The 72,089-nt window shown below is 40.9% G+C and overlaps 1 protein-coding gene across 1 annotated transcript; it reads left to right on the plus strand.

Moving 5' to 3' along the window:
- The first annotated feature begins 24,099 nt into the window (after nucleotides 1-24,099).
- Nucleotides 24,100-49,036, plus strand: CD48 (CD48 molecule). Its single transcript, XM_081224829.1, has 4 exons — nucleotides 24,100-24,246; nucleotides 41,734-42,027; nucleotides 44,444-44,701; nucleotides 47,200-49,036. Exons 1-4 carry the CDS (start codon nucleotides 24,165-24,167, stop codon nucleotides 47,277-47,279), a joined length of 714 nt encoding a protein of 237 aa, XP_081080955.1. The 5' UTR covers nucleotides 24,100-24,164; the 3' UTR covers nucleotides 47,280-49,036.
- The last annotated feature ends 23,053 nt before the right edge of the window (nucleotides 49,037-72,089 follow it).

Raw genomic sequence — 72,089 nt, forward strand, 5'->3', positions numbered from 1 at the left:
GACTGGTATAAGATAGGGATCTAATTTCCTCCTTTTGCATGTAAATAACCAGTTTTCCCAGCACCACTTATTGAAGACTATACTTTTCCCATTGAGTATTCTTGGCTCCCTTGTCAAATATTAGTTGACTGTATATACATGTGTTTATTCCTGGACTCTCATTTCTGTCCCACTTGTCTATGTGTCTGTCTTTATGCCAGTGCCACACTGTTTTTATTATTATAGCTTTGAAATAAAGTTTCAAATCAGAACATGTGATGCCTCCAGGTTTGTTCTCCTTTCTCAGGATTGCTATGGCTACTTTTGGTCTTTTGTGGTTCCATATAAATTTTTCTATTTCTATGAAAAATGCCACTGGAAATTTGATAGAGTTTGTACTGAATCTATAGATGGCTTTGGGTAGTATGAATATTTTAACAATATTAAATCTTCCAATTCATGAACACAGGATATTTTTTCACTTATTTGTGTCTTCAATTTCTTTCATCAAAACCTTGTGATTTTCAGTATACAAATCTTTCAACTCCTTGGTTAAATTTATTCCTAAATAGTTTACTATTTTTTTTTTTTTTTTTTTTTTTTGCGGTACGCGGGCCTCTCACTGTTGTGGCCTCTCCCGTTGCGGAGCACAGGCTCCGGACGCGCAGGCCCAGCGGCCATGGCTCACGGGCCCAGCCGCTCCGCGGCACGTGGGATCCTCCCGGCCCGGGGCACGAACCCGCGTCCCCTGCATCGGCAGGCGGACTCTCAACCACTGCGCCACCAGGGAAGCCCTAGTTTACTATTTTTGATGCTATTATAAATAAGATTGTTTTCTTTATTTTTCAGCTAGTTCATTGTTAATATATAAAAATGACTCATGATTTTCCCTTGCCAAGCAAACCAAAAATATACCAATAAAACAGATCCTGTTGTGTTCATAACCATCAAGTGAATAGCTGAAACTATTTCTCAGAAAGATATATGTATTGACCCCTACAATAAAATCTTGTGGCTAGTTAAAAAAATGCAATTGATTTTTGTATGTTGATTTTGTATCCTGCAACTTTACTAAATTCCTTTATTAGTTCTAACAGTTTTTTTGGTGGAATCTTTACGACTATTTAGACAAGTTTACTTCTTGCTTTCTAATTGGATGTCTTTATTTCTTCTTGTTTAATGGCTCTGGCTAGGACTTTCAGCTCTACAGTGAATGAGAGTGGTGAGAATGGGCACATTTGTGCCCACTTTCTTAATGTTAGAAGGAAAACTTTCAACCTTTCACCACTGAGTATATCGTTAGCTATAGTTTTGTCATATATGGCCTTTACTATGTTGAGGTACATTCTTTTTATACCCCATTTGCTGAATTTTTATTATAAAAGATGCTGAAGCTTTTAAAATGCGTTTTCTGCATCTATTAAGATAATCATATGATTTTTATCTTTCATTCTATTAATATGGCTTATCACATTTATTTATTTGCCTGTGTTGAAATCCCAGGGATAAATTCTGCTTGATCATGATGTATAATCCTTTGAATATGTTGTTGAATTTGGTGTGTTAGTATTTTGTTGAGAATCTTTGCATCTATATTCATCAAGGATATTGGCCTGTAGTTTTGTTTTCCTGTAGTTCCTTATTTGGCTTTGCTATCAGGGTAATGCTAGTGTAATAAAATGAGTTTAGGGATGTTCTCTCCTCTTCAATTTTTTTGGAAGAGTTTGAGAAGGATTGGTCTTAATTCTTTTTTAAATATTTGGTAGAATTCACCAGTGAAACCATCTGGTCCTGGCTTTTTCTTTGTTGAGAAGTTTTTGATTACTGATTCAATCTCCTTTCTTGTCATTGGTCTGTTCAAATTTTCTTTTCTTTTTTTTTTTGCTGTACATGGGCCTCTCACTGCTGTGGCCTCTCCCGTTGTGGAGCACAGGCTCCGGACGCGCAGGCTCAGCAGCCATGGCTCACGGGCCTAGCCACTCCGCGGCATGTGGGATCTTCCCGGACTGGGGCACGAACCCGTGTCCCCTGCATCGGCAGGCGGACTCTCAACCACTGCGCCACCAGGGAAGCCTGTTCAAATTTTCTATCTCTTCATTATTCAGTCTTGACAGGTTACACATTTCTGGGAATTGATCCATTTCTTCTGGATTATCTAGTTTGTTGGCATATAGTAGTTTATAGTAGTCTCTTGTGATGTTTTGTATTTCTGTGGTGTGATTTGTAATGTCTCCTCCTTCATTTCTGTTTTTATTTATTTGAGTCTTCTCTCTTTTTTTTTTTTAGTCTAGATAAAGGTTTGTCAATTTTATCTTAAAGGGAGATGGCATGTTTACTGGAACATGCAAGAAATTTACCTTCTGAGAATATAACAGCACAATCAGAGTTATAAACTGTTCTACTCAAATAATGGGAGCAGTGGAGGGTGACTAGAGAATAGTGTGATAAATGAATGGAATTTATTGCCTTCCAGAACATTCACAGAAAAGTAGAAAACCACTGTTTTCTCCAAAAGGGGAGAAGGTCTTTGTACTTCAGTCTACATTTTCTAAACCTCCAGAAAGTCTCTGTGTGAAGGTTAGCCAACTGAAGTTAGGGGCAGTCCCTAAGAACTCCCTCACTTCTGACACTAATTACAAGCTCAGGGGCTTCCCAAAACCACACTCTATTTTGATAACTCACTAGAATTCACCTCACATGTGAAAGGTTCGAGATTTGTAACCAGGTGGAAATACCAGGCTCTCCAGGCAGTTCTGGAGAGCAGCAAAATGAGCCTCACCCTCACAGGCTCCTGTGAACAAGAACAGAATTGGTCCAGGGGATTAGTGCACACAGCAGGGCTTAGGTTTGAATCCTCGTTCTGCCACTTGGCCACTGTGTGAGGTCTTTGCTGTGCTGACCTCTCTGGGTCTCTCTCTCCATTTGTTAAAAAAAAATTCACCAAAATCTTCTATACTCATGGTTATGATTTATTATAGGGAAAGGATACAGATTAAAATAAGCCAAAGGAAGGGATGTTTGTGGTAGAGTCCAGGAGGGTTTTAAACATGGATCTTCCAATTGTCCTCTTCCCATGGAGTCATGAACAGCATTAACTCTTCCTGGCAGTGATGAATGACAGTATACATGAAGTATTGTCAGTCAGGGATGCTTACTCCAGTCTTGGTGTCCAGAGTCAGTGTTGGTTCATCATTCAGGCTCCGATATTGCTTCTCCAATTTTCAGCCCTTCAGGAAGCTGAGTTGATATATATAACCCAAAGTCCCCACGTTGAATCACGTTTTTGATGTGGCTCAAATCCCCTAACCTAAATCACATTGTTACTATCTGGCAGGTGCAAACTCCCCTGGCAAACAAAGATACTCTTATCAGGCTTGACATTCCAAGGGTTTAGAGATTACCTCTCAGACTTGGAGGAAAAGCATCTTTGGCTGAGCTTGTTTATTAGAGTGATAAAGCTGTGTAGACCAGACAAGCGTGAGGGAAGAATGAGGCCTGCCTTGAGACTCACTCTCCTGTGAGGGAACTATACATCCAGGAGGTAAATGGTGGTGATTTCCACAGTCAGATAGCTGGATAGGGGAGAACTACCAGCACCACCAGACCTGAAAATTCTACTTTCTGCTGCAAAAATGTCATAAAAGACTTGAATAACATCTACGGAGTTGAGGAAGGTGAAGATGATGACCCAAGAACTCTATTGCCACTTCAAGTCATCATTTAGTAAAAGGGAAAAGAAGGAACATTCTCAGATGCACAAAAAATATGCCACCCTTGTGAAGTTTTAACTGAATGAGCTAGAGTCAATGCATGTTTAGATGGGTATGCCAATTGCTTATACTGATATCAACTTTATCTTCTTGATATTAGAAAAATTCCATCATAAATAACATGACAGGGGATAGATGAAGCCACAGAAAAAGAGTAAATCATTCAGGGACCATATGTGAGAAGAGAAAGGATGAAGGACACAATTCTGGGAACAGCCAGTAATAAAAATGAACACAAGAAATAGAATCAGAGATGTAGAAATAAAACAGGAGTGGAATTTGGGATTAGCAGATGCAAACTATTATATATAGAATGGATAAACAACAAGGTCCTACTGTACAGCACAGGGAACTACATTTAATATCTTGTGATAAGCCATAATGGAAAAAAATATAAAAAAGTATATATGTAACTGAATCACCTTGCTGTACAGCAGAAATTAATACAACATTGTAAATTAACTATATTTCTATAAAATAAAATTTAAAAATAGGAGTCTCTCATGTGTATTCATCTACAATTTTTTTCTTCAACAATATTTAACAGATTTCTTTTAGATCAATACCATGTGTTTTGTCTCATTCTGTATTACAGATCCATATTGTTCCATAGTATGTTTATACCATAATTTATTCACTTAACCTCTTGTTGATTGGTATTTGTAAATTATTTCCAACTTCTTTCATTGTGAATTATGTTGTAATGAACATTGTTTTATGTCTCACTTATCCTTGTGCAATTGTGCCAGTATGTGTGTATACAGATTGTTACAAGTAGAACAAAGTACCAAGGGTATCAAACAGTTAAAATTTTGACAGGTAACACCAAACATTTCTCCAAAAACTCCGCACCAATTTATACTTCCATAAACAGTGTATGTGCCTGGTTTCCTCTAATTTTGTCATCACTGGAATCTATCAATTATTTTTTTCCAATTTGATAGGCAATATTATCAATATCTGTTTAATTCACATTTCTGTGATTCCTAGAATGAGTGCATTTTTCATGTTTATTAAGCATTTTCTTATTCTTATTCTATAAATTGCCTGTTTATATACGTTGCAATGAACACATCCCTGTAACATTATCGTATTTCATTTCTGCAGTATTTGACATTGTTAATATCCCAGTTCTTCAAATTCTCTAATTTCCTACTGACCTCTTTTAAGACGCTTTAATTTTCTTCCTTCTCTTCTAGTGAATTGTTGTCAATCTCCTCTGTGTATGTCTCTTCCTTTACAATTCTTTAAATATTAGTATTGCCAGGATGCTATAGACTGGATGTTTGTGTGCCCCTCCCCTTCCAACACCCTAAGTCTTCTGTTGAAACTTAATCTCCTATGTGATAGCATTAGAAGGTGGGGCCTTTGGGAGATGATTAGCTCAGGAGGATGGAGCCCTCATGAATGGGATTAGTGGTCGTTTTTTCCTTCTAGTTTCATTGAGATATAATTGACATACAGCACTGTGTAAGTTTAAGGTGTACAGCATAATGATTTGAATTTTGTACATCATGAATAATTATTACAACAAGTTTAGGGAACATCCATCACCTCATAAAGAAACAAAATTAAAGAAATAGAAAAAAATTTTTTTCTAGTGATGAAAACTCTTAGTATTTACTCTCAGCAATTTTCATATTTAACATACAACAGTGGTCATTATATTTATCATGTTGAACATTGCATTCCTAGTACTTATTTATCTTATAACTGGTAGTTTGTAGCTTTTGACCACCTTCATCCAATTCCCCTCCCCCCAACCCCAGCCTCTGGTAACCACAAATCTAATCTTTTTCTATGATTTGTTTGTTTGTTTTTGAAGTGTAATTGACCTACAACACTGTGTTAGCTCCTATGCCACAACATAGCAATTTGGTATTTCTATGCATTTCAAAATGATCACCATGATAAGTCTAGTTATGATGTCATCATACAAAGGTATTAGTTATTGACCATATTCCCCCCATTGTACATAGCTATCTATCTGTATCTATCTGTATATATATATACACACACACACATATAGTTATTTTAAGTTGCTGATCTCTTAAATTCAAATGCATTTGACAACCCTGCATTTTCACTCCCCCCAACACACTAACTGTTCTTGATGTCATATTTTACATCTTTTTGTTTTGTGTATCCCTTAATTACTTATTGCAGATATACACGCTTTTATTACCTTTGTCTTTTACCATCCCTCCTAACTTTATACATGGCTGATTTATTGTATATTTGCCTTTACTAATGAGATTTTTCTTTTCATAATTTTCGTGTTTCTAGTTGTGGCCTTTCTTTTTCACTTAGTGAAGTCCCTTTAACATTTCTTGTAAAGCTGGTGTGGTGTGAACTTTTTTAGCTTTCTCTTGTGTGTAACACTTTTGATTTCTCCATCAAATCTGATTGAAAGACTTGCTGGGTAGAGTGTTCTTGGTTGTGTTTTTCCCCTTCCATCACTTTAAATATATCGGGCCACTCCATTTTGGCCTACAGAGTTTCTGCTGAAAAGTCAGCTGATAGCCTTATGGGAGATACCTTGTATGAAACTTGTTCTCTGCCCCTTGCTCTCTCACTTCTCCTTCTGAGACCCCTATAATGTGAATGTTAGTATGCTTGATGTTGTCCCAGAGGTCTCTTAAACTGCCCTCATTTCTTTTTATTCTTTAGTCTTTTTTTCTCTTCCTTTACACTGATTTCCCTTACTCTGTCTTCCAGTTTGCTGATCCATTCCTCTGAATCATCTAATCTACTGTTGATTACTTCTAGTGTATTTTTCATTTCAATGATTGTATTCCTCATCTCTGGTCTTCTTCATATTTTCTAACTGTTGAAAACTTCTAACTTCTCATTCTGTTCATCCAGTCTTCTTCTGAGTTCTTTGAACATCTTTATGATCATTAACTTGAACTCTCTATAGGGTAGATTGCCTATCTCCACTTCACTTAGTTCTTCTTCTGGGGTTTTATCTTATTCCTTCATTTGGAAGATATTCCTCTGTTACCTCATTTTGCTTAATTTGCTGTTTTTATTTCTATGTATCTGTATGTTGGTTATGTTTCCTGTGCTTGGAGAAGTGACCTTTTGGAGAAGACCTCCTATGCCTCCCAGTAGCATATTCCCCTCTGGTCACCAGAGCTCTATGCTCTAGGGTTGCCCCCTATTTGGGCTATGTGGGTCCTTCTGTTGTGGCAGGCTGACTACTGTGGGCAATCTGGTAGATGTGGCTGGCCCCCAGTCCAGTTGGTTGCCAGCTTGTGTGGAAGCTGCTGGCCACTGGTTGTCAGGGCTGAGCTATGAGGCTGATAGCTGCAGGAACCAAGGGGGTTTTGGGTCTAGTGCTGGCCCACAGGTAGGCAAAGCCAGGTCTGGCATGGGTGGTTGTGAGGCCAGGGGTTCCAAATCTATTGTCAGTCTACTGGTGAGCAGAGCCAGTTCCTGACACAACTGGCTGTGGGGTCTAAGTTGTCCCAAGACTAGTGTTGGCCTATGATGAGTGGGGCTGATCCTAGGGCAGTTGAGTGAGGGGTCCAATGTGTCTTGAAGCTGGAGTTGGCCTGCTAGGGCCAAGGCCAGCAGGTCGTGGGGTTGGTGCCTACCCACTGGTGGATGAGGGTGGTCCTGGGGCTAGTATCAGTTCATTGGTGGGCACAGCCAAGCCCCAGAGCCTCTGACTGCAGGAACCTTGTGTTCCCAGTGTTAGTGTTGGAGCACTGGTGTATGAGGTGTAGTTCTGGGCCCTCTGATGGGCAGGGTCTGGTCCTGGGATGGCTGTGGGCTCAGGAGGTCTTAAGGCAGAAGCCCTGCTAGTGGCTGGGACTGTGTTCTCGACCAGCTTGCTGCTTGGCTTGAGTCATCCCAGTACTGGTGCTGAAAGGCTGGTGGGTGGGGCCAGGTCCCTGCACTAACAAGCTAGAGGGAGGATTCCAAAATGGTGCTTGCCAGCACCAGTTCCCACATAGTAGAACGAGTTCCTCAAAATGGCTGCCTCCAGTGTCTATGTGCCCAGAGTGAGTTGCAGTTGCCTCCTGCTTCTCCATGAGGCTCCCCAAGATCAGCAGGTGGGTCTGATCCAGCTTCCTTTCAAATTACTGCCTCTTCCCTGGGTCCCTGATTACAGGGAATTTTGTGTCACCTTTTAAGACTGGAATGTCTACTTCCCACAATCCTCTCACACCCCTGAAAGTAAACCCCATTGGCTTTCAAAGTCAAACATTCTGGGGGTTCATATTTCTGGTGCAGGACCCCAGGACAGGGGAGCCCAATGTGGGGCTCAGACACCTTGCTCCTTGGGAAGAACCTCTACAATTATAATAGTCCTCCCATTTGTGGGTCATCCACCTTGGGTTATGGGCCTTGACTATACCGTGTCTTCACTCTTCTACCTGTCTCGTTGTGGCTCCTTCTTTATATCTTTAGTTGTAGGAGATCTTTTCTTCTAGTCTTCCAGTTTTTCTCATCAATAGTTGCTCTGTAAATAGTTATAATTTTGTTATGCCCATGAGCTCAGGGTCTTCCAATTCCACTCTCTTGGCCCTGCCCTAGATTAATACTTTTTAAAAAGAGACCTCAGAGAGCTCCCTCTGCTTTTCTACCATGTAAGAACACAGTGTGAAGATGCCCGTCTACGAACCAGTAAGTGGACTCTCACTAGACACTGAGTCCGTTGGTTCCCTCATCTTGGATTTCCCAGCCTCCTGAACTGTGAGGAAAAAATATGTGTTGTTTAAGCCATATAGATCATGGTATTTTTGACATAGTGGCTGGCATGGACTAAGCCACAGGGCATGCTCCTCCTCAGCCCCTTTTTCACTTTACATTTTCTTTCCAAAAAAGATCCTTCTAGTACATGGTATGACTTCAACCACAATTTGTGTGCTGCTTATACATGTATCTGGTATGTAGCTCAGGTGACTCTTTTTAGTCCTACACCCATATATTCAACTCTGTCATAGACATCTTAATCTTACTGTGTTCCAAACTGAACTTATCATCTCTCATGTCCCAACTTGTCCCTTCTCTTATCTTGGGTTTGATCACCCAAGTCAGCAACCAGACTCTTCCTTTTCCCTCTCCTTCAACTCGCATATAAAACCAGGTATCAAGTTTTGCTGAATCTGACTTCTTCCGTTTATCCACCCTTTCTCCGCCCCACTTCAACTAAGGCCTTCATTATTGCTTAGCTGGATTCTTCCAATAGCCTTGGAATATCTCCTTGTTTCTAGTCTCATTCTCCTCTTCATCAGTCTTGTTTCTAACCTGTGAATTGAAGTATAACACTCCCCTGCCCCAAATCCTTTCTTTACATCTCCTCGAAAGGCTTCAGGATAAAATCCAAACTCCTAATCTTGGACACTAAAACCTTAGCACTATGGTCCTGGTTTTCTTTCCTTTTCTTTCAACCACACTAAAATATCCTCAGTTTCTTGAACTAGCTAAGTTCTCTGGCTTCTCAGATATTACCCTTGTTCATCGTCATTAGGTAACATACTTCCCCTGTTCTTCAAAGGAACCACACCTATTAACTTCTCTCCCAGCAGCCTCCTCTGATAACACAGAGTTATATTGTGCAGTCATTCTAAGTGACCCCATAGTTTCACAACTACATTTTAATGCTTTGCTTCTCTAGCTGGTTCCTCCATGAGACTGTGAGCTGCTTAAGAGCAGACAAGAGTGAAGCTTTTATTTCTACATCCTCAGATGTAGCTCAAGAAATATCCAATAGATAGAAGGAAGAAGGAGAAGAGCAAAGGAGAATCTGGCATTTACCTCCACTAAAATAGTGCTCACCAAGATCAACATTACCGGTGACCACACAATTACTAAATGCATTGGACATACTTTTTGCTAATCTGGATACAGTTTTGAAAATCATTTCCTTGTTTCTTTGTATTGTTTTTTGAGACATTGCTTTCTCTTAGACTCCTGTCTATCAGATGGATCCTTCTCATTTTCCTCTTCAGGATCCTTTTCTTCTGCTTGCTTCTTAAATATTAAGCTTACCTCCTACCTCAGGATAGCGTCCTGGGTCTCCATTTCTTTTAGTTTCACTGGAGACCGAGGTCCAAGCTGGAGCTTACTCAGACACCTGCAGTGTTGTACTGCCGCCTACTGGAACCAGCAAGAGGCCAGCAAGCAAAAGTAGAGCCCCTCATCCTAGGGTGTTGCAAAGGGTTTTGCTATTCTCTGCTGGCTAAGACATCAAATGCTTCAGCAAAATGCTTCAGCAAAATCCTGGGGGAGATTGGTTCAAGATGGCAGAGTAGAAGGATGTGCTCTCACTCCCTCTTGCAAGAGCACCAGAATCACAACTAACTGCTAAACAATCATCCACAGGAAAACACTGAAACTCACCAAAAAAGACACCCTACATCCAAAGACAAAGGAGAAGTCACAGTGAGATGGTAGGAGGGGCGCAATCACAATAAAATCAAATTCCCTAACTGCTGGGTAGGTGACTCACAAACTGGAGAATACTTATACCACAGAAGTCCACCCACTGGATTGAAGGTCGTGAGCCCCACGTCAGGGGGGTCTTAGCCTGGGGGTCTGGCAATGGGAGGAGGAATTCCTAGAGAATCAGACTTTGAAGTCTAGTGGGATTTGATTGCAGGACTTTGACAGGACTGGGGGAAACAAAGACTCCACGTTTGGAGGACACACAAAAATTAGTGTGCGCATTGGACCAAGGGGAAGGAGAAGTGACCCCATAGGAGACTGAACCAGATCTACCTGTTAGTGTTGGAGGGTCTCCTGCAGATGTGGGGGATGGCTGTGTCTCACCATGAGGCCAAGGACACTGGCAGCAGAAGTTCTGGGAAGTACTCCTTGGAGTGAGACCTCCCAGAGTCTGCCATTAGCCACACCAAAGAGCCTGGGTAGGCTCCAGTGTTGGGTCGCCTTACGCCAAATGACCAACAGGCAGGGATCCCAGACCCACCCATCAGCAGACAAGCGGATTAAAGTTTTACTGAGCTCTGCCCACCAGAGGAACAGTCAGCTCTATCCACCACCAGTCTCTCCCATCAGAAAACTTGCTCAAGCCTTTTAGATAGCTTCATCCACCAGAGGACAGACAGCAGAAGCAAGAAAAAGTACAATCCTGGAGCCTGTGGAATGAAAACCACATTCACAGAAAGATAGACAAGATGAAAAGGCAGAGGACTATGTACAAGATGAAGGAACAAGATAAAACCCCAGAAAAATAACAAAAGAAGGTGCAGATAGGCATCCTTCCAGAAAAAGAATTCAGAATAATGATAGTGAAGATGATCCAGGACAGTGGAAAAAGAATGGAGGCAAAGATCAAGGAGATGCAAGAAAAGCTTAACAAAGATATAGAAGAATTAAAGAACAAACAGAGATGAACAATACAATGACTGAAATGAAAACTACACTAGAAGGAATCAGTCGCAGAATAACTGAGGCAGAAGAACGGATAAGTGACCTGGAAGACAGAATGGTGGAATTCAGTGCTGCAGAACATGATAAAGAAAAAAGAATGGAAAGAAATGAAGACAGACTAAGAGACCTCTGGGACAACATTAAATGCAACAACATTCACATTATAGGGGTCCCAGAAGGAGAAGAGAGAGAGAAAGGACCAGAGAAAATATTTGAAGAGATTATAGTCAAAAACTTCTGTAACATGGGAAGATAAATAGCCACCCAAATCGAGAAAGTGCAGAGAGTCCCATATAGGATAAACCCAAGGTGAAACATGCTGTGACACATCGTAATCAAATTGGAAAAAGTTAAAGACAAAGAAAAATTATATTGAAAGCAGCAAGGGAAAAACAACAAATAACACACAAGGGAACTCCCATAAGGTTAACAGCTGATTTCTCAGCAGAAGCTCTACAAGGAAGAAGGGAGTGGCATGACATATTTAAAGTGATGAAAGGGAAGAACCTACAACCAAGATTACTCTACCTGGCAAGGATCTCATTCAGATTTGATGGAGAAATCAAAAGCTTTACAGACAAGCAAAAGCGAAGAGAATTCAGCACCACCAAACCAGCTCTACAACAAATGCTAAAGGAACTTTTCTAAGCTGGAAACACAGGAGAAGAAAAGGACCTACAACAAACCCATAACAATTAAGAAAATGGTAATAGGAACATACATATCAATAATTACCTTAAACGTGAATGGATTAAATGTTCCAACCAAAAGACATAGGCTTGCTAAATGGACACAAAAACAAGACCTATATATATGCTGTCTACAAGAGACCCACTTCAGACCTAGGGACACATAAAGACTGAAAGTGAGGAGGTGGAAAAAAGATATTCCATGCAAATGGAAATCAAAAGAAAGCTGGAGTAGCAATACTCATATCAGATAAAATAGGTTTTAAAATAAAGAATGTTACAAGAGACAAGGAAGAACACTACATAATAATCAAGGGATCAATCCAAGAAGAAGGTATAACAATTATAAATATATATGCACCCAACATAGGAGCACATCAATACCTAAGGCAACTGCTAACAGCTATAAAAGAGGAAATCGACAGTAACACAATAATAGTGGGGGACTTTAACACCTCACTTACACCAATGGAGAGATCATCCAAAATGAAAATAAATAAGGAAACAGAAGCTTTAAATGACACAATAGACCAGATAGATTTAATTGATATTTATACGAATTTCCATTCGAAAACAGCAGATTATATTTTCTTCTCAAGTGTGCACAGAACATTCTCCAGGACAGACCACATCTTGGGTCACAAATCAAGACTCAGTAAACTTAAGAAAATTGAAATCATATCAAGCATCTTTTCTGACCACAACGCTGTGAGATTAGAAATGAATTACAGGGGAAAAAATGTAAAAAACTCAAACACATGGAGCCTAAACAATACGTTACTAAATAACCAAGAGATCACTGAAGAAATCAAAGAGGAAATAAAAAAATACTTAGAGACAAATGACAATGAAGACACAATGCTCCAAAACCTATGGGATGCAGCAAAAGCAGTTCTAAGAGGGAAGTCTATAGCTACACAAGCCTACCTCAAGAAACAAGAAAAATCTCAAATAAACAATTTAACCTTACACCTAAAGGAACTAGAGAAAGAAGAACAAACAAAACCCAAAGTTAGCAGAAGGAAAGAAATCATAAAGATCAGAGCAGGAATAAATGAAATAGAAACAAAGAAAACAATAGTAAAGATCAATAAAACTAAAAGCTGATTCTTTGAGAAGATAAACAAAATTGATAAACCATTAGCCAGACTCATCAAGAAAAAGAGGGAGAGGACTCAAGTCAATAAAATTAGAAATGAAAAAGGAGAAGTTATAACAGACACCACAGAAATACAAAGAATCCTAAGAGACTACTACAAGCAACACTATGTCAAAAAAATGGACAACCTGGGAGAAATGGACAAACTCTTAGAAAGGTACAACCTTCCAAGAGTGAACCAGGAAGAAGAAGAAAATATGAACAGACCAATCACAAGTAATGAAATTGAAACTGTGATTAAAAATTTTCCAACAAACAAAAGTCCAGGACCAGATCACTTCACAGGTGAATTCTATCAAACATTTAGAGAAGAGCTAACACCCATCCTTCTCGAACTCTTCCAAAAAATTGTAGAGGGAGGAACACTCCCAAACTCATTCTATGAGGCCACAATCACCCTGATACCAAAAACAGAGAAAGATACTACAAAAAAAGAAAATTATAGACCAATATCACTCATGAATATAGATGCAAAAATCCTCAACAAAATACTAACAAACAGAATCCAGCAACATATTAAAAGGATCATACACCATGATCAAGTGGGATTTATCCCAGGGATGCAAGGATTCTTCAATATACGCAAATCAATCAATGTGATACACCATATTATCAAACTGAAGAATAAAAACCATATGATCGGGAGAGAGGGGCAAGATGGCAGAAGAGTCAGACGCGGAGATCAGCTTCCTCCCCACAGATACACCAGAAATACATCTACACGTGGAACAACTCCTACAAAACACCCACTGAACGCTGGCAGAAGAACTCAGACCTCCCAAAAGGCAAGAAATTCCCACGTACTTGGGTAGGGCAAAAGAAAAAAGAATAAACAGAGACAAAAGAATAGGGATGGGACCTTCACCAGTGGGAGAGAGCTGTGAAGGAGGAAAGGTTTCCACACACTAGGAAACCCCTTCATGGGCGGAGACTGTGGGTGGCAGGGGGGAAGCTTCGGAGCCATGGAGGAGAGCACAGCAACAGGGGTGCGGAGGGCAAAGTGGAGAGATTCCCACACAGAGGATCAGTGCCGACCGGCACTCACCAGCCCGAGAGGCTTGTCTGTTCACCCGCCAGGGCAGGCGGGGCTGGGAGCTGAGGCTCGGGCTTCAGACGGAGCACAGGGAGAGGACTGGGGTTGGCAGTGTGAGCACAGCCTGGAGGGGTTAGTGCACCACGGCTAGCTGGGAGGGAGTCCGGGGAAAAGTCTGGACCTGCCAAAGAGGCAAGAGACTTTTTCTTCCCTCTTTGTTTCCTGGTGTGCGAGGAGAGGGGATTAAGAGCGCCACTTAAAGGAGCTCCAGAGACTGGTGTGAGCCGCAGCTAACAGCGGGGACCAAAGAGACGGGCATGAGATGCTAAGGCCGCTGCAGCCACCACCAAGAAGCCCATGTGCGAGCACAGGTCACTCTCCACACCTCCCTTCCAGGGAGCTTGTGCAGCCCGCCACTGCCAGGGTCCCAGGATCCATGGACAACTTCCCCGGGAGAACGCATGGCACGCCTCATGCTGGTGCAACGTCACGCTGGCCTCTGCTGCCACAGGCTCACCCAGCATCCGTACCTCTCTCTCCCCCCAGCCTGAGTGAGCCAGAGCCCCTGAATTAACTGCTCCTTTAACCCCGTCCTGTCTGAGCGAAGAACAGACACCCTCCGGCGACCTACACACAGAGGCGGGGCCAAATCCAAAGCTGAGCCCCGGGAGCTGTGCGAAAAAAGAAGAGAAAGGGAAATTTCTCCCAGCAGCCTCAGGAGCAGCAGATTAAATCTCCACAAACAACTTGATGTACCCTGCATTGGTGGAATACCTGAATAGACAATGAATCATCCCAAATTGAGGAGGTGTACATTGAGAGCAAGATTGATTATTTTTTCCTCTTTTTGTGGGTGTGTATGTGTATGCTTCTGTGTGAGATTTTGTCTGTATAGTTTTGCTTTCACCATTCGTCCTAGGGTTCTGTCCATTTCTTTTTTTTTTTTACTTAAAAATTTTTTTTCTTAATAATTGTTTTCTATTTTAATAACTTTTTATTTTATTTTATTTTATCCTCTTTCTTTCTTTCTTTCTTTCTTTCTACTTTTCCCTTTTATTCTGAGCCATGCAGATGAAAGGTTCTTGGTGCTGCAGGCAGGAGTCAGTGCTGTGCCTCTGAGGTGGGAGAGCGAATTTCAGGACATTGGTCCACCAGAGACTTCCCAGCTCCATGTAATATCATATGGTGAAAACCTCCCAGAGATCTCCATCTCCACACAAACACCCACCTTCACTCAATGACCAGCAAGCTACAGTGCTGGACACCTTATGCCAAACAACTAGCAAGACAGGAACACAACCACACCTATTAGCAGAGAGGCTGCCTAAAATAATAATAGGGCCACAGACACCCCAAAACACACCACCAGACATGAACCTGCCCACAAGAAAGACAAGATCTAGGCTCATCCACCAGAACACAGGCACTAGTCCCCTCCACCAGGAAGCCTACACAACCCACTGAACCAAATTTAGCCACTGGGGACAGGCACCAAAAAAAATGGGAACAACGAACCCTGCAGCCTGCAAAACGGAGACTCCAAACACAGTAACATAAGCAAAATGAGAAGACAGAAAAACACACAGCAGATGAAGGAGCAAGATAAAAACTCACCAGACCTAACAAATGAGGAGGAAATAGACAGTCTACCTGAAAAAGAATTCACCATAATGATAGTAAATATGATCCAAAATCTTGGAAATAGAATAGAGAAAATGCAAAAACATTTAACAAGGAACTCGAAGAACTACAGAGGAAGCAAACAATGATGAACAACAGAATAAATGAAATTAAAAATACTCTAGAAAGGATCAATAGCAGAATAACTGAGGCAGAAGAACGGATAAGTGACCTGGAAGATAAAATAGTGAAAATAACTACTGCAGAGCAGAATAAAGAAAAAGAATGAAAAGAACTGAGGACAGTCTCAAGACCTATGGGACAACATTAAACGCACCAACATTCGAATTATAGGGGTCCCAGGAGAAGAAGAGAAAAAGAAAGGGACAGAGAAAATATTTGAAGAGATAATAGTTGAAAGCTTCCCTAATATGGGAAAGGAAATAGTTAATCAATACCAGGAAGCACAGAGAGTCCCATACAGGATAAATCCAAAGAGAAACACGCCAAGACACATATTAATCAAATTGTCAAAAATTAAATACAAAGAAAGCATATTAAAAGCAGCAAGGGGGAAAAAAACAAATAACACACAAGGGAATCACCATAAAGTTAACAGCTGATCTTTCAGCAGAAACTCTGCAAGCCAGAAGGGACAGGCAGGACATATTTAAAGTGATGAAGGAGAAAAACCTACAACCAAGATTATTCTACCCAGCAAGGATCTCATTCAGATTTGATGGAGAAATTAAAACCTTTACAGACAAACAAAAGCCGAGAGTTCAGCACCACCAAACCAGCATTACAACAAATGCTAAAGGAACTTCTCTAGGCAAAAAACACAAGAGAAGGAAATGACCTACAATAACAAACACAAAACAATTAAGAAAATGGGAATAGGAACATACATATCGATAATTACCTTAAATGTAAGTGGATTAAATGCTCCCACCAAAAGACACAGACTGGCTGAATGGATACAAAAACCAGACTTGTATATATGCTGTCTACAAGAGACCCACTTTAGACCTAGGGACACATACAGACTGAAAGTGAGGGGATGGAAAAAATATTCCATGCAAATGGAAACCAAAACAAAGCTGGAGTAGCAACTATCATATCAGACAAAATACACTGTAAAATAAAGACTATAACAAGAGACAAAGAAGGACACTACATAATGATCAAGAGATCGATCCAAGAAGAAGATATAACAATTGTAAATATTTATGCATCCAACATAGGAGCACCTCAATACACAAGGCAAATACTAACAGTCATAAAAGGGTAAATCAACAGTAACACATTCATAGTACGGGGCTTTAACACTCCACTTTCACCAATGGACAGATCATCCAAAATGAAAATACATAAGGAAACACAAGCTTTAAATGATACATTAACCAAGATGGAGTTAATTGATATTAATAGGACATTCCATTCGAAAACAACAGAATACACATTTTTCTCAAGTGCTCATGGAACATTCTCCAGGATAGATCATATATTGGGTCACAAATCAAGCCTTGGTAAATTGAGGAAAATTGAAATTGTATCACGTATCTTTTCTGACCACAACATTTGAGACAAGATATCAATTACAGGAAAAGATCTGTAAAAAATACTAATACATGGAGGCTAAACAATACACTACTTAATAAGGAAGTGATCACTGAAGAAATCAAAGAAGAAATCAAAAAATACCTAGAAACAAATGACAATGGAGACACAATGAACCAAAACTTATGGGATGCAGCAAAATCAGTTCTAAGAGGGAAGTTTATAGCAGTACAATCCTACCTTAAGAAACAGGAAACATCTCGAATAAACAACCTAACCTTGCACCTAAAGCAATTAGAGAAAGAAGAATAAAACCCCCCAAAGTTAGCAGAAGGAAAGAACTCATAAAGATCAGATCAGAAATAAATGAAAAAGAAATGAAGGAAACGATAGCAAAGATCAATAAAACTAAAAGCTGGTTCTTTGAGAAGATAAACAAAATTGATAAACCATTAGCCAGACTCATCAAGAAAAAAAGGGAGAAGACTCAAATCAATAGAATGAAAATGAAAAAGGAGACGTAAAAACTGACACTGCAGAAATACAAAGGATCATGAGAGATTACTACAAGCAACTCTATGCCAAAAAAATGGAAAACCTGGAAGAAATGGACAAATTCTTAGAAATGCACAACCTGCCAAGACTGAATCAGGAAGAAATAGAAAATATGAACAGACCAATCACAAGCACTGAAATTGAAACTGTGATTAAAAATCTTCCAAAAAACAGAAGCCCAGGACCAGTTGGCTTCACAGGCAAATTCTATCAAACAATTAGATAAGAGCTAATACCTATCCTTCTCAAACTCTTCCAAAATATAGCAGAGGGAGGAACACTCCCAAACTCATTCTACAATGTCACCATCACCCTGATACCAAAACCAGACAAGGATGTCACAAAGAAAGAAAACTATAGGCCAATATCACTGTTGAATATAGATGCAAAAATCCTCAACAGAATTCTGGCAAAGAGAATCCAACAGCACATTAAAAGGATCATATACCATGATCAAGTGGGATTTATTCCAGGAATGCAAGGATTCTTCAATATACGCAAATCAATCAACGTGATACACCATATTAACAAATTGAAGGAGAAAAACCATTTGATCCTCTCAATCGATGCAGAGAAAGCTTTTGACAAAATTCAACACCCATTTATGATAAGAACCCTGCAGAAAGTAGGCATAGAGGGAACTTTCCTCAACATAATAAAGGCCATATATGACAAGCCCACAGCCAACATCGTCCTCAATGGTGAAAAACTGAAACCATTTCCACTAAGATCAGGAACAAGACAAGGTTGCCCACTCTCACCACTCTTATTCAACATAGTTTTGGAAGTTTTAGCCACAGCAATCAGAGAAGAAAAAGAAATAAAAGAAATCCAAATTGGAAAAGAAGAAGTAAAGCTGTCACTGTTTGCAGATGACATGATATTATACGTAGAGAATCCTAAAGATCCTACCAGAAAACTACTAGAGCTCATCAATGAATTTGGTAAAGTAACAGGATACAAAATTAATGCATAGAAATCCCTGGCACTCCTAAACACTAATGAAGAAAACTCTGAAATTGAAATTAAGAGAACACTCCCATTTACCATTTCAACAAAAAGAATAAAATATCTAGGAATAAACCTACCTAAGGAGATAAAAGACCTGTATGCAGAAAATTATAAGACACAAATGAAAGAAATTAAAGATGATACAAAAAGATGGAGAGATATACCATGTTCTTAGATTGGAAGAATCAACATTGTGAAAATGACTCTACTACCCAAAGCAATGTACAGATTCAATGCAATTGCTATCAAACTACCACTGGCATTTTTCACAGAGCTAGAACAAAAAAGTTCACAATTTGTATGGAAACACAAAAGATGCCAGAGAGCCAAAGCAATCTTGAGAACAAAAAACAGAGCTGGAGGAATCAGGCTCCCTGACTTCAGACTATACTACAAAGCTACAGTAATCAAGACAATATGGTACTGGCAGAAAAACAGAAATATAGATCAGTGGAACAGGATAGAAAGCCCAGAGATAAACCCACGCACACGTGGTCACCTTATCTTTGTTAAAGGAGGCAGGAATGTACAGTGGAGAAAGGATAACCTCTTCAGTAAGTGGTGCTGGGGAAACTGGACAGGTACATGTAAAAGTATGAGATAAGAACACTCCCTAACACCATACACAAAAATAAACTCAAAATGGATTAAAGACCTAAATGTAAGGTGAGAAACTATCAAACTCTTAGAGGAAAACATAGGCAGAACACTCTATGACATAAATCACAGTAAGATCCTTTTAGACCCACCTCCTAGAGAAATGGAAATAAAAACAAAAATAAAGCAATGGGGCCTAATGAAACTTCAAAGCTTTTGCACAGCAAAGGACACCATAAACAAGACCAAAAGACAACCCTAAGAATCGGAGAAAATATTTGCAAATGAAGCAACTGACAAAGGATTAATCTCCAAAATTTACAAGCACCTCATGAAGCTCAATATCAAAAAACAAACAACCCATTCGAAAAATTGGCAGAAGACCTAAATAGACATTTCTCCACAGAAGATATACAGATTGACAACAAACACATGAATGAATGCTCAACATCATTAATCATTAGAGAAATGCAACTCAAAACTACAATGAGATATCATCTGACACTAGTCAGAATGGCCATCATCAAAAAATCTAGAAACCATAAGTGCTGGAAAGGATGTGGAGAAAAGGGAACACTCTTGCACTGCTGGTGGGAATGTGAATTGGTACAGCCACTATGGAGAACAGTATGGAGGTTCCTTAAGAAACTACAAATATGGAACTACCATACGACTCAGCAATCCCACTACTGGGCATATACCCTGAGAAAACCATAATTCAAAAAGAGTCATGTACCAAAATGTTAATTGCAGCTCTATTTACAATAGCCACAAGATGTAAGCAACCTAAGTGTTCATCATCAGATGAATGGATAAAGAAGATGTGGCACATATATACAATGGAATATTACTCAGCCATAAAAAGAAACGAAATTGAGTTATTTGTAGCGAGGTGGATGGACTTAGAGTCTGTCATACAGAGTGAAGTAAGTCAGAAAGAGAAAGTCAAATTCCATATGCTAACACATATATATGGAATTTGAGAAAAAGAAAGTCATGAAGAACCTAGGGGTAAGACGGGAATAAAGACACAGACCTACTAGAGCATGGACTTGAGGATATGGGGAGGGGGAAGTGTAAGCTGTGACAAAGTGAGAGAGTGGCATGGACATATATACACTACCAAACATAAAATAGATAGCTAGTGGGAAGCAGCCGCATAGCACAGGGAGAGCAGTTAGGTGGTTTGTGACCACCTAGAGGGGTGGGATAGGGAGGGTGGGAGGGAGGGAGATGCAAGCAGGAAGAGATATGGGAACATATGTATATGTATAACTGATTCAATTTGTTATAAAGCAGAAACTAACACACCATTGTAAAGCAATTATACTCCAATAAAGATGTAAAAAAAAACCCATATGATCATCTCAATAGATGCAGAAAAGCTTTTGACAAAATTCAACACTGATTTATGATAAAAACTCTCCAGAAAGTGGACATAGAGGGAACCCACCTCAACAAAATAAAGGCCATATATGACAAACCCACAGCAAACATCATTCTCAATGGTGAAAAACTGAAAGTGTTTCCTCTAGGATCAGGAAAAAGAAAAGGATGTCCACTTTCACCACTATTATTCAACATAGTTTTGGAAGTCCTAGCCATGTTAATCAGAGAAGAAAGAGAAATAAAAAGAATACAAATTGGAAAAGAAGAAATAAAACTATCACTGTTTGCAGATGACATGATACTATACATAGAGAATCCTAAAGATGCCTCCAGAAAATTACTAGAGATAATCAATGTATTTGGTAAAGTAGCAGGATACAAAATTAATGCACAGAAATCTCTTGCATTCCTCTACACTAACAATGAAAGGTCAGAAAGAGAAATTAAGGAAACACTCCCATTCACCATTCCAACAAACCTACCTAAGGAGACAAAAGACCTGTATGCAGAAATGTATAAGACAGTGATGAAAGAAATTAATGATGATACCAACAGATGGAGAGATATACCATGTTCTTTGATTGGAAGAATCAATATTGTGAAAATGGCTCTACTACCCAAAGCAATCTGCAGATTCAATGCAATCCTTATCAAATTACCAATGACAGTTTTTATGGAACTAGAACAAAAAAATCTTCAAATGTGTATGGAGACACAAAAGACCCTGAATAGCGAAAGCAGTCTTGAGGGAGAAAAATGGAGTTGGAGAAATCAGACTCCCTGACTTCAGACTATACTACAAAGCTACAGTAATCAAGACAATATGGTACTGGCAGAAAAACAGAAATGTAGATCAATGGAACAGGATAGAAAGGCCAGAGATAAACCCATGCACCTATGTCAAGTAATCTATGATAAAGGAGGCAAGGATATTCAATGGAGCAAAGATATTGTCTTCAATAAATGGTGCTGGGAAAACTGGACAGCTACATGCAAAAGAATGAAATTAGAACACTCCCTAACACCATACACAAAGGTAAACTCAAAACGGATTAAAGACCTAAATGTAAGGCCAGAAACTATGAAACTCTTAGGGGAAAACATAGGCAGAACACTCTATGACATAAATCACAGCAAGATCCTTTTTGACCCACCTCCTAAAGTAATGGAAATAAAAACAAAAATAAAGTAATGGGACCTAATGAAACTTAAAAGCTTTTGCACAGCAAAGGAAACCATAAAACAAGACGAAAAGACAACCCTCAGAATGGGAGAAAATATTTGCAAATGAAGTAACTGACAAAGGATTAATCTCCCAAATATATAAACAGCTCATGCAGCTCAATATTAAAAAAGCAAATAACCCAATCCAAAAAATGGACAGAAGACCTAAGTAGACAGTTCTCCAAAGAAGACATACAGATGGCCAAGAAGCACATGAAAAGCTGCTCAACATCACTAATCATTAGAGAAATGCAAATCAAAAATACAATGAGGTACCAGCTCACACCAGTCAGAATGGGCATCATCAGAAAATCTACAAACTACAAATGCTGGAGAGGGTGTGGAGAAAAGGGAACCCTCTTGCACTCTTGGCGGGAATGTAAATTGATACAGCCACTAGGGAGAACAGTATGGAAGTTCCTTAAAAAATAGAATTGCCATATGACCGAGCAATCCCAGTACTGGGCATATACCCAGAGAAAACCATAATTCAAAAAGACACATGCACCCCAATGTTCACAGCAGCACTATTTACAATAGCCAGGTCATGGAAGCAACCTAAATGCCCATCGATGGACGAATGGATAAAGAAGATGTGGTACATATATACAATGAAATATTACTCAGCCATAAAAAGGAATGAAATTCGGTCATTTGTAGAGACGTGGCTGGATCTAGAGACTGTCAGACAGAGTGAAGTAAGTCAGAAAGAGAAAAACAAATATCGTATATTAACACATATATGTGGAACCTACAAAAATGGTACAGATGAAACGGTTTGCAGGGCAGAAATTGAGACACAGATGTAGAGAACAAACCTATGGACACCAAGGGGGGAAAGCGGTGGGGTGGTGGTGGTGGTCATGTAATGAATTGGGAGATTGGGATTGACAGGTATACACTAATATATATAAAATGGATAACTAATTAGAACCTGCTGTATAAAAAATAAGTAATATAAAATTCAAAAATTAAAATAAAAGAAAGATCAAGAGAAAAACCAAAAACAAAACAAAAAAAAACCCCACTGGGCAACAGCCCTTTTGAAAAATCCTCAGAAGAGTCAGTCTCAGCAAATCCCATGCCCTTGACTTCCATCCCTTGCCCTGTTCTGTCATTTGACTCCACCTACTCCTCCTCAGCTTCTTTTTCATGGGTCACTTTAAAGTTTTCCTTAGTTAACTCCACTTCAACCTTGCTCATTCTACTCCTGTCTCATCTTATCTTCTAGTCCAAGTATTTACTGTTGTCCACGTTGGGGGAAGATCTGAGTGAAAACTGGGGTTGACTGGAGCTGAAGCATGACCTCAGGCAAGTCTGACCCTGAGTTTCAGTTTGGAAATGCAGGTAGTAATACCTGTCCTTCTCACCTTACAGGGTTCCAATATGATCAAGTGTCATACAATTTCCGGTATTTAGCCGACTCCATTTCCCCATGCTGATCCTTTGGGGAAGGTAACTACTTCCAAGACAAGAGTTCAGAGATTGAGGAAAGCAGTGTTTTTATTTGTCATCTTCATGTTGAGAATCAGAAATGTCCCCAATTTGGAAATAGCTACTAATATGCTGTATCAGGGACTGTGGCTACCTTATGGGTCTCCAAATTGTCCTGGATGGGCAAATAATTCATTTAGGTACAAGAGGGATGGGCCTGAAATACAAGAGCCTGGGGGTGGGAGACCAGTATTCAAACTGTGTAGATCTGGTTTCCCACACTTTGTGCTCTCAGCCTACCCACACATGATCTACTCCTCACATGATTTAAAGTTGGCTCAGGCCAGAAACCCCCTTGGGTGGGTACCTGCAAATTTTAGCCTCTGGATTAATCAGGGTGATTCCTAACTGGGAAACCAAAAGCAGATACTCTCTACCAGGGGTCTTTAATCTTTTCTGAGCACTGTCACCTCTGAAAACCAGTAGAAGCTATGGATCCTCTCACTAGAAAACAAAACGAACACACATTCAAACAAAATGGTTCATTTCCGTTGTGCTTGCATTAAAAAAAAAAAAAATGGGGTTTCCTGTTTCTGGTGCCCAGGCCCCACCCACGAGTTGCTGAATAGAGAGAAGAGCTCGGTGCTTTTTTTTCTCTAACCCTAAGACACTAATTCAAGAGAGCCCTCGGTCCCTTTCTGGCCTGTCTCCAGAGTTCCTGGGAAGATCTGGAGAGTAACATGTGCTCCAGAAGGTGGGAACTGTCTCTGTCTCTGGAACTTCTACTGCTGCCTCATTTGTTCCTGGCAACCATCATACAAGGTACTTTCCACAAATTGTCTGCCTCTAATTGTGCACTGAAAGCCCTGTCAGACGGAAAAGGGAATATGGGGTGTGGTTCCACCTGGAAGTGGAGTAGGGGCTCCAGGCAGCAGGTATTTTCATCCTAGTAGCAGGGCTGTGGTGAGTTGGGGAGCCATCCTTAGCCTGGAGAATCAGACTCCATCTCTTTCCCCAAGGGGACGTGAGAAAATTAGGACCTTGGTGAGATGGGGAAGTAGGCCCTTCATATTTAGTGCTGTGACTTGTCCTCTGTAAAGTCTAATTGCATTGTGAATAACAGGAAGCTACTCTGATAGCCGCCACATTTTATGCTCAGGTGTGTTGTGCTCCTTGAGGCATTCTTTGAGACCTTTGTCTATGCAAGGAGTTGCGTCGTGAGCAAAGGTAAATGATGTTGTCATTGTCCCAGAGAGAGATCAAAACTGTGGGAAAGGAAACTTGTCTAGGGTCTCTGAGTGAGAGTCTGAACAGAGGACTCAGTATAAGAGGAACCCCCAAACATCTGATTAAGAGTTCAGGTTCATTCTTCTGCCATGGGCTTGTTCTGGTCCCCTCGTGTGCTAACTTTCCTTTCCCTATTACATCTCCCCAGCCCTCCAGTACCTGTCTGAGAATTGAGAGCTAAGCTATTGTCTTTCTCACTATTCCCCCTAATAAATACTCAGGTCTTTTTCATTTAAGGGGCTTTAATGCTCACCACTATGGGAAAAAATGAGTAAAAGTGAATGTTCGTATGGGAAGCAAATATAACGTCATAGAATTATGACAGTATGTAACTTTTAGGGAGATGAGATAGCAATGCTTAAAGGAAACCCTGTTGGCCACTCATGCAAGGCCTCTCAGGGTGGTAATACATTGGATCTGGTTTATGACTGGTTTAGGAGAGGAAGAAATTTTCCTCTACCTTTCTAGTTTCTTCTGGCTGGTCTAAGAATTAAATTGACATGAGACATATTAACAAGAGAAAATCAGAGTTTAATATTGTGTACATGGGAGAAACCCAGAAAACCTGCGTAACTTGCCATAATGGCTGAAGCCCTCACCTTAAATACCATCCTCAGCTAAAGACAAAAGAGGATGTGGGAAGCAGCCGCATAGCACAGGGATATCAGCTCGGTGCTTTGTGACTGCCTGGAGGAGTGGGATAGGGAGGGTGGGAGGGAGGGAGACACAAGAGGGAAGGGATATGGGAACAGATGTATATGTATAACTGATTCACTTTGTTATAAAGCAGAAACTAATACACCATTGTGAAGCAATTATACTCCAATAAAGTTGTAAAAGAAAAAAAAAGAGGATGTTGAGGGTGACAGTTCTGGGAGGTTATCAGGAAAAGCACAGTAAACAAGGGTAAGGTTGTTAGGCAGGCATAAGTTAGCGCCTTCTCCGTTGATAAGAGTTTCTAGTGACTTGGTCAACTCCGTTGATAAGAATTTCTAGAGATTTGGTCTCCCTCTCTGCCCTCTTCCGGTACAGAGAGGGAGACACCCTTACAAATGAAAATTTCCCTTACAAATATAAATGTTTCTTACAAAAGGGTAACTCCTACATGGTTTTCAGAATGTTTACCACATCTTCCCTTTCCTTAGAAAATAACCAGCTTAAAACAATTAATATACCAAAGAAACATATATTAGGGTGGCAAATTCTGCTCCCTTAGGCCGTGTAAGCCTAGAGACATGATGTCTTCAGGGTACTCATGGCTGTGTGGGCTCCATGGGACTGAGTCTACTCATAGGACACTGATATGACCTTGGGAGTGGGGGCTGGCATGAAGTATTCATCCAATTGTTGGGAAAGATAGAGACCCCAAGAGAACTGGAATATTTCAGGACTTTTCTAGACTTAGGTCAATGTGTCTAAATATTTTTATGTCTAGATTATGCCTACAGATGGTCCTTTTATCCTCAATTTTTGACTCCCTCACCACATAACCACATTTCATCTAAATTTAACTTTGCTCTTTGCCTTGAAGGAGGTTCTGTCTCTCTTACCTCTAGGTCTATATAAATGCCTTTCCTTCTGCTTAAAATTTCCTTCACTCTCTTCTCTCCAGCTCCTCCCTTAGCGTTCCATTTTCATGTGACTTCCTCCTGGAAACCTCACTCTCCAACTTATGGTTGGTGAACTGCTTGATTGTCTGTTTCCTTGAGCCCCGTGAGGACAGGGACCTTGTCCAGTGCTGAACCTGGCACAGTGCCTAGAACATGGCATGGGCTCAATAAATAATTGTTAATCCTATGAATGAATGACATCAAAGAACTTCCTTTCAGGTTATCTGTCCAGATCTCCCTAGGGGTATAGTAATTCTCTCCTCCCCAGTAAGGGATGCTCTTGTGAAGAAATTTAAGAAGTAGTTTTAAATCTTCTCCTTAATCCCTCCTCAGACTTGAGTTTCTCAGCTCTCTGACCTCAGGGCCCCCTCATCACTAGTAGGCATCTTCCCTGTCTCCCTTCAGTACAAGTGGTGGAAACAGAGTGTGGTGGAAACAGCTTGAACTGGGAATCAGAAGACCTATGTTCTGAGTTCCATGCCATGGGACTTTCTATAAATTGTGAAAGCTTCCTGAGCCTCAATTTTCTCCACTCTGTTATGGATATGCTCACCATTTTTTCAAGGGGTTATTGTTAAGGTCAAAAGAAATAAAGAATGTGAAATTGCTCTGTGATTTGTGACCACATACAGTTTGAGGTAGATAAGAACTGATAAGAACATAAGGAAACTCCAAAGCCCAGAACTCTCTCCTGAGACACAGACCTGAATTTCTAACTGCTTTTTAAACTTCTCCAGACTCTCCAAACACATTTCCAAAATCTAACTCCCCATCTTTGTTCCAGCTATCTACTGCTGCATAACAAGCCACCACAACACTGGGACTTCCTCACCTTCAATTTACTCATTGCAATCTGGCCGATTAAACTCATTAGACTTCCCATCTCCGGAAATGGCACTCTCTCTGTTCATCTTGTCCACCATGACACACATCTGGAGTCTTGATAACTATTGACAAATTAATTCCTTGAAAGGTTTGTACAGGTTTGTTAAATAGTTGATCTCATTAGAGAGCTCCAGGTAACTCTATATTAATATCTTTAAAACTCACCTCTTTCAGTTCTTCAAAGTTTTACTAGAAATCACATGACTTGTTTTTAGAATAATCAGAATTTCCCCTTTAGGACCTCTTTCTCCTTCCTGGATAGACACTTTTTGTATGAAATTACAACTTCCTTTGATCTGAATCCCCCCCCCCCCCCGTTTTAGTTTTGCTTCTCTACAGACAAGAAATATGGGTAAGCACAGGAAAGATCTGCTTCATTTTCTGTTATAAACTACAGGTAAACACAGTTAATTTATCCTAAACATCCACACACATAACCAACTACTTCTTCTTGATAGAATTAAATCAGAATAGTACTTTTCTTTAAGTAGTTTTCTACTTCTAAAACATGGAATTGTTAGGAAGGCAAATCAAGCTTTTTTTCAATTTACTTTAAAAATTGAAAAAGTACATAAATATATATAAGAAAAATATAAGTGAATCTATCTATCTGAATTTATTAGACAATCCTCTGCAACAGACTAAACCATAACCTTGATATCCCAAATTGTACTACAATGGCTGTGCATTAATTTTTACAATCTATTTTAGTAATATTAATGCATCTTTCTTCAAATTGTGATTGGATTAAAGAATCCTTCCAGAAGACTAGAATATTTTTTTCCCTTTTTTTATGGTAAATCAAGCATTCTTTGCACTGTTTCTATCTTTAGGTTCATGTTGCTTTTTAAACCCACCCTTTCATTAGATATTTCATAGCAAAACTCACTTTGCTTTTATTAAATTAATTTTTATTTTATATTGGAGTGTATTTGATTTACAATATTGTGTTAGTTTCAGGTGTACAGCAAAGTGATTCATTTATACATAAACATATATTCATTCTTTTTCAAATTCTTTTCCCCAAACTCACTTTTCCTTTGTTATTCTCAAGCATGAGCCTCAGCCCATGAGAGGCTACTGGGTTTATATTTCAAGGTTTCCCTTAGCTGCTTTTTATTGATTTGTTGATACTGAAACCATGAATGCTCTACTCAACACACTTTAAAAAAATTTTTTTTATTGGAGTATAATTGCTTTACAATGGTACGTTAGTTTCTGCTTTATAACAAATTGAATCAGTTATACATATACATATGTTCCCCTATCTCTTCCCTCTTGCCTCTCCCTCCCTCCCACCCTCCCTATCCCACCCCTCTAGGTGGTCACAAACCACCTAGCTGATCTCCCTGTGCTATGCGGCTACTTCCCACTAGCTATCTATTTTACATTTGGTAGTGTATATATGTCCATGCCACTCTCTCACTTTGTCACAGCTTACCCTACCGCCTCCCCATATCCTCAAGTCCATTCTCTAGTAGGTCTGTGTCGTTATTCCCATCTTACCCCTGGTCCTTCATGACCTTTTTTTTTTTTTTCTTAGATTCCATATATATGTGTTAGCATAAGGTATTTGTTTTTCTCTTTCTGACTTACTTCACTCAGTATGACAGACTCTAGGTCCATCCACCTCACTACAAATAACTTAATTTCATTTCTTTTTATGGCTGAGTAATATTCCATTGTATATATGTGCCACATCTTCTTTATCCATTCATCATCTGTTGATGGACACTTAGGTTGCTTCCATGTCCTGGCTATTGTAAATAGAGCTGCAATGAACATTTTGGTACGTGACTTTATTTATTTATTTTTTTCGGTACGCGGGCCTCTCACTGTTGTGGCCTCTCCCGTTGCGGAGCACAGGCTCCGGATGCGCAGGCTCAGCGGCCATGGCTCACGGGCCCAGCCGCTCTGTGGCATGTGGGATCTTCCCCGACCGGGGCATGAACCCGTGTCCCCTGCATCGGCAGGGGGACTCTCAACCACTGCGCACCAGGGAAGCCCTATACATGACTGTTTTTGAATTATGGTTTTCTCAGGGTATATGGCAAGTAGTGGGATTGCTGGGTCGTATGGTAGTTCTTTTTTTTATTTTTTATTTTTTGCTTTATAACAAAATTACTCAGTTATACATATACATATGTTCCCATATCCCCTCCCTTTTGCATTTCCCTCCCACCCTCCCTATCCCACCCCTCCAGGCAGTCACAAAGCACTGAGCTGATCTCCCTGTGCTATGCGGCTGCTTCCCACTAGCTATCTACCTTACGTTTGGTAGTGTATATATGTCCATGCTGCTCTTTCACTTTGTCACAGCTTACCCTTCCCCCTCCCCATATCCTCAAGTCCATTCTCTAGTAGGTCTGTGTCTTTATTCCTGTCTTACCCCTATGTTCTTCATGACATTTCTTTTTCTTAAATTCCATATATATGTGTCAGCATACAGTATTTGTCTTTCTCTTTCTGACTTACTTCACTCTGTATGACAGACTCTAGGTCCATCCACCTCATTACAAATAGCTCAATTTCATTTCTTTTTATGGCTGAGTAATATTCCATTGTATATATGTGCTACATCTTCTTTATCCATTCATCCGATGATGGACACTTAGGTTGTTTCCATCTCCGGGCTATTGTAAATAGGGCTGCTATGAACATTTTGGTACATGTCTCTTTTTGAATTATGGTGTTCTCAGGGTATATGCCCAGTAGTGGGATTGCTGGGTCATATGGTAGTTCTATTTGTAGTTTTTTAAGGAACCTCCATACCGTTCTCCATAGTGGCTGTACCAAGTCACATTCCCACCAGCAGTGCAAGAGTGTTCCCTTTTCTCCACACCCTCTCCAGCATTTATTGTTTCTAGATTTTTTGATGATGGCCATTCTGACTAGTGTCAGATGATATCTCATTGTAGTTTTGATTTACATTTCTCTAATGATTAATGATGTTGAACATTCTTTCATGTGTTTGTTGGCAGTCTGTATATCTTCTTTGGAGAAATGTCTAGGTCTTCTGCCCATTTTTGGATTGGGTTGTTTGCTTTTTGTTATTGAGCTGCATGAGCTGCTCGTAAACTTTGGAGATTAATCCTTTGTCAGTTGCTTCATTTGCAAATATATTCTCCCATTCTGAGGGTCGTCTTTTGGTCTTGTTTATGGTTTCCTTTGCTGTGCAGAAGGTTTTTTTTCTTTTTCTTTTTTACATCTTTATTGGAGTATAATTGCTTTACAATGGTGTGTTAGTTTCTGCTTTATAACAAAGTGAATCAGTTATGCATATACATATGTTCCATATCTCTTCCCTCTTGCATCTCCCTCCCTCCCACCCTCCCTATCCCACCCCTCTAGGTGGTCAAAAACCACCTAGCTGATCTCCCTGTGCTATGTGGCTGCTTCCCACTAGCTATCTATTTTATGTTTGGTAGTGTATATATGTCCATGCTTCTCTCTCACTTTGTCACAGCTTACCCTACCCCCTCCCCATATCCTCAAGTCCATTCTCTAGTAGGTCTGTGTCTTTATTCCTGTCTTACCCCTAGGTTCTTCATGACATTTTTTTTTCTTAAGTTCCATATATATATATATATATATATATATATATATATATATATGTGTTAGCATACAGTATTTGTCTTTCTCTTTCTGACTTACTTCACTCTGTATGACAGATTCTATGTCTATCCACCTCATTACAAATAGCTCAATTTTGTCTTTTTATGGCTGAGTTAATGTTCCATTGTATATAAGTGCCACATCTTCTTTATCCATTCATCCAATGATGGACACTTAGGTTGTTTCCATCTCTGGGCTATTGTAAATAGAGCTGCAATGAACATTTTGGTACATGACTCTTTTTGAATTATGGTTTTCTCAGGGTATATGCCCAGTAGTGGGATTGCTGGGTCGTATGGTTGTTCTATTTGTAATTTTTTTAAGGAAACTCCATAGTGTTCTCCATAGTGGCTGTACCAATTCACATTCCCACCAACAGTGCAAGAGTGTTCCCTTTTCTCCACACCCTCTCCACCATTTACTGTTTCTAGAGTTTTTGATGATGGCCATTCTGACCCGTGTGAGATGATATCTCCTTGTAGTTTTGATTTGCATTTCTCTAATGATTAATGATGTTGAGCATTCTTTCATGTGTTTGTTGGCAGTTTGTGTATCTTCTTTGGAGAAATGTCTATTTAGGTCTTCTGTCCATTTTTGGATTGGGTTGTTTGTTTTTTTGTTATTGAGCTGCATGAGCTGCTTATAAATATTGGAGATTAATCCCTTGTCAGTTGCTTCATTTGCAAATATTTTCTCCCATTCTGAGGGTTGTCTTTTGGTCTTGTTTATGGTGTCCTTTGCTGTGCAAAAGCTTTGAAGTTTCATTAGGTCCCAATGCTTTATTTTTGTTTTTATTTCCATTTCTCTAGGAGGTGGGTCGAAAAGGATCTTGCTGTGATTTATGTCATAGAGTGTTCTGCCTATGTTTTCCTCTAAAGGTTTGATAGTTTCTGGCCTTACATTTAAGTCTTTAATCCATTTTGAGTTTATTTTTGTGTATGGTGTTAGGGAGTCCTCTAATTTCATACTTTTCATGTAACTGTCCAGTTTTCCCAGCACCACTTACTGAAGAGGCTGTCTTTTCTCCACTGTATATTCTTACCTCCTTTATCAAAGATAAGGTGACCATATGTGCATGGGTTTATCTCTGGCCTTTCTATCCTGTTCTATTGATCTACATTTCTGTTTTTGTGCCAGTACCATACTCTCTTGATTACTGTACCTTTGTAGTATAGTCTGAAGTCAGGGGGCCTGATTGCTCCAGCTCCGTTTTTCGTTTTCAGGATTGCTTTGGCTATCTGGGGTCTTTTGTGTTTCCACACAAATTTTGAAATATTTTGTTCTAGTTCTGTGAAAATTGCCAGTGGTAGTTTGATAGAGATTGCATTGAATCTGTAGATTTCTTTGGGTAGTAGAGTCATTTTCACAATGTCAATTCTTCCAATCCAAGAACATGGTATATGTCTCCATCTATTTGTATCATCTTGAATTCCTTTCATCAGTGTCTTTATAAATTTCTGCATACAGGTCTTTTGTCTCCTTAGGTAGGTTTATTCCTAGATATTTTATTCTTTTTGTTGCAATGGTAAATGGGAGTGTTTTCTTAATTGAACTTCCAGATTTTTCATCACTAGTGTGTAAGAATGCCAGAGATTTCTGTGCATTAATTTTGTATACTGCTACTTTTCCATATTCATTGATTAGCTCTCATAGTTTTCTGGTGGCCTCTTTAGGATTCTCTATGTATAGGATCATGTCATCTGCAAACAGTGACAGCTTTACTTCTTCTTTTCCAATTTGGATTCCTTTTATTTCGTTTTCCTCTCTGATTGCTGTGGCTAAAACTTCCAAAATAATGTTGAAAAAGAGTGGTGAGAGTGGGCAACCTAGTCTTGTTCATGATCTTAGTGGGAATGGTTTCAGTTTTTCACCATTGAGGACAATGTTGGCTGTGGGATTGTTATATATATATCCTTTATTATTTTGAGGAAAGTTCCCTCTATGCCTACTTTCTGTAGGGTTATTAACATAAATGGGTGTTGAATTTTATCGAACGCTTTCTCTGCATCTATTGAGATGATCATATGGTTTTTCTCCTTCAATTTGTTAATATGGTGTATCATGTTGATTGATTTGCCTATCTTGAAGAATCCTTGCATTCCTGGAATAAATCCCACTTGATAATGGTGTATGATCCATTTAATGTGCTGTTGGATTCTGTTTGCTAGTATTTTGTTGAGGATTTTTGCAACTATATTCATCAGTGATATTGGCCTATAGTTTTCTTTCTTTGTGACATTTTTGTCTGGTTTTGGTATCAGGGTGATGTTGGCCTCGTTGAATAAGTTTGGGAGTGTTCCTCCCTCTGCTATATTTTGGAAGAGTTTGAGAAGGATAGGTGTTAGCTCTTCTCTAAATGTTAGATAGAATTCGCCTGTGAAGCCATCTGGTCCTGGGCTTTTGTTTGTTGGAAGATTTTTAATCACAGTTTCAATTTCAGTGCTTGTGATTGGTCTGTTCATATTTTCTATTTCTTCCTGATTCAGTCTTGGCAGGTTGTGCATTTCTAAGAATTTGTCCATTTCTTCCAGGTTCTCCATTTTATTGGCATAGAGTTGCTTGTAGTAATCTCTCATGATCCTTTGTATTTCTGCAGTGTCAGTTGTTACTTCTCCTTTTTCAGTCTATGTCTATTGATTTGAGTTTTCTCCCTTTTTTTCTTGATGAGTCTGGCTAATGGTTTCTCAATTTTGTTTATCTTCTCAAAGAAACTGCTTTTAGTTTTATTGATCTTTGCTATCGTTTCCTTCATTTCTTTTTCATTTATTTCTGATCTGATCTTTATGATTTCTTTCCTTCTGCTAACTTTTGGGGGTTTTGTTCTTCTTTCTCTAATGGCTTTAGGTGCAAGGTTAGGTTGTTTATTTGAGATGTTTCCTGTTTCATAAGGTAGGATTGTGTTGTTATAAAATTCCCTCTTAAAACTGCTTTTGCTGCATCCCATAGGTTTTGGGTCGTCGTGTCTTCATTGTCATTTGTTCTAGGTATTTTTTTAATTTCCTCTCTGATTTCTTCAGTGATCACTGCGTTATTAAGTAGTGTATTGTTTAGCATCCATATGTTAGTATTTTTTACAGATCTTTTCCTGTAATTGATATTTGTCTCATAGTGTTGTGGTTGGAAAAGATACTTGATACAATTTCAATTTTCCTCAATTTACCAAGGCTTGATTTGTGACCCAATATATGATCTATCCTGGAGAATGTTCCATGAGCACTTGAGAAAAATGTGTATTCTGTTGTTTATGGATGGAATGTCCTATAAATATGAATTAAGTCCATCTTATTTAATATATCATTTAAAGCTTGTGCTTCCTTACTTATTTTCCTTTTGGTTGATCTGTCCATTGGTGAAAGTGGGGTGTTAAAGTCCCCTATTATGATTGTGTTACTCTCAATTTCTCCTTTTATGGCTGTTAGTATTTGCCTTATGTATTGAGGTGCTCCTATGTTGGGTGCATAAATATTTACAATTGTTATATCTTCTTCTTGTATTGATCCCTTGATCATTATGTAGTGTCCTTCTTTATATCTTGTAATAGTCTTCATTTTAAAGTCTATTTTGTCTGATATGAGAATTGCTACTCCAGCTTTCTTCTGATTTCTTTTTGCATATAATATCTTTATCCATCCCCTCACTTTCAATCTGTATGTGTCCCTAGGTCTGAAGTGGGCCTCTTGTAGGAAACATATATACAGGTCTTGTTTTTGTATCCATTCAGCCAGTCTGTGTCTTTTGGTGGAAGCATTTAATCCATTTACATTTAAGGTAATTATTGATATGTATGTTCCTATTCTCATTTTCTTAATTGTTTTGGGTTTGTTATTGTAGGTCGTTTTCTTCTCTTGTGTTTCTTGCCTAGAGAAGTTCCTTTAACGTTTGTTGTAAAGCTGGTTTGGTGGTGCTGAACTCTCTCGGCTTTTGCTTGTCTGTAAAGCTTTTAATTTCTCCATTAAATCTGAATGAGGTCCTTGCTGTGTAGAGTAATCGTAGTTGTTGGTTTTTCTCCTTCATCACTTTAAATATGTCCTGCCAGTCCCTTCTTGCTTGCAGAGTTTCTGCTAAAAGATCAGCTGTTAACCTTATGGGGATTTCCTTGTGTGTTATTTGTTGTTTTCCCCTTGCTGCTTTTAATATGCTTTCTTTGTATTTAATTTTTGATAGTTTGATTAATATGTGCCTTGGTGTGTTTCTCCTTGGATTTATCCTGTATGGGACTCTCTGTGCTTCCTGGACTTGATTAACTATTTCCTTTCCCATATTAGGGACGTTTTCTACTATAATCTCTTCAAATATTTTCTCAGTCCCTTTCTTTTGCTCTTCTTTTTCTGTGACCCCTATAATTCGAATGTTGGTGCATTTAATGTTGTCCCAGATGTCTCTGAGACTGTCCTCAGTTCTTTTCATTCTTTTTCTTTATTTTGCTCTGCAGTAGTTATTTCCACTATTTTATCTTCCAGGTCACTTATCCGTTCTTCTGCCTCAGTTATTCTGCTATTGATCCCTTCTAGAGTATTTTTAATTTCATTTATTGTGTTGTTCATCATTGTTTGCTTCCTCTGTAGTTCTTCGAGTTCCTTGTTAAATGTTTTTGCATTTTCTCTATTCTATTTCCAAGATTTTGGATCGCCTGTACTATCATTATTCTGAATTCTTTTTCAGGTAGACTGCCTATTTTCTCTTCATTTGTTAGGTCTGGTGGGTTTTTATCTTGCTCCTTCATCTGCTGTGTGTTTTTCTGTCTTCTCATTTTGCTTATCTTACTGTGTTTGGGGTCTCCTTTTCGCAGGCTGCAGGTTCGTAGTTCCCGTTGTTTTTGGTGTCTGTCCCCAGTGGCTAAAGTTGGTTTAGTGGGCTGTGTAGGTTTCCTGGTGGAGGGGACTACTGCCTGTGTTCTGGTGGATGAGGCTGGATCTGTCTTTCTGGTGGGCAGGTCCACGTCTGGTAGTGTGTTTTGGGGTGTCTGTGGTCTTATTATGATTTTTGGCAGCCTTTCTGCTAATGGATGGGGCTGTGTTCCTGTCTTGCTAGTTGTTTGGCATATGGTGTCCAGCACTGTAGCTTGCTGGTCGTTGAGTGGAGCTGGGTGTTGGTGTGGAGATGGGGATCTCTGGGAGATTTTTGCCGTTTGATATTACATGGAGCTGGGAGGTATCTTGTGGACCAGTGTCCGGACGTTGGCTCTCCCACCTCAGTGACACAGTCCTGACACCTGGCTGGAGCACCAAGAGACTGTCCTCCACACGGCTCAGAATAAAAGGGAGAAAAAATAGAAAGAAAGAAAGAGGCTAAAATAAAATAAAATAAAATAAAGTTATTAAAATAAAAAATAAAATAATTATTAAGAAAAAAATTAAAAGTAAAAAAAACACAAGAAAACAAACAAACAAAAAACGGACAGACAGAACCCTAGGAGAAATGGTGAAAGCAAAGCTATACAGACAAAATCTCACACAGAAGCATACACATACGCACTCATAAAAAGAGGAAAAGGGGAAAAAAATAATGTATCTTGCTCCCAAAGTCCACCTCCTCAATTTGGGATGATTCGTTGTCTCTTTAGGTATTCCACAGACGCAGGGTACATCAAGTTGATTGTGGAGCTTTAATCTGCTGCTTCTGAGGCTGCTGGGAGAAATTTCCCTTTTTCTTCTTTGTTCACACAGTTCCCGGGGTTTAGCTTAGGATTTGGCCCTGCCTCTGTGTGTAGGTCGCCTGAGGGCGTCTGTTCTTCGCTCAGACAGGACGGGGTTAAATTTAGGAGCCGCTGATTCCGGGGCTCTGATTTACTCAGGCCGGGGGAAGGGAGGGGTACAGATGCAGGGCGAGCCTGCAGCAGCAGAGGCCAGTGTGACGTTGCACCAGCTTGAGGTGCCGTGCGTCCTCCCGGGGAAGTTGTCCCTGGATCGCGGGACCCTGGCAGTGGCGGGCTGCACAGGCCCTGGGGAGGAGAGGTGGGGATAGTGACCTGTGCTCACACAGAGGCTTCTTGGTGGCGGCAGCTGCAGCCTTAGCATCTCATGCCCGTCTCTGGGGTCCGCGCTGTTAGCCGCGGCTCGCGCCCGTCTCTGGTGCTCCTTTACGCAGCGCTCTTAATCCCGTCTCCTCACGCACCAGGAAAGAAAGAGGCAAGAAAAAGTCTCTTGTCTCTTCGGCAGCTCCAGACTTTTCTCTGACTCCCTCCCGGCTAGCCGTGGTGCACTAACCCCTTCAGGCTGTGTTCACTCCGCCAACCCCAGTCCTCTCCCTGCGCTCCGACCGAAGCCCGAGCCTCAGCTCCCAGCCCCGCCCGGACGGGCTGGTGAGTGCCGGTCGGTACCCGATCCTCTGTGCGGGAATCTCTCCGCTTTGCCCTCCGCACCCCTGTTGCTGCGCTCTCCTCCGCGGCTCCGAAGCTTCCTCCCTCCGCCACCCGCAGTCTCCCTGCGAAGGGGCTTCCTAGTGTGTGGAAACCTTTCCTCCTTCACGGCTCCCTTCCACTGGTGCAGATCCCGTCCCTATTCTTTTGTCTCTGTTTTTTCTTTTGCCCTACCCAGGTACGTGGGGAGTTTCTTGCCTTTTGGGAGGTCTGAGGTCTTCTGCCAGCGTTCAGTAGGTGTTCTATAGGAGCAGTTCTACGTGTAGAAGTATTTCTGATGTATCTGCGGGGAGGAAGGTGATCTCCGCGTCCTACTCTTCCGCCATCTTTTCCTGTCTCCTCAACACTCTTTTATGTTGTTTCTTTTGAGAGTTTCTGGGCGGCTTCTCCATTGCTCCTCTGCTGTCTATGTCATAATAGTCATCTTTTATTCATTTATTCAGGACCCAACCATAAGACAGGGCTGCACTGGCCCAGTTTGGGCACATTATGATACTTAAGAAACACAGTTCATTGGTCATAAGTAATTAAATAGTAACTCAAATTTCTACTTGAAGTCTCTCAAAGGATGTTAAAGGGAATCAACTTATAAGCTATAGTGATACTTCCTATCATAACCTCTCCTGTCCTCTTCAGTCTTCTCAAACCATCCCATTCATCTGCTGCCCACAGATTCTCACTCTTTTGAGCCTTAATACTATAGCACCCCTATTTCCTAAACCAACCTGAGTGGCCCCTCAGGAGGTTTATCTTCTCCTTTCCTCTCTGCCTTTTCAGTCCAAATCAATCTTAAGAAGTAAGCAAAAAAAAAAAAAAAAAAGCTAAATGGGAGTAAAAATAAGAAAAATGTGACTAGTAGGAGGTCATGAGGAGACGACTGGGAACACTTATGTATGCTTTTTTGTCCCTGTCATTCATTCATTCATTCATTCTTTCAGTCTATACTAAACAACAAATGTGAGCCAAGTTTTGTGGGGATTCAAAATTGAGTAAGACATGGTCTTTGCCTTTGAGAAGCTCACAGTCTTAGTGATTATGTGTCTGTTATAGTTTCTCCCTCCCCCTCACACTTTAGTTTGAAGTTCTTTTGAGCATGTTGGGGATACCCTGGACAAACAAGATCTCATTGTTATAAAGCAGACTACATTCTCACAAGGAGAAATGGTATGTATTATAACTGGGTCTGGATCATGACTTGAGTCTATATGCTCTGTATTCTTCATTCCTCATTGGGTTCATCTTCATTCCTCCTTCCCCAAGGAAGCTTCAGATAAGTTCTCTGGTCTTACCATGGTGCTGGGACCTCTTTCTTATCATCACATGTCCTAGCCAAAGACCTGGTTTTGTTTTTCTTTTGTGCATGCTGATGTCTTTTACTTTTAGACCTACCCTACAAGTGAAAGCTTCTTCAGGAGCTGCTACAGGTTTTTGGATTTTTGGCCCCTACTTCAACATTCTTCACTCTTCCAGATTCACATATAGGCAGTCATTCCTAAAAAATATATCATTAGTCTAGTCCTTATTTTACCACTGTTTTGGTACAATAAAGTAAGTTCAACAGGCAGTTGTTAAACATCTCAGTACTTAATGCATAGTACTAGATGTTATGGATACAAAATTAACGTAGGTAATAATAATAAAACAATACATGACATTTATTGAATACTTACTAATCTTCCAAGTATTAGTCTACGTACTTTATGTGTATTGATTATTTGTATTAATTTAATTGTATTCTAAGCATTTATTTGTGTAACTCTGGGTCAGGGTTCTTTAGAGAAAAAGAACCAATAGGATATATATAAATATATAGAAAGAGATTTATTATGAGGCCCATGCAGTTATGGAAACATAACCCATATTATGTACTTCTTTGGAGAAGTCCCATTATCTGCCATCTGCAAGATGGAGGCCAGGAAAGCTACAGGTGTAGTTCCAGTACAGATCCACAGGCCTGAGAATATATAGACTCATGATTTGAGTCTATATGCTCTGTGTACTTCATTCTCAGTGGACTCATCTTCATTCATCCTTCCACAAAGAGGCTTCAGGGGAGCCAATGGTCTAATTCCTAGTCCAAGTCCTAAGGTCCAAGGACCAGGAGCACTGATGTCCAAAGGTAATAGAAGATGGATATCCCAGCTCAAGGTAGAAAGCAAATTTGCCTTTTTTTCTGCCTTTTTCTCCTATTCTGGTCCTCAGTAGATTGGATGATGCTCACACACATTGGTGAGGGTGATCTTCTTACTCAGTCTACTGATTCAAAAGCTAATCTCTTCCAGAAAAACCCTTATAGATGATCCAGAAATAGTGTTTTACCAGCTATCTGGGCATCCTTTAACTCAGTAAACTTGACACATGAACTTCCCCTTCACAAACTCTGTAAGATAAATACTAAAACAAAGGCAGAGATGTTAGGTAAAATGCTCAAGGTTATACAGCTAATAAGTGGGCCAGGATTTGAATAGTCTAATTCCAGAACCCATGATCTTTTTTTTTTCTTTTATTTATTTATTTAGTTTTGGCTGTATTGGGTCTTTGTTGCTGCACGCAGGCTTTCTCTAGTTGTGGCGAGCTGGGGCTACTCTTTGTTGCAGTGTACAGGCTTCTCATTCCAGTGGCTTCTCTTGCTGTGGAGCATGGGCTCTAGGCACGTGGGCTTCAGTAGTTGTGGCACACAGGCTCAGTAGTTGTGGCTCGTGGGCTCTAGAGCACAGGCTCAGTAGTTGTCGTGCACTGGCTTATTTGCCCTGCGGCATGTGGGATCTTCCTGGACCAGGACTCGAACCCGTGTCCCCTGCATTGGCAGGCGGATTCCTAATCACTGCACCACCAGGGAAGTCCCCAGAGCCCATGGTTTTAACCATCATACTACAATGGAAAATGAGTTAAACTCATAAGACTCATTTTTTGTCCTTAAGAAGCATGTGGTCTGGTGATAAAGGCAAGTAATAGACATTAAATGGATCATTTTAATATGATCTGAGTTCTAAGATATAGATATGCACAGGATATTGTAGCTTTCCTTCCTCCTTCCTTCACCAGTTATGTGTAATGATTCAAAAAAAAGCCATCTTGGTGGTTGGCTGTGACTTCTTACTGAGAAATAAAGTAGTTAATTGTGGGTTGTGCTATCTCCCTAAGCATATGTCTGAGACTTGTTGGAGAGTCTATCAAGGATGACCCAGGCCAGCAGTTCTCAACCAGAATGAAGGCAGGAAGATTTTTCCTCCCAGGGGGCATTTGGCATTGTCTGGAGATATTTTTGATGGTCACAACTGGAATGATGCTACTGGCATCTAGTGGGCAGAGACCAGGGAGGCTGCTAAATATCCTACAGTGCACAAGGACAGCCCTTCACAACAAGGAATTCTCTGGTCCAAAAAGTCAATAATGCCAATGTTGAAAAACACTGACCTAGGCTGTCAGAGATTATAAAGTATGGAATAGATCAATCAGAAACACTGTGGAAATAAATGCCTGTGTGTGTCTGTGAACGCACCAGGCATAGATTAAATGCTCCATAACTGGTTGTTGAATGGATAGATGGATGGTTGGAAGGATTAGTGACTAGGAACTTGAAAGACCTGGGGACACAGGCATTTTGAATCTTTATTGAAAAGAATGTTTTGGGAAATGATAGACATGTGGAAAGTAAATAGGTATAGATACGATGTTAATATGAAGTTTTGTGTGACAGTATATGAGGTAAGAGCGATATAGATCATATTTCTTCTTTCCTCTACCATTAGCTTTTTTCTACTGCTCTTTCTCAGCCTATACATTTACACTTAGTTTTCCTCCCTCCACAGAGAGAGTTAGCAGACCTCCCTTCATCTTATGTCTTCTGGCTATCACCTTTTCTTTCTCCTTGCATTCAAGAAACCAGGTTTTTTAGAACTGAGGCTTATACAATTTGGGGTGCCCTCATGAGAAAGAGAACAGAACTGTAAATACAAATAGGAGCACATATGAATGTAGTTAGAATGAGAAAAGAAAGCCCAGTGTATCACAAGTTTTTTTAAAAGTTGACAAATACAAAAATCACAAAAGCCAGAAAAATAGCACAACATTTTTATTAACAAAATGCTTTCACTCTCCTATAATACTTTACCACTGACTAACTCTGGTTCCCTTTCATTTCTAACCGTGTTTCTCCTTTACTTCTTACCTCCTGCTGGAGAACTAAATTGAACCACAAGGAACACAAGCACAGAGAGGAGACGTGACTCATCATCATTTTCTTTGAAAATGTCCTGTTATGAGAGTAAGAGAGAGAGCCAGGGCTGGCTCAGTGTCCTTTTCCTTTATTGTCTAGGGCAGAATTAGACAGATTATAAGCACATCTCCTGTCCTCATGCCCACTTCTCAAACTCTGACTTTCATTGAGTTCCTGATCAGGGGTCAGGCCCTCTGATAAAGATCATACTCACTGCTCCCAAGCAAAGGGCTCTTCCTTCTTCTTTGTTCCACCAGCCCAGGCCAAAGCCTGGGCCACTGGGCAGCTCTGCTTTCTCTAAAATGTGTCTCACTCACTCTGATTCTCATTGGCAGATTATTCAAAATATGCCATCTCCGGCAGCAACGTGAGTCTGCCAATCTCCAGTTTGCCAAGTAACTGCAAATCACTCACCTGGTTTTATACTACTGAACAGAAGATTGTAGAATGGGAATCTGGTCAGCCTAAATACTTCAATACTAAATTTAAGGACAGGGTCAAGCTTGATCTTCAAAGTGGCACACTGCACATCCATAATGTACAGAAGGAGGACAGCAGCACTTACCTCCTGATGGTGCTGAAGGACACTGGGGACGAGGACGAATGGAAGATCTCACTGATGGTGCTTGGTGAGTTAGGGGAACCAAAGGGCAAGTCCCCACTCCGGGGCCCTGGACAGACCACTGGGAGGGGACTCTCCCTGGGAGGGGGAGAGAAAAACCTCAGGATAGGCTTAATTCATTTCTCCTGGAGCCAGTTCCACTTGGAAGTGAGGCTGGGCCAGCCAGACTCGAAGTAGATTACTCTGGGACATTTAAAACCTCTTCTAACATTAAGGAGTCTAAGATTTGAAGGTAAAGAAAACAGTGAGGATGGTTTCCTCCCTGTTCTCTTCATGCTCTCCTGTGACCAACCCAAATCAGTTCTGAGCTCTTCTTAATAACATAACTGAACAAAGACTTCATCAAACATAAGGAAAAAGATAGAAGAGATAAAGGATTGGACAAGAGCTGTTCAAGAGTGGTTTTACCTTTCTGAATGAGTGGGACAAAAACTTCCACTCCTAGCGCCAGCCTAACCAGTATATGTGAAGTAAGGGCTAGAACATTATACTTGGAGTCAGACAGACCTGAGTTTAAAACCCTGGTCAGTAACTTACTAGCTGTGTGAACTTGGAGAAAGATCTTGCCATCTCTGCCCCATTAGGTAAGATTCTGTTGATGGCAAGTGATGGAGACCAATTTGAAGTACCTTTAGCAAAAAAGAATTTCTTTAAAAAAAGAAAAATAAGACTATTTAAAGCAATGCAAGGGGTTTAGAAGAGTGAAGAAGGGCTGAAGGGGAGGAAGAATGGTCTAAGAGGCTAAAATCCCCTTCTCACTCACTTCCTCCATGTCATATGGCCTGAACATTCAAGATGTACTGGGAACAGGAAAGAGTCAAAGGCTCTCACAGTGGTTTTTTTAAAAAATCCCAAATTTATATCATTTACCAAATTCTGTGGTAAATACTCCCACCACAGCCACCTCCAAAATGCTAACGGTTTCACAACCAGCTTGCAACATTTCTGAATATCTTAAAATCCACAAGCTGGCTTGGCTTTAGTGCACTTGCCTAGGGATAAGACACTGAGGATGCGATTAGCAGAAGAATCATCCTTCAGTCCAGCCCAGGAATTTCTGACAACTCAAGGGGGCATCTTGGAGCCAGTCTGCCCTAGCTGTCTCTGTCCACAATGTGCTCAGGGCTTTGCTGCTCACCATGGGAAATGAGGAAGGTATGCAAGACTTGAGGCCACACCACAGGAAATGATGAAAGACAGTGTGAAGATTGCTCATGTAAAGTATGCAGGAGAAGTCCAGAAATCTGATAGGGTTTCACGGAGGAGATGGACCTAGAGCTCAGGAGGTCAGATGGCAGAGTGTCCATTGCCCCTCACAGACGTACAACCCAGAGGCCAGCACTGATTCGGTCAGTTCTGTGCCACATTTTAATCCTATGACATCTGAGCTGTATTGATTCTGTAAGTGTTTTACCTTTGACCAGAAGGAAAAGACCCTAGAGGATTTCAGGTAAAGCAGTCCTAATCAAGGAAGGAGCAGATGATGGGATTACCTCTCAACCAATCTGGCTGCAGGATGACAGCAGTGATAATGCTGTGACCTCCAACATGCATGTAACGCTTACACCCTGCAAAAGCACTTCCTCATGGACGATGGCATTGTATCTTACTAACATTGTGCTGTGAAGCAGAGTCATCTTACATGCAAGAAGGAAGTTCAAGGGGTTAATTATCTTGCCTAATGTCACTCTACCAGGGCCAAGTCCAGGACACAGGCTGGTCTCACTGTAAAGCAAGTGTTTTGTCTTTTGTATCACATAACTGATTCATCCATCCATCCATCCATCCATCCATCCATCCATCCATCCATCCACCTATCCCTTTCATCAGATACTTATAGAATACCTGCTCTGTGGCTGGCACTGAGATACCAAAGTTAACTGATGCAGTGCTGTTCATCACTACTGACTTTGCCTGTGAATTCCATGAGATTCTTCTCTGGAGTTCTGCCAGCATCCAGGAAAGGTATAGGGTGGTACCTCTTACCCCAGGACTCTTGCTGAATCTGAGCCCAAGAACTCTTGAAGGACTGATAGGCCAAGGTGCCAAGTGTGGACCATTGCTAGAAAAGGGGCCCTGAGTAGCTCAGACAGTTGGGATATCAAGTCCAACCCTGCTGATCTCTATGCTAAACCTCTGCTGTTCTTTCTGGCCCAAAGATGGTCATAACCCCATTTTTGTTTCTGGGCGCATGGCTTCCCCTTCTGGATCCAGCTTAGCTTCACTCCAAGGAGTAACTCTTTCAGTCTGAAGCCTCCAGAGGTCAAAGCTGCTCACTGGCTCCCTCTGCAGGGGCCTCTTCTCCATGACTGCTCCTGCAGCCCTCTGGGGCTCCCTTTGTACTTTGTTGGTTAAACCCTCCCAGCATAAATGCTTCATAAATGCATAAACCCATTGTCTCATCTTAACGTATTCATTTTTAGACCCTGTACCAAAGCCTGTCATAAAAGTCAAGAAGACACAGGAAGTGAACAAGTGTTACCTGACCTTGTCCTGTGTGATCCAGGACCAGCCTGTAAACTACACCTGGTATGCACAGTCCCTTCCAACAAAGTTCCAGAGCAGTGTGCTTGAAGTGACCCATGTACCACAAAACTACTCCAGGTCTTATACCTGCCAAGTCAGCAATCCTGTGAGCAGCCAAAATAACACAGTCAACTTCACTTCACCCTGTGTACTGGGTAAGAGATACTGCCAGGGGAGCTGAGGTGGGCACAGGGTAACTAGTTTTCTCTTGAAGGAAGAAAAGTGTGGAGATCTTATTCAGCCTCCTGGCACAGAAATTAGTGGAGAATCCCAAATGTGTCTGTGAAGCATGGAAGACTTGGGTTCTCTAAGGTTTCACTGCCTTGCTGAGAGGGTTCACTGCCTCTCAGCAGCTCACCTCGGCTTTGTGGTGCTCAGTGTCCTCATCTGCAAAGGGCAGTTGGCACAGGGGCTCTGATTTCCCGTTCTCTTGCCGTGCTCTAACAGTGCATGGTCCTGAAATCTGAGGCCAGTGTCCTTGCAGGATAATCTGAGATTTCAGGGTGAGCAGGGAGAGAAAGAGCAAGTAGGGGAACAGTCCAGACACTGTTGCACAGCAACACAGAGGCATTTCTGGTAGGCAGTGAAGGAGAAAAAGGCCAAGGGACGAGCATGAGCGAGAATAAGTGGTGAACAGGAGAGCCTGATCCTAAGGTAGAGACTTTCTGCTCTTCCCCAGGTGTATGCTCCTTGATGAAGTTGGAAAAGCAAACTCTGGGTTTCATGTTTCAGATTTCTCTGTCTCCTGGGAGGATCCTCTCATTAGATCATCACTCCTCATTCTCTCTCAAGCCTACACAGGTCCCATAGTGGGGTAGCTATGAGCATAGGTTTTGGAGTCAGTTACACCTGGGATTAATCCTGGGACTGTCACTTACTAGCTAAACAAGTTACTTAGCTTCTCCAAGTCATGTCCTTCTTTTTTTTTTTTTACATATTTATTGGAGTATAATTGCTTTACGATGTTGTATTAGTTTCTGCTGTACAACAAAGTGAATCACTGTATGTATACATATATTCCCATATCCCCTCCTTCTTGAGTTTCCCTCCCACCCTCCCTATCCCACCCCGCTAGGTGGTCACAAAGCACAGAGCTGATCTCCCTGTGCTATGCGTCATCTTCCCACTAGCTAACTATTTTACATTTGGTAGTGTATATCTGTCAATGCTACTATCTCACTTCATCCCAGCCTCCCGTTCCCCCACTGTGTCCTCAAGTCCTTTCTCTACGTCTGCGTGTCTATTCCTGCCCTGCCAGTAGGTTCATCAGTACCATTCTTCTGGATTCCATATATATGCATTAGCCTAGGCTATTTGTTTTTCTCTTTCTGACTTACTTCACTCTGTATGAAGTCATGTCCTTCTTAAATAAGACAAAATAATAGTTCTTATCTCATACTGTTATAAGGATTAAACGAGGCAATACAGATAACTACCTAGCACGGTATCTAACAAGTCCTCAATGAATGGTAGTTAACTTAGGCCCAATCCTTTTAATTCTAGAGACACTAGGGATTTGACAACCACTTAATAAATTTGGATCACCATCTTCAGCATTTCAGGCCCTGTACTCTCCACACACCTGAAATCATATCCCCAAGCCCTGGTGTACAAATCCCTCCAGAATAACTCATACCTGTGGTGCCAACATTTACCTGAGATCGCTGTCATATCCAATCATCAGGGATCATGGCCCCTGGAGACATAGCTCTTTCATGGTCTTCTTGGACCCAGTCTACTCTGCCCATCTGTGCTGATTTCTTTACCTCTGCTCCCACACATGAGCTATGGAAACTGTATGTTCAGTATTATTCCCAACTAACTGGTCATGTCTCTTCTAGTCTTTCCTGATATGCCCTACTTTTCTGCCACCATAGACCCAGTATGACACTTTGGTGTCTGACCATAAGACTTCCAGTTGGCTGGGTGGTTCTAACACCACCTTTTTATCACCACCATATCCTGAGATCCAGAAAAAGGAAGAGAAACAATCCCTGTCCTTTATTGAATGAAGGTGGCTGCTCGTTCACAGAGAGGATGAAAGCAATAATACATCTATTTTTTGAAGGGTTAAGCCCATCTTGTCACTTTTTAGCTATCCAAATTATCCTAGAAAATTATCCCTAATTCTTCTTCCCTAATTTATCAGTATCCTCTCCTCCCCTCCCCTGCCTTCCCCTTCTGTGTCTCTTTATTTCCCTTTCTTTTTTTTTCCTACCCCTTTTTTCCTCCTATTTGGTACTGATGGTTAGTAGTGTAGAGAAACAGGGAAGGGAACTAATACTTCCTTCCCTAAAGTTAGTGCATAGCATCATATTATCAACTGCACCTGAAGCTCTGCCCTACTTAATTGCTGCCCAGTGTAGGAGAGTGATTCTTTCCCAGGTCCACAGATGTGCCAAGGTAACTTTCAAGTACAGGACTCAGCTAAGCCAGTGATATTTAAGGGATTTCTGTACTCTTTATACTTTACATATGGGAGTTTGAGCTTTGCTCAATCTGGGAAAAGGATGTCCCAGGCACACCGGGTCTGGATTGCGGGAGGAAATAATTCCCCTGCTCTATAAGCTCCCATGCCAATGTCCAGTACCCTTGACCCTTCTCAACACATTAATCAAGACACCAAATTTTTTGTGTTTTCTTGTTCTTTCAGCCCCATCCTCTGGAGTAGCTTGGACTGCAACTTGGCTAGTGATCATGGTAGCCACTGTTCTTGGTCTCCTATGGATCTGAGATAAGCTCTTCTAACTCAAGAGTGAAACTTCAAGAATGCAAGATCTTGCCCTCATCAGGAACCATAATACTAACCAGGACAGAAGTTCTTGCTATATGGGATGGGGGAAAGTATTGAGATGTCTACAAGGATTTTCAAATTAACTTTTTTAAACCACAGTAATATTTTATTTTATATCCTCTAGTTGTTTTTTAACATACATATTTACATGCATTCTTCCCACCAAAAAATGGGCAAAATATATTATGCAATGTTTTCTTGTTGGAATAAATATTTGATATGATTGCCAAAGTGGATTCCTAAAGGTGCCCCAAATTTGTCGGACAATGCCTGCTCCATTAGCCTAGACAAACTGGAACATGGAGATACAAAGGGGAACACCTGGGACCACTGCTTCCTGTGTGCCTACGTGGCTGGGGGGTAATTTGTGCTGTCTCTAACTCTAGCTTCCACATCCTTGCCAAACCTCCTGGGGTTCCAGCTCTCAAACTCCTCCCCCACCAAGTTCTGGTCTCCTTCTCAGTGTTTTGCCTTGTTCTAGCCTCTGTGAGGAACATACTTATTAGGTTTCCTGGGAATGTGGGGTCAGGCTTACTCCCCCAGAACTGAGTATGCAGCTTTCTTTTTCTTGGCCCTGAATTTTTTTACATCTTTATTGGAGTATAATTGCCTTACAACGTTGTGCTAGTTTCTGCTGTATAACAAAGTGAATCAGCTCTACGTATACATATATCCCCTCCCTCTTGAGCATCCCTCCCACCTTCCCCATCCCACCCCTCTAGGTCATCACAAAGCACCGAGCTGATCTCCCTGTGCTATGCAGCAGCTTCTCACTAGCTATCTATTTTACACAGGGCAGTGATATCTACCAATGCTACTCTCTCACTTCATCCCAGCCTCCCCTTCCCCTCCTGTGTCCACAAGTCCATTCTCTATGTCTGAGTCTCTATTCCAGCCCTGTCACTACATTCATCAGTACCATTTTTCTAGATTCCATATATATTGAGTATGCAGCTTCACCACATAAAGAAGGTCCTTCCCAAGCCTCTTATTGGGAGCTGAGTTTCCTCTCCTCCTCTTTTCACCATTGTTGCTGTGTGGGCAGCTCTTCACATCCTAGTTGTGTCCTGAGATCCAAAAAACTATCAAATCGACTAAATGCTGTCACCAGGGTCTTTCATTATAGGAAGATAAGAGCTACCAGGCCCATCATCGACATAACACCTGGATTTTTTGCTGTATGTTCTCCTCCTCTAAGGTTCTCCATGGGCCTGGAGCTGAGAGGGTCACTAAAGGATGTACTTCCCTTTCAATGAACTGTCCCACCACAGACAAGTTTCTTTTTACACCAAATCAGCCTTACCTCCCCTTCCCCTCATCACCTCTGTGGCAGAGATAATACTGTGTGTTCAACAAACCCTTTCATTTTCTTTCTGGACTTTGATGGTTAATAATTTTATGTGTCAAACCTTATTCTGGGTGAGTCTCTCAGGGTGTTTCTGAGTGAGGTTAACATTTGAATCAGTAGACTGAGTAAAGCAGATTATCCTCTCCAGTGTGGGTGGGCCTTATCCAATCAGTTGAAGGCTTGAAAAGAACAAAAAGCCTTATGCTCCCACAAGTAGGGGAGAACTCCTCTTAACTGAGTGCCTTCAAGCTGGGACATTTGGTTTTTCCTGCCTTCGGACTTGGACTGGAACTACGCTATCAGCTCTCCTGGGTCTCCAGCTTGCTAACTCACATCTTGGGACTTGTAAACCTCCATAATTGCATGAGCCAATTCCTCATAATAAATCTCTTTAAATGTTTGTGTGTGGTGTGCTACTGGTTCTGTTTCTCTGGAAAACCCTGACTAATACATCAGCCAATAGAAAAACCCTTTTTCCCAGCTCCCTTTTCATCTAACTGGGGCCCTGTACCTGGTTTTAGCCAATAGAATGTGGGTAGAATTGATGTAACAGAAAGTGAGGGACTCAGAAGTGGAACCACATAATGCAAGGAGCCTCGGTTCAAGCCATTGCTTGGAAGCCGGCTGTCTGATCTGCATTGGACATGCATGACAAGAAAGTTTGGGTTTGTTTGTTACAACAAGATGACCTGGGCTCCCTAAGACACCCTCTCTCTTCTCTTTCAGCACAGCCTGCAGTCCCATCCCAAACTGACCTCTGATCAGCTTGCATCCTCCAATCAGGCTGTCTAGATCTCTTTTCTGTATGCAGTGTCCTCCCCTCTTCCTTCACTTTATTTTGGCAGAGGAGGAGGTTTTGTTGGGAGAAACACACACACACACGGGCATGCATGCACACATACACATGAATGGAATAAAAGAGCATTTTTGGAGAAAGTAGTAAGAGGAAAGAAATGTCACTTTATATCACAAATCAGCATATTCCTGGGCTGCTAAGGAACAGGCACACCTCTCCAGGCATCACGTTTCTATTGGTTCTAGTTACTTAAAAACTTGCGGCAAATCCCACCTTAGATAGCTTAGGTCACCTGCAGCAACTCTTCTCTGCCTCTCCCATCCCTTGAGGCAGTGCCAGATACAAAATATGTGGGCTCCGTACAAAATGAAAATGAAGGACCACTTGTTCAAAAAGCAGGAAAAGAGTGCCATTAAATGTACCAAAATGAAGCTTTTTCCTTTCTTCCACAGACTCTCTCTACTTGGGATGGTAGTTTTTAACTTGCTATTTAAAGATGTTCTAAGTAAAGGAAAATTAAAATCTTAAATTATGACTATGAATTTTACTGTTTATATTGTGCAATGTCAGTTTTGAAAGAAATACAAGAATATTTACTTTGTATGTAGAATCATTGAAATTACTCAGTTCATATTTCATAGCTCATACATCCACACACATTCTACCAGCACTCTATGGAAGCCAGTGGCTTCCGTAACACAATTCCTTTGTACTTGTTTTGAGTCTCACTGAACTCCTGTGCATTGTGCATCCACTGAATTCTGCACTCATGTGGTACCATGAATGAGGCCACAAGGAACAGTGACTGACATGCATAGTGAGCACATCTCCTGCTCATGTGTGTGCTCCCTTGTCTCAATGGACACCACTTAAAACACAAGTTGAAAGATAAAATTATTAAGAATTTCAACTCCAAATATCATATGTTATTACTTATATGTGGAATCTAAAAAAAATGATACAAATGAAATTACTTGCAAAACAGAAAGACTCACAGACTTCGAGAGCAGAATTGTGGTTGCCGGGTGGTGGGGTGGGGAAGTGAGGGAGAGAGATAATTTAGGAGTTTGGATATAACATATACTCACTACTATATATAAAATAGATAATCAACAGTGACCTACTCTATAGCACAGGGAACTCTACTCAATATTCTGTAATAACCTATATGGGAAAAGAGCCTGAAAAAGAATGGATATACTTATATGTATAACTGATTCACTTTGCAGTACACCTGAAACTAACACAACATTGTAAATCAACTATACCCCAATATAAAATAAAAATTAAATTACAAAAAAGGGGAAAAAAAGAATTTCAAGATTGTGACAGCAGAGTACTGAACCAAGCGCAGCACCCTTCTGAGCAGAGGGCCCTGTTTGATTGCTTAGGTCACATGCCCATGAAGCCAGGTTTGCCTCGAGGATGTCTCATACCCTACGGCCACGACAATTGCTTCTCTGAGAGATCTAGTACAGTGATCAAACCTGATCCTCATGTGTTCCCCAGACCCTCATATATTTCAAAAGTTAGTGGGATGATTATCAGTGAACTCAAGCCATTTGTCTTTGTGCAAAGAAGATATTCCAGCATTGGCCCAAAATTCTTACCATGAATAATAACCTCATGTGAACTGAAGTCTGAAGACAAGTTTCCTGTCATCCTTCAGTCAGCTCTGGGGAGCTCTGCAGCACTGCCCTCTGCTGGCTCCATGGCAGCAAGTTTAAGTTTAAAAAAGTCTTGGTATGGGAGAAAATATTTGCAAATGAAGCAACTGACAAAGGATTAACCTCCAAAATTTACAAGCAGCTCATGCAGCTCAATGTCAAAAAAACAAACAACCCAATCCATAAATGGGCAGAAGACCTAAATAGACATTTCTCCAAAGAAGATATACAGATTGCCAACAAACATATGAAAGAATGCTCAACATCATTAATCATTAGAGAAATGCAAATCAAAACTACAATGAGATATCATCGCACACGGGTCAGAATGGCCATCATCAAAAAATCTAGAAACAATAAATGCTGGAGAGGATGTGGAGAAAAGGGAACACTCTTGCACTGTTGGTGGGAATGTAAATCGATACAGCCACTATGGAGAACAGTATGGAGATTCCTTAAAAAACTGCAAATAGAACTACCATACGACCCAGCAATCCCACTACTGGGCATATACCCTGGGAAAACCATAATTCAAAAAGAGTCATGTACCACAATGTTCATTGCAGCTCTATTTACAATAGCCAGGACATGGAAGCAACCTAAGTGCCCATCAACAGGTGAATGGATAAAGAAGATGTGGCACATATATGCAATGGAATATTACTCAGCCATAAAAAGAAACGAAATTGAGTTATTTGTAGTGAGGTGGATGGACCTAGAGTCTGTCATACAGAGTGAAGTAAGTCAGAAAGAGAAAGACAAATACCGTATGGTAACATATATATATGGAATCTAAGAAAAAAAAAAAAGGTCATGAAGTACCTAGGGGTGAGATGGGAATAAAGGCACAGACCTACTAGAGAATGGACTTGAAGATATGGGGAGGGGGAAGGGTAAGCTGTGACAAAGTGAGAGAGTGACATGGACATATATACACTACCAAACAGATAGCTAGTGGGAAGCAGCCGCATAGCACAGGGAGATCAGCTTGGTGCTTTGTGACCACCTAGAGGGGTGGGATAGGGAGGGTGGGAGGGAGGGAGATGCAAGAGGGAAGAGATATGGGAACATATGTATATGTATAACTGATTCACTTTGTTATAAAGCAGAAACTAACACACCATTGTAAAGCAATTATACCCCAATAAAGATGTTAAAAAAAAAAGAAAAAAAAAGTCTTGGATTAGTCCAGTGCTTCTCTAACCTTCACTTTAACAGTAGCAAATCACCTTGGGATCTTGTTAACATGCAAGCTCTGAATCAGTAGGTCTGGGGTGAAGACCAAGACTCTGCATTTCTAACAAGACCCCCACAGGATGCTAATGCTGCTGTCCATGGACCACTTTCTGAGCCTCAAGGCACAAGAAAGTGTCTCTAAGCTTCCTTGTTCTGGACTTAGCTTCATGATTCTACGCCTGTGCATGGGACTTGGTTCGCTCCTCCACTGCCTGCCCTACTCTGCTCCTGGATACCACACACCTTCCCTTCTCAAGTTAAATTTTCCATTGGCCCCTCCCAGGTTCCCGTGGTCCTCCGGTGCATCGGATATGCCACCAGGGACCAGCTTTTTCCAACAGGCAGCACAAGGTGACTCATGGAAGGTTTGCAAGGCCAGGAGCTCCTGTGAACTGAGAGAATGCAGCTTTCATATCTGACTCTGCACAAACATCTTGGATTGGCCCTGAAGGTGGGACCAGGCAAATTAAACCTGGACCCTTGGATCAATGAGTTCATTCATTCCCTGCCCATATTTAGCAAGTGTCTGGCCATGCTGCGTACTGAGGCTCTGTGTTGGGAGCTGCTTAATAAGAACTAACAATGATGGAGGTTGTCTATGTGCCTGGCTCTGTGTCAAGCTCTTTTCCTGAACACTCTTTTTTTTTTTTTAATTTTATTTATTTATTTTTGGCTGTGTTGGGTCTTTGTTTCTGTGCGAGGGCTTTCTCTAGTTGCGGCAAGTGGGGGCCACTCTTCATCGCGGTGCGCAGGCCTCTCACTACCGTGGCCTCTCTTGTTGCGGAGCACAGGCTCCAGACGCGCAGGCTCAGTAATTGTGGCGCACGGGCGTAGTTGCTCCGCGGCATGTGGGATCTTCCCAAACCAGGGCTTGAACCCGTGTCCCCTGCATTGGCAGGCAGATTCTCAACCACTGCGCCACCAGGGAAGCCCCTGAACACTCTTTTTAAGGAAACAATGCTGGGTGTCGGCAGAAGAAGTCTTTCCAAAATTCTTCATTGGGTTTTAGATTTAAATGGCTTATTTGACCATGTGTATTTACACAACTCTTGCTGAGAGCAAAGCAGTCGTAGAAATGTTCCATCATTTATCCTTACTTCTTGTCCAGGAATAACAGGATCAACCTCCTCCAGTACCTTTGGGTTATATTTAAGTGCATTTGTTAAAGTGTCAGCCCCTGCACCTGGAGAGGTGGACTTTCCTCTCCTCCCAACCTCCTGCTATTCTCCTGCACTCCCCCCACCTTCTCAGAAGATTGCATGGTGAGGGAGGGGACAGATTTAGCCCAGAGACACCTGTACCAGCTGGAAAGTGGTAACCACAGGACTTTTTCCTCTTCCACCAGCTGCTCTACCCATCCCCCCATGCTCCAGCTGTGCAAGCTATAGATCCATCCCCCCATGCTCCAGCTGGGCAAGCTATAGCACAGTCCCTTTGCCCAGTCCCCTCCCGATCACGCCCACCTCTTAGTCTTCTCTCCTCTCTCCTCCATCTTCTATCTTTCCAAATTTCTGTCATCCTCATTTTCTATTCCACTATCTTCCTATCTCTTAATTTTTCATTCCTCTGTTCCACTTCACCCTAGTGATTATTTCTTTCAACACTCCTGCTTTTTACCCAGACATTTCTGCCTCTGATGTACCATCTGCCAATGAGGGTCTGCACAGTTCCTGATAGGCAGTACCTTGGATGGTTTCTTTCCTTCCTTAATGAAATGAAAAATGTGATCTCCTGAATGAATGCCTCCCAGGACAGTAACCTCTGTGCCTGGGAGCCCAGCTTGGGCAGAGGCTCCCTATGGAGCAGACAGCACAACAAATCCATTGGCTCATTCCCTCAACAAATATTTGTTTGTTTGTTTGTTTGTTTTTAAAACACCTTTATTGGAGTATAATTGCTTTACAATGGTGTGTTAGTTGCTGCTTTGTAACAAAGTGAATCAGCTACATGTATACATATATCCCCATATCTCCTCCCTCTTGCATCTCCCTCCCACCCTCCCTATCCCACCGCTCTAGGTGGACACAAAGCACCAAGCTCACCTCCCTGTGCTATGTGGCTACGTCCCACTAGCTATAGGTTTTACATTTGTTACTGTATGTCCATGCCACTCTCCCACTTCATCCCAGCTTACCCTTCCCCCTCCACGTGTCCTCAAGTCCATTCTCTACATCTGCGTCTTTATTCCTGTCCTGCCCAGGTTCTTCAGAAACTTTTCTTTTAGATTCTATGTATATATATAGCATATGGTATTTGTTTTTCTCTTTCTGACTTACTTCACTCTGTATGACAGACTCTAGGCCCATCCACCTCACTACAAATAACTCAATTTCATTTCTTTTTATGGCTGAATAATATTCCATTGTATATATGTGCCACATCTTCTTTATCCATTCATCTGTCGATGGACACTTGGTTGCTTCTATGTCCTGGCTATTGTAAATAGAGCTGCAATGAACATTGGGGTACAAGACTATTTTTTTTTACAACATTATTGGAGGATAATTGCTTCAGAGTGGTGTGTTGTTTCTGCTTTATAACAAAGTGAATCAGTTATACATATACATCTGTTCCCATATCCCTTCCCTCTTGCGTCTCCCTCCCTACCACCCTCCCTATCCCACCCCTCCAGGCGGTCACAAAGCACCGAGCTGATCTCCCTGTGCTTTGCGGCTGCTTCCACTAGCTATCTACCTTAGGTTTGGTAGTGTGTATGTGTCCATGCCTCTCTCTCACTTTGTCACAGCTTACCCTTCCCCCTCCCCATATCCTCAAGTCCATTCTCAAGTAAGTCTGTGTCTTTATTCCTGTTTTACCCCTAGGTTCTTCATGACATTTTTTTTCTTACATTCCATATATATGTGTTAACATACGGTATTTGTCTTTCTCTTTCTGACTTACTTCACTCTATTTTTGAATTATGGTCTTCTCAGGGTATATGCCCAGTAGTGGGATTGCTGGGTCGTATGGTAGTTCTATTCTTAGTTTTTTAAGGAACTTCCATAGTGTTCTCCATAGTGGCTGTATCAATTTACATTCCCACCAACAGTGCAAGAGGGTTCTGTTTTCTCCACACCCACTCCAGCATTTATTGTTTGTAGATTTCTTGATGATGGCCATTTTGACTGGTGTGAGGTGATACCACATTGAAGTTTTGATTTGCATTTCTCTAATAATTAGTGATGTTGAGCATACTTTCATGTGTTTGTTGGCAATCTGTATATCTTCTTTGGAGAAATGTCTATTTAGGTCTTCTGCCCATTTATGGATTGGGTTGTTTGTTTTTTTGACATTGAGCTGCATGAGCTGCTTGTAAATTTTGGAAATTAATCCTTTGTCAGTTGCTTCATTTGCAAATATTTTCTCCCATTCTGAGGTTGTCTTTTCATCTTATTTATGGTTTCCTTTGCTGTGCAAAAGCTTTTAAGTTTCATTATGTCCCATTTGTTTATTTTTGGTTTTATTTTCATTTCTCTAGCAGGTGGGTTAAAAAGGATCTTGCTGTGTATGCCATAGAGTGTTCTGCCTATGTGTTCCTCTAAGAGTTTTATAGTGTCTGGCCTTGCCTTTAGATCTTTAATCAATTTTAAGTTTATTTTAGTGTATGGTGCTAGGCAGTGTTCTAATTTCATTCTTTTACATGAAGCTGTCCAGTTTTCCCAGCACCACTTATTGAAGAGGCTGCCTTTTCTCCATTGTATATTCTTGCCTCTTTTATCAAAAATAAGGTGACCATATTTGCGTGGGTTTATTTCTGTGCTTTCTATCCTGTTCCATTGATCTACATTTCTGTTTTTGTGCCAGTACCATACTGTCTTGATTACTGTAGCTTTGTAGTATAGTCTGAAGTCTGGGAGTCTGTATCCTCCATCTCCATTTTTCTTTCTCAATATTGCTTTGGCTACTCAGGGTCTTTTGTGTTTCCATACAAATTGTGAAATTTTTTGTTCTAGGTCTGTGAAAAATGCCATTGGTAGTTTGCTGGGGATTGCATTGAATCTGTAGATTGCATTGGGTAGTAGAGTCATTTTCGCAATGTTGATTCTTCCAATCCAAGAACATGGTATATCTCCCCATCTGTTTGTATCATCTTTAATTTCTTTCATCAGTGTCTTATAGTTTTCTGCCTACAGGTCTTTTGTCTCCTTAGGTCACTTTATTCCTAGGTATTGTATTCTTTTGGTTGCAGTGGTAAATGGGAGTGTTTCCTTAATTTCCCTTCAGATTTTTCATCATTAGTGTATAAGAATGCAAGAAATTTCTGTGCATTAATTTTGTTTCCTGCTACTTTACCAAATTCATTGATGAGTTCTAGTAATTTTCTGGTGGCATCTTTAGGAATCTGTGTGTATAGTATCATGTCATCTGCAAACAGTAACAGCTTTACTTCTTCTTTTCCGATTTGGATTCCTTTTATTTCTTTTTCTTCTCTGATTGCTGTTGCTAAACCTTCCAAAAGTATGTTGAATAAGAGTGGTGAGAGTGGGCAACCTTGTCTTGTTCCTGATCTTAATGGAAATGGTTTCAGTTTTTCACCATTGATAACGATGTTGGCTGTGGGTTTGTCATACATGGCCTTTATTATTTTGAGGTAAGTTCCCTCTATGCCTGCTTTCTGGAGGGTTTTTATCATAAGTTGGTGTTGAATTTTGTCGAAAGCTTTTTCTGCATCTATTGCGATGATCATATGATTTTTCTCCTTCAATTTGTTAATATGGTTTATCACATTGATTGATTTGCCTATATTGAATGATCCTTACATTCCTGGGTTAAACCCCACTTGATCATGGTGTATGATCCTTTTAATGTGCTGTTGGATTCTGTTTGCTAGTATTTTGTTGAGGATTTTTGCATCTATGTTCATCAGTGATATTGGCCTGTAGTTTTCTTTCTTTGTGACATCTTTGTCTGGTTTTGGTATCAGGGTGATGGTGGCCTCGTAGAATGAGTGTGGGAGTGTTCCTCCCTCTGTTATATTTTGGAAGAATTTGAGAATGATAGGTGTTAGCTCTTCTCTAAATATTTGATAGAATTCGCCTGTGAAGCCATCTGGTCCTGGGCTTCTGTTTGTTGGAAGATTTTTAATCACAGTCTCAATTTCAGTGCTTGTGATTGGTCTGTTCATATTTTCTAGTTCTTCCTGGTTCAGTCTCAGAAGGTTGTGCTTTTCTAAGAATTTATCCATTTCTTCCAGGTTGTCCATTTTATTGGCTTAAAGTTCCTTGAGGTACTCTCTCATGATCCTTTGTATTTCTGCAGTGTCAGTTGTAACTTCTCCTTTTTCATTTCTAATTCTATTGATTTGAATCTTCTCCTTTTTTTTCTTGATGAGAGTCTGGCTAATGGTTTATGAATTTTGTTTATCTTCTCAAAGAACCAGCTTTCAATTTTATTGATCTTTGTTACTGTTTCATTCATTTCATTTTCATTTATTTCTTATCTGATCTTTATGATTTTTTTTTCCTTCTGCTAACTTTGGGGTTTTTTTGTACTTCTTTCTCTATTTACTTTAGGTGTAAGGTTAGGTTGTTTATTTGAGATGTTTCCTGTTTCTTGAGGTAGGATTGTACTGCTATAATCTTCCCTCTTAGAACTAATTTTGCTGCATCCCACAGTTTTAGGTCATCATGATTTCATTGTCTTTTGTTTCTAGGTATTTTTTTATTTCTTCCGTGATCTCTTGGTTATTATGTAGTCTATTGTTTAGCCTCCATGTGTTTGTAATTTTTACAGATTTTTTCCTGTAATTGATATCTAGTCTCATAGCACTGTGGTCGGAAAAGATACTTGATATGATTTCAATTTTCTTAAATTTACCAAGGCTTGATTTGTGACCCAAGAGATATGATCTATCCTGGAGAATGTTCCATGGGCATTTGAGAAGAAAGTGTATTCTGTTGTTTTTGGCTGGAATGTCCTATAAATATCAATTAAATCCATCATGTTTAATGTATCATTTAAAGCTTGTGTTTCCTTATTTATTTTCATTTTGGGTGATCTGTCCATTGGTGAAAGTGGGGTGTTAATGTCCCCTACGATGATTGTGGTACTGTCGATTTCCCCTTTTATGGCTGTTAGCATTTGCCTTATGTATTGAGGTGCTCCTCTGTTGGGTGCATAAATATTTACAATTGTTATATCTTCTTCTTGGATTAATCCCTTGATTATTATGTAGTGTCCTTCTTTGTCTCTTGTAATAGTCTTTGTTTTAAAGTCTACGTTTTCTGAAATGAGAATTGCTACTCCAGCTTCCTTTTGATTTCCAATTTCATAGAAATTTTTTCCATCCCCTCACTTTCAGTGTGTATGTTTCCCTAGCTCTGAAGTGGGTCTCTTGTAGACAGCATATATATGGGTCTTTTTTTTTTAACATTTATGAAAAAATAAATTTATTTATTTTGGCTGTGTTTGGTCTTCATTGCTGTGCATAGGGTTTCTCTAGCTGTGGTGAGCAGCAGCTACTCTTTGTTGCAGTGCGTGGACTTCTCATTGTGGTGGCTTCTCTTGTTGCAGATCATGGGCTCTAGGTGCACAGGCTCCAGAAGTTGCAGCATGCAGGCTCAGTAGTTTTGGCACATAGGCTTAGTTGCTCCACAGCATGTGGGATCTTCCTGGACCAGGGCTCTAACCACTGTCCTCTGCATTGGCAGGTGGATTCTTAACCACTGCACCACCAGGAAAGTCCCTGAGTCTTGTTTTTGTACCATTCAGCCAGTCTATGTCTTTTGGTTGGAGGATTTGACCCATTTACATTTAAGGTAATTATCAATATGTATGTTCCTATTACCATTTTCTTAATTGTTTTGGGTTTGTTATTGTAGGTGTTTTCCTTCTCTTGTGTTTCCTGCCTAGAGAAGTTCCTTTAGCAATTGTTTGGAAAGCTGGCTTAGTGGTGCTGTATTCTCTTAGTTTTTGCTTGTCTGTAAAGGTTTTAATTTCTCCATAGAATCTGAATGAGATTTTGCTGGTTAGAGGACTCTTGGTTGCAGGTATTTCCCTTTCATCACTTTAAATATGTCCTGCCATTCCCTTCTGGCTTGCAGAGTTTCTGCTGAAAGATCAGCTCTTAACCTTATGGATATTCCCTTGTATGTTATTTGTTGTTTTTCCCTTGCTGCTTTTAGTATTTTTTCTCTGTACTTAATTTTTTATAGTTTGATTAATTTGTGTCTTGGCATGTTTCTCCTTGGATTTATCCTGTATGGGACTCTCTGTGTGCTTCCTGGACTTGATTAACTATTTCCTTTCCCATATTAGGGAAGTTTTCAACTATAATCTCTTCAAATATTTTCTCAGTCCCTTTCTTTTTCTCTTCTTATTCTGGGACCCCTATAATTCAAATGTAGGTGCATTTAATTTTGTCCCAGAAATCTCTGATACTGTCCTCAATTCTTTTCATTCTTTTTTCTTTATTCTGCTCCGCAGTGGTTATTTCCACTATTTTATCTTCCAGGTCACTTTTCCGTTCTTCTGCCTCAATTATTCTGCTATTTATTCCTTCTAGAGAATTTTTAATTTCATTTATTGTATTGTTTATCATTGTTTGTTTGCTCTTTAGTTCTCCTAGGTCCTTGTTAAACATTTCTTGTATTTTCTTCATTCTATTTCCAAGATTTTGGATTATCTTTACTATCATTACTCCAAATTCTTTTTCAGGTAGACTGCCTATTTCCTCTTCATTTATTTCGTGTGGTGGATTTTTACCTTGCTCTTTCTTCTGCTGTGTGTTTTTCTGTCTTCTCATTTTACTTATTATGTTTGGGGTCCCCTTTTCGTAGGCTGCAGATTTGTAGTTCCCATTGTTTTTGGTGTCTGCCCCCAATGGCTAAGGTTGGTTCAGTGGGTTGTGTAGGCTTCCTGGTGGAGGATACTAGTGCCTGTGTTCTGGTGGATGAGGCTGTATCTTGTCTTTCTAGTGGGCATGACCACGTCTGGTGGTGTGTTTCGGGGTGCCTGTGACCTTCTTATGATTTTAGGCAGCTTCTCCGCTAATGGGTGGGGTTGTGTTCCTGTCTTGCTAGTTGTTTGGCATGGGGTGTCCAGCACTGTAACTTGCTGGTCGTTGAGTGGAACTCGGTCTTAGTGTAGACATGGAGATCTCTGGGAGAGCTTTCACCGTTTGATATTATGTGGATCCAGGTCTCTGGTGGATCAAAGTCCTGAACTCAGCTCTCCCACCTCAGAGGCACAGGACTGACACCTGCCCAGAGCACCAAGACCCTGTCAGACACATGGCTCAGAAGAAAAGGGAGAAGAAAGAAAGAAATATAGAAAATAAAATAAAAAAGTTGTTAAAATAAAAAATAATTATTAAAAATATAAAAAAATTAAAAAGTAATTAAAAAAGAAATAGGAAAGGAAAGAGGAGAGCAACAAACCAAAAAAAAACCAACCACATCCACCAATGAGAACAAGTGCTAAAAACTATCCAAAAAAAAAAAAAAAAAGAAACACAAACAATAACAAAAAAACGGACAGACAGAACCCTAGGACAAATGGTAAAAGGAAAACTATACAGACAAAATCACACAAAGAAGCCTACACATACACGGTGACAAAAGGAGAAAAAGAAAAAATATATATATTGTTGCTTCCAAAGTCACCGGCTCAATTTTGGGATGATCCGTTGTCTATTCAGGTATTCCACAGATTCAGGGTACATCAAGTTGATTGTGGAGATTTAATCTGTTGCTTCTGAGGCTGCTGGGAGTAATTTCTCTTTCTCTTCTTTGTTTGCACAGCTCCTGGTGTTCAGCTTTGGATTTGGCCCCGCCTCTGAGTGTAGGTCGCCTGAGGACGTCTGTTCCCACCCAGACAGGACGGGGTTAAAGTAGCAGGTGTTTAGGGGACTCTGGCTCACTCAGGCCAGGAGGAGGGAGGGGTACGGAGTGCGGGGTGAGCCTGCGGCGGCAGAGGACGGCGTGATGTTGCAACAGCCTGAGGTGTGCCGTGTGTTCTCCCGGGGAAGTTGTCCCTGGATCATGGGACCCTGGCAATGGTGGGATGCACAGGGTCCCGGGAGGCGAGGTGTGGGTAGTTACCTCTGCTTGCACACAGGTTTCTTGGTGGCTGCCCCAGCAACCTTAGCGTTTTATGCCCGTGTCTGGTGTCCACGCTGATAGCCATGGCTCGCGCCTGTCTCTGGAGCTCATTTAGGTGGTGCACCCCGAAACAATGAATCCCCTCCCCTTGTGCACCCCGAAACAATGGTCTCTTGCCTCTTTGGCAGGTCCAGACCTTTTCCCGGACTCCCTCCTGGTTAGGTGTTGAGCACTAGCCACCTTCAGGCTGTGTTCATGCCGCCAACCCCAGTCCTCTCCCTGCGCTCTGACCGAAGCCCGAGCCTCAGCTCCCAGCCCCCGCCCGCCCCGGTGGTTGAGCAGACAAGCCTCTCGGGCTGGTGAGTGCTGGTCGGCACTGATCCTCTGTGCCGGGATCTCTCCGCTTTCTCCTCCGCACCCCTGTTGCTGTGCTCTCCTCAGTGGCTCAGAAGCTTCCCCCCTCACCCCCGTCTCCACCAGTGAAGGGGCTTCTAGTGTGTGGAAACCTTTCCTCCTTCACGGCTCCCTCCCAGAGGTGCAGGTCCCATCCCTATTCTTTTGTCTCTGTTTTTTCTTTTTTCTTTTGCCCTACCCAGGTAAGTGGGGAGTTTCTTGCCTTTTGGGAAGCCTGAGGTCTTCTGCCAGCGTTCAGTAGGTGTTTTGTAGGAGTTGTTTCACATGCAGATGTATTTCTGATGTATTTGTGGGGACGAAGGTGATCTCCACGCCTTACTCTTCTGCCATCTTGAAGGTCTTTCCATTTATGATAAAAGGATGAACAGCCAGAGAAAGAGGTGGAGGGCGAGGTCTGGGAGGGTCCTGAGTCCAGGAGTTTCTGTCTCCGTGGAGTTTAGGGTCCGCCACTATCCCAAATTGTGGACGGGTTCCCCAACCCAGAAGTTCTTGGAACCCCTTTATTTAGGGTTTTTATGGAGCTTCCATTAGGCACTACTGATTAAATCCTTGTCCATCTGTAGCAGCTCAATCCCCTGCCCCTCTGCCCTCCGTGGGTGCTGGCTCAACAGATATTTGTAATGGAGTTCCTGGCAGGAATTTTCCAAATGCCTCTCATTTAGAGCTACAAGAAAGAGACCTCATATTCTAAGTAGAGCTTCAAATAAATCAGGGATAGCACAATGTCTAGGTTTAGTCAGGGGTGACTGAACTGAATTTGCTTCCCCAGCAATCACTCAGCACTCTTCATCCCCCTTCTATATAAGCAGAAGACTAGGGAGAGAGGAGAAAATCATCAGGATCAAGATTGTTGGAGTTTGGAGAGACCTGTGACTTTCTCCTCCCCTCCTCAGGAGTGTGGTTCCCTTTCCACAATGCCAGATGAAGGGGGCCCTGAAAGTACTACATGAGAGATTTAAGATGTGCAAAGGAAGTGTAGATTAACATCTTACTCTCCAGTTGGGCAGTAGGTCCATTAATCTTCCCTGAGGTAGAAACACGACATTGGAGCTAGAAGAAGAAGCAGCCCGTACACTCACTCCTTGACATGTATGAGTCTCTACAGTGGACTCTGCAGAAAGTACCAAGTTTCAGTTGTCTTGACACCTTGGCCACCAGGAAGGCAGGTCTCAGAAGCAGGAGGTTGTATGGTACGTCATCAGTGGGAGTTGAGTCGGGGGAGTGCAGGAAGAGGCGAAGCCAGAGAACATCTCTCACATCAGCACTCTTCAGTGGAGAACTCATCACCCCCCCACCACCAAGACACTCAAACTCATGCTCCACCAAAAAGCCAATATTCAGATAGCTGTCAGAGAAAGCATCTATAGTGGATTAGTATTATCCAGAGAAACAGAGATAACCAACAGAAGCCAAGTAACTAAGAAAGAGTTTGGTCCTTTCCTCCCTGACCTAAAACCACTTGAGAAGCTGGAAATGGATGAGGTAAAATAGGAGGGGTGTGGGGGAGTTTAAACTATACCCCCCTCCCTATTATAGACTTTTTGGACCACGAGGCAAGCCTGAGCTGGAGTGACAGGAAGAGGTTAAAGGGGAGTTTTACATTGAACTGTACTGTTAAGTTACTAGAAGTGATAAAAATGAAACTGAGGGATTTTCCCAAAACATCCTTAAGTGACAGAAGGCAGTTTGACATAGTCCTGATGTAAATGCGGGGAAAAGCACATTCTTTGATGTTAGTGTCCAAACAACCAAGTTCAGACTATTTTAAAAAGTGGTTATATGTACTTATTGAGCAGCTGCTATGATTCAAACACCATTCTAGATATAGCATGTAGAAAGACAGACACAGTTCTTGCCTTCATGCAGCTTACATTCTACTCTGGAAGACAGCACAAAGGAAAATTGGTAATTTAATTTCAATTATGACAATGCGACAGGTGTCAGATATGACAACTGCTAGACAGATGAACTTGTGAGAGCTGAGCATATGCAAACCAGGAAGACTGGATCTGGTTTTGAGGGTCAGAGAGAACTTCCCCTTGGAATCAGAGGCTGAAAAATGAGCAGACATTAGATAGGTCAAGGATGGGTGTGTGGAGGAGCCTTTAAGAAAGGGGAAAGGAGCATGAAGCAGGGATGCTCTGGAAGAAAAAACCAACGTGGTTTCTGGAGAGGTCTGAATTTAAAAGTATCTAAAATAAGCTATTGCCACATTTCTAGGTGGAAAATAGAGAGCCATCTTGGGTGGTGGCTCTTGAAAAATAAACCAGTTCTCAAAGAATCACATGTTCCTTAGCACAATAATTCTGGGACTTTAATTTCACAAAAGTCAAGGTCAGATCAATAAGGAAAGTCTTATTTTCCTGGGACTTCCCTGGCGGTCCAGAGGTTGGGACTCCACACTTCCAGTGCAGGGGACTCAGGTACGATCCCTGGTGGGGCACTAAGATTCCATATGCCACACAGCTCCCCCCCCAAAAAAAATCTCATTTTCCTAATGTGACTGATGTCTGCTTATTTCTTAGGAATACTAGTGAGAAAATCAGCTGCAAAATTTCACTGACAAGGCGACTCAATCAGAAAGGAATGGACCCATTTTCTCCCTCACCCTTTAGACTAGAATTTACTTTTCTCCACTTCAAAATCAACTTTGATTGAGCAAAGGAGAATTTCAAGCAATGTCAGGGCAAAGCCAGGGCATTTGTATTTGCAAAAGATGAGAAAGGATTGAAAGGGCAGAAACTGTGCCTCGTGTATCAGCTGGTTGTATGCAAGATACCCAAACAAAAAAGGTGGGAGAGAATCTCACTGAAGGGCTTTGGAGTAAATTGAAGAATCAAAAGAAAAGCTAAACACTGGCATCTAGGTGGCAAGATTTAATGGGCAAATTTTTAGGGTTCCCCACCAAGGTGAATCAGCTTCGCTTGCAGACTTGTGACATTCTGCTTTATATGTAAATTCCTATGACCGCTGTTTTTGCTAAAGTTCCCTGGGCTTTTGAGATCCCGTGGACAATTCAGTAAAGAAATTTATATACATTTATAGTAGGCTAGGGTGTTCTTTTTATGAGAAAAACTGGAAAGGCAGGAGGTACTCTGAAAAGAGCCAGTGATCCTTCTCCAATCTCTTGTGAGGGCTCTGGAGCGGTGAGGCTGAAGGAGAATCAGCCCCATCCTCTTATGAATTTCCAAGTAGAGTTGGAGATAGTTATTGGTTCCATTGGACAGATCCATAGACCAGCACCTATAGAGACACTGCTCTAATTCCCACCTCCTCCTGCCTTGTATCAGCACCAAAGATACAAAACTGAATTCAGGAAACCATAATTCATGAGAAGCTTGCCACTCCTGAGATTCAGATTGAGAGAAGACCAGTGTGTCTGGGAAAGCTAGAGAAAGCGTAGCAGGAGACAAGACTGATGGGGTAACAGGGGCCATATCATGCAGGGTCTTGGGAATTTTATCCTAAAAACATTAGCAAGCCATTGCTTGGCTTTGAGCAGGAAAGTTGCACAGCCAGATTTATGCTTTGATAGGTTGCTCTCGCTGATGTACGGGAAATTTCAAGGATGTTACAGGTATTGATAGAAGTGTTTCTATGTGAACTTTCTGCAGGGTGAGTTGGAAAGTTAGAAAATTGTGAAATTTGAAATATTTCATTGAAAAATTCTGAATATTAATTTGGTTTTATTTTATAAATTTTTTCTAGATATGGGATAATTAATGTAATGCAATACCAAGGTTTTATAGGTAGACCTGTGGGCCTCAGAAATGATCCTGATAAATATATATACTTATATAAATTTATTATGCATTTATATATGATAATAAAATAATATAAATATATTTATATGCTAAATAATAGTATATTTCTATAGAAAGGGGAGAGAAAATAGGTTCAAAGTGTTGTGGCTCAAATGGATAAAATTAGGGAAGGATTTGAAACAAAACTTTAAAAGTCAGTACTTTCTCCCAGTCACTATTTCTCATTATCTTTCTTTATTGGAATATTACATATGTTCTGAAAAGTGTTTGGTAAATTTCTACAAAGTAAACATACCTGTAAAATTAGCACCCAGACCAAGAAACTTGAGTTTAACTTTTTTTTTTTTTTTTTTTTGCGGTACGCAGGCCTCTCACTGTTGTGGCCTCTCCCATTGCGGAGCACAGGCTCCAGATGCGCAGGCTCAGCGGCCATGGCTCACGGGCCCAGCCGCTCCGCGGCATGTGGGATCTTCCCGGACCGGGGCACGAACTCGTGTCCCCTGCGTCGGCAGGCGGACTCTCAACCACTGCGCCACCAGGGAAGCCCTTGAGTTTAACTTTTAATAAATGTGAGGGATAAATTCTATTGTGACACTGTTCTCAGAGAAAATAAGATGAGCACGTAATGTTGGTAGATGTCCTTCCCATTCTCCTTGACTGCCAAGCAAATGTTCAGGTAAGCACATACACTTTCACCTTCTTCCCATACATCTGATTACAAATATGTCCTCTCTTCCATGATCAAGCCATTCTCTGGGTGGCAGAGACTCCTAATTGCTTATTAAATACATATTTATCTTCCTTTTTTTTCTCAAATTAACAAACCCTGATGTTTAGTTGGATGTGTTCCATTCATCTAAAGGGTGCATTTCCCAACTCCTTTACACATAGCTAAGTTTTAGCCATTGCTATATAAGCAGAAATTGTGTGGGATTTCTGAGAATGAATGGGAAGGTATTTTTCATTTCTTCCTTCATCCTGCTGCCTGGGACAAAAATGAATGGATGGAGCTTCAATAGCCAACTTGGACCATGAGAACAAGGGTTACAACATAGGGATAGTAGAACCACCATATCCTAGAGCTATCCCAGATATTCTAGAGATATCCAAAGAACCACCATACTAAAATAAACTGCCTACCCCTTGTCTTCTTTTAGTTTAGTTGAGGAAATAATAAACATGTATCTCGCTTAAAGCACTTTTTTTCAGCCTTCTTCAACTCATCTAATCCTAACGCTAACTGATTCGCCATGTGTAGCCTCAAATGGATTTACCTACTTCCCAAGAGGAACCAACTAAAAGTTACAGCCAACTCTTGTACACAGAAGTCACGTCATGGTTACTGACTTTTCTGAGTTCAGTTGTCCAAATGATAGTTATTCTTCTTTTAGTTCTCTGTATTATAGGCCGATCTCACTTGTGGATAGAAATTCTAAATAAAATATTAACAAATGGAATTCCTTAACCCAATAAGATATACCATAGGTTTATCTCAGGAATACAAAGATAGTTTCACTTTGAACAATCTATTTATGCAGTTAATCACAATGGCTCATTAAAGGGGAAAAAGCATACAATCACTTCAATAAACAAAGAAAAGATGTAAAAATTTTATGACAATTTAAAAAATCAACCTAGTAGATGAGAATCCCTTTAATAGAAAGAGAATTTCACGCACCCCTAAATAGTAGATGTGAGCAAAAATGGCAGAGTATGGACCTCCGAAAACTCTCTCATCTGTAAAAGCAATGAGAAAACTGGGGGTGGGGTGGGGGGGAATGATCAGAATCAACTTTTTCAGAATTCTAGAAATTAACCAAAGGCTTACAACAATTCAAGGAATGTTTATTCAAGAAAAATGGCTGAATCCCAGTAAGAACAGTGAGCTTTCTGGCATTTTAACCTGCTCTGCTCCCACTCCACTCTCTCTAGCCTCTCTCTTGCCTTTAAAACCAAAAGCCCACAATCATGGTGAAAACTAACAGCCTGGAAGCCACTGGAGGGGTAGAAAGGGATTGGAACTCTTTCAAAACCTCATTCCCAGAGAATGGGATCTGTCTGGTGGTTTCTTGAAAGACCCCACCTGCAAGGCTGTCTTTATTAAACCTGGCTGGAAAATCACACAGTGTGAAAATCTTTCCCCTGGGGGTGTTTGTCAAAAACAATAGAGATAGTTAATTAATTCTGCAGCTCTATGAGGTGTGGATAACAGTGTTCTTCTTACCATTTTTCTGTCAAATCAATCAAGAAGAGAAGAGGGCTGTCATGAATAACAGATAAGTAGGGGCTACAGGCTGGCTGTGGCTCTGGATGGTCTGTCCCAGAAATGTCTTTCCATTCCAGTTCCCAGGAAATAGGAGCAGCTCCTTTCTTTGCTGTGCTATTCTCTGGTAGAGGGCAGAAATCAGAGCAGAAGGGTCTTTTTAAAACACAAGTTTGACTGTGACATCTCCATGCTTACAATCTTCAAGGGTAAACTGTTTAGAGGGCGTCAAGGTTACTAATTAATGTCTACATGACTTGGCTTCTGTGGATGTCTCTTGTCTAATTTCTAACCTGGCTCCTCCCTTACAGCAAGTGCTGTAACCTTCCTGAACTACTTGCAGTTCCCCAAACTCACTCAGCACCTTTGCTCAATCTTTTGTACTTCCTGGAATCTCCCCTCCCCCTCCTTGTTTGCCTAACAAACTCCTACTCATTTGTTAAGATTCAAACTAATTGTTGCTACTCCAAAGCCCCCAAACCACTTCTTAAGGATGAGTTTCTCTCTTTCCCCATACATAACCTCTTTCCATACCCTGTGTGATGGAGATGATTATTACAGAAAAGACTTGGAAATCATCAGCAGGGAAGTCCAGAAAATTTGCATTTCCCCATATTTTCTTCAATGTTAGAAGACCAAGAGAGGGAAGTGATATGCCCAAGGCCACGTAATAAGTTACCAGCAGAGTTGAGGCTGGAAGTCAAAAATGTTCTCTCCTTCCTTTGAGATTTGCTGATGCCCACTAGGCACTCCCTTGGGCTTGACCCATTACCTATTTTATGTTCATAAGGGTCTCCTGGATTCTCCCAGACCCCAGAGCACTGAATTCTGCAGGGTTTGCTAAGATGGCAAAATTGAAGGGCCTATTGGTACCTAGAGAAAGCACTGGAATGGACATGGTTGGTATCCATGCTTATACTTAAGACCTGGAACCACACACGATGGGAGCCTCTGGAAAGCTGCATGGTATAAGGGAAAGAGCATTTGGAGCCAGACAGCCTTGGGCTTGAGTTCCAAATCCACCAGTTTTAGAACTTCAGGAAAAGTAAACTTTCTAGTCTCAGTTTCCTCATGTAAAAATAGTGGATGATTTTTTCACCAGGATTAAATAAGATAACCTCAATAAATCATCCAGAACAAGGTCTTAGCCTAAGTTTTTCCAAATGTAGAATAAAAAAGAATTGATTACATGATCTCTGTGCCTCCAAATAATACCTTCTTTCTATTCTTCTTGCTTTTATCAATTTTCCCATTCGGGTCTGTGGACTCCACAGAAACCCTGCCCATTGGTGTGACCTGCACAACAGAGATTTGGCTCTCAGAGGAAGTGAAGATGGGTCAGGAGGTACCTGAGGGAATGCAAATTTGGTGGCTAAATAGGACTTATCTGGGTCTGATGATTTCCAAGATGCCACTGAGGTATAGTTTTAGTGATGACATGGAGAGGAGAGGCCAGCCCTACCTCAAAGAATGGTTGCAATTAGTATGTTCATTCCACAAACACTTTTAACACCTACTGTATAGTAGGCATTGTTAGATTGGGGAAACATAAATATAAATAGAGCAAAATGAAACTCAGGGAATGGGTACACTGACCCAAGAGACCTGATTTCTGGTCATGGCTTTACAAAAACTGGCCACGTGGCTTCTGGCAAATCCCTCAGAAGTGGTAACCTCTAAACCTCAGCTTTCTGAGGGTGAGATGAGGAAGTTTGAAAAGTGGCTTCTAAGGTTTTTTTTGGTTTTGTTGTTTCTGTTTTTCTCCAGATTATACCTCTCCTCTGAAATTCAGCTCTATGTATTCAAGTACTCCCTGGAAATCTCCATCTGGGTGAACCAAAACCACTTCAACTGTACATATCCCAAGTCAAAAAAGTAATCTTATGCACTTGCTCCCAATTTTGATCCAAAGTTATCTCCATCTCCTATACTTCCTATCTTAGAGAATGACATTGCTATATGCCTGGAAACTACACCATAAGTCTAAACATCACTTTAGAGGTCCTTCTCCTTTAGACTCCATATCCTAACAGTCACCAAACGTTACCAAACCCAACTATAAAATGTCTCCAGTGGACCTCCTTCTCTCCCACCTCATTGCCACTTCTTAGTGGAGACCATTATTTCTGTTAATCATTTCCCAGCCTCTAGTTTTACCTAAATTTCTCCCACACTATGGCCAAAGTAAGCTTTCTAAACAGAAATATGACCTGGTCATTGACCAACTTAAAACTTTTGGTGGCTCCCATCAAGAGGATGAAAGACTTTCCAAGAATGTTTTTAACTCTTAGTATGTGAAAAGGAGCTTTGATCAGGTGGGAGGAGGGACATTGCCTCCTGTCAGAAGGCCTAGGTTCACTAGGTCAAGTATCATTAGGAATCAGTGAGAGAAAAGAACAATAGGAAGGGGAGGGAAGTAGCAAATATTGAGTGTCCATGCTATATCAAATACTGTGCTTTATATACCCTATGTTGTTTTAACATTCAAAAAATATATGCTATATCTTAGGTCAGTTCTTCCCGACATAGACTGAGATGGAGATGTGTGTGCAGGAAATTTATTGGGGAGTACTTGTGGAATCAATGCCTGTGGGAAGCAAAGGATGTAGGACTGAGCAGACAAAGGAGTTGAACTCTGAATGCAGTTACAGCAAAAACCTCAGCTGGCTCCATGAGGAACTCTTGACCTGGGATGCTCCTGAAGGGCTTCTCTAAACTGAGGCAGAGGGACTGGACTTCTATATCCTTTCATTGACCAACTGACCAGTTGTTAGTTGTGGGTGGCCCTCAGGGAAGGGACTGGCTGAGGGCAGCTCCAGAAGTGGGACTCAGCTGAGAGCTGTCAGTCACCAATGCTTCCAGCAACTGGGGAATGATTGCTTTTGTTCTCAGGAGGTCTGAGCAGCACATCACAGTATATACTAGGTAACTTGTAGTGCACTATTTTATAGGTAGAAAAGCTGCGTTCCACCAACAAGGTGACTTATCCTAGAGTTTATACAAGTAGTGAGTGAAAACTCTGTGGTTCAAATTCATATTTTTCTGATTCCATCCCCCTTTGACTACATACACCTTTGCAATTTGGAAAAAAATTTCCACTAGCGTAAAGTCGAACTCGAACCCTCAGGTGCTTGGGTGGCAGTATAAGCTGTCATACACATTAATCCTTTGAGGAAGAATTTGAGCAATAGTGAGGTCAAGTATTGAAAGTCCTAGATACAAATATCATACAATATCACTTACATGTGGAGTCTAAAAAAATGATACAAATGAACTTATTTACAAAACAGAAACAGACTCACAGGCTTCGAAAACAAATGTACGTTTACCAAAGGGGAAACTTGGGGTAGAGGAATAAATTACGAGTTTGGGATTAACATATATACACTACTATATATAAAATAATCAACAGGGACATACTGTATAGCACAGGGAACTCTACTCAATATTCTGTAAAAACCTACATGGGAAAAGAATCTGAAAAAGAATGGATATATGTATATGTATGATTGAATCACTTAGCTGTGCACCTGAAACTAACACAACATTGTAAATCAACTATACCCCAATATAAAATAAAAATTCAATTGAAAAAAAAGAAAGTCCTAGATAGAGATTTCTGAGAAAAGACAGAGTAAGAATCAGGACCTGTGGAGACTCGATGTGAAATTGAGGACAAGGAAAGCAGAACCATGCTTATGGCTTGCCCAGAATGAGTCTTTGTAGAAAACTGGCAGCTGAAAATGCTAGCAAGGCAGCAATCACAGACCTGGACCAGTGGCCAGAAATGTCCTGGGAGCTAGAGAGCTCAAAGGGCTAATGGGAGTGGGACAGAGGGAGGGGGAGAAAGAGGGAGCCTAACGTCAAAATGGAGGCAGTTCCTAAGAAGAGGACAGGAAGTACTAAAGAAGTCAAGAATCATAGACACTTATGGACAAATATATAGAATACAGGGTACAGGGCCCAGAAAGAATGTGATAGAATGAGGGCATAGGGTCATAACCATTCTCTTCCCCTGATCTCTTCTTATGTGGCCTTCTTGTCCCTAGACATTAAGGGCTTTGATAATGGCTTTTCTAGGAAGCATGTATTCCAAGCCAGTGTGGCAGGAGGTGGTAGAACTTATATTCAAGTGCTGTACTTGCTACTTATTTACTGTGTGACCTCAAGTAAGTTATTTAACTCTCTAAGCTTCAATTTCCTCATCTCTCAATTGGGGA

The sequence above is a fragment of the Mesoplodon bidens genome (genome assembly GCF_964165515.1).
Source record: "Mesoplodon bidens genome assembly, chromosome: 2".
Classification (NCBI taxonomy): domain Eukaryota; kingdom Metazoa; phylum Chordata; class Mammalia; order Artiodactyla; family Ziphiidae; genus Mesoplodon; species Mesoplodon bidens.

Coding starts and splice junctions, on each gene's coding strand:
- CD48 (XM_081224829.1), top strand. CDS start 24,165: ATGTGCTCCAGAAGGTGGGAACTGTCTCTGTCTCTGGAACTTCTACTG. Junction 24,247..41,733: donor CCTGGCAACCATCATACAAG/GTACTTTCCACA, acceptor TCTCATTGGCAG/ATTATTCAAAATATGCCATC. Junction 44,702..47,199: donor CACTTCACCCTGTGTACTGG/GTAAGAGATACT, acceptor TTGTTCTTTCAG/CCCCATCCTCTGGAGTAGCT.